The 72,089-nt window shown below is 39.9% G+C and overlaps 4 protein-coding genes and 1 long non-coding RNA gene across 6 annotated transcripts in view; 2 read left to right on the forward strand and 3 right to left on the reverse strand.

Annotated features, from left to right (window-relative positions):
• The first annotated feature begins 6,603 nt into the window (after positions 1 to 6,603).
• Positions 6,604 to 17,707, forward strand: LOC133559727 (catechol O-methyltransferase domain-containing protein 1-like). The gene is made up of 8 exons (XM_061911771.1): positions 6,604 to 6,708; positions 6,787 to 6,847; positions 6,906 to 7,024; positions 9,612 to 9,717; positions 14,483 to 14,601; positions 17,021 to 17,075; positions 17,158 to 17,291; positions 17,352 to 17,707. The coding sequence occupies exons 1-8, from the start codon at positions 6,664 to 6,666 to the stop codon at positions 17,502 to 17,504; spliced, it is 792 nt and encodes a 263-aa protein (XP_061767755.1). The 5' UTR covers positions 6,604 to 6,663; the 3' UTR covers positions 17,505 to 17,707.
• Positions 17,708 to 20,315: 2,608 nt separating this feature from the next.
• LOC133559726 (voltage-dependent anion-selective channel protein 2) lies at positions 20,316 to 39,199 on the reverse strand. Its single transcript, XM_061911770.1, has 9 exons — positions 39,043 to 39,199; positions 32,387 to 32,458; positions 32,238 to 32,287; positions 28,828 to 28,980; positions 28,687 to 28,739; positions 24,284 to 24,511; positions 24,060 to 24,210; positions 23,926 to 23,983; positions 20,316 to 21,086 (listed from the first exon to the last, which is right to left on the reverse strand). Exons 2-9 carry the CDS (start codon positions 32,451 to 32,453, stop codon positions 20,995 to 20,997), a joined length of 852 nt encoding a protein of 283 aa, XP_061767754.1. The 5' UTR covers positions 32,454 to 32,458; positions 39,043 to 39,199; the 3' UTR covers positions 20,316 to 20,994.
• A 1,447-nt stretch (positions 39,200 to 40,646) lies between these two features.
• Positions 40,647 to 58,437, forward strand: polh (polymerase (DNA directed), eta). 2 transcript variants are annotated; one of them, XM_061911772.1, is made up of 10 exons: positions 40,647 to 40,961; positions 43,521 to 43,655; positions 43,730 to 43,965; positions 46,353 to 46,516; positions 48,067 to 48,170; positions 48,246 to 48,365; positions 48,422 to 48,545; positions 48,631 to 48,696; positions 52,960 to 53,132; positions 57,745 to 58,437. In XM_061911772.1, the coding sequence occupies exons 1-10, from the start codon at positions 40,825 to 40,827 to the stop codon at positions 58,382 to 58,384; spliced, it is 1,899 nt and encodes a 632-aa protein (XP_061767756.1). In that variant the 5' UTR covers positions 40,647 to 40,824; the 3' UTR covers positions 58,385 to 58,437. The 2 variants fall into 2 exon arrangements, with proteins under 2 accessions (XP_061767756.1, XP_061767757.1); XM_061911773.1 differs by having other exon boundaries at positions 57,777 to 57,928.
• A 3,989-nt stretch (positions 58,438 to 62,426) lies between these two features.
• gtpbp2a (GTP binding protein 2a) overlaps positions 62,427 to 72,089 on the reverse strand; it is a 34,615-nt gene continuing 24,952 nt past the window's right edge. Inside the window, exons 8-12 of the mRNA XM_061911775.1 lie at positions 72,047 to 72,089; positions 71,923 to 71,981; positions 67,274 to 67,445; positions 67,038 to 67,202; positions 62,427 to 63,373 (exon numbers count right to left, since the gene is read on the reverse strand). The exon at positions 72,047 to 72,089 is cut by the window's right edge and continues 93 nt beyond it. Of these exons, the coding sequence (XP_061767759.1) occupies positions 63,206 to 63,373; positions 67,038 to 67,202; positions 67,274 to 67,445; positions 71,923 to 71,981; positions 72,047 to 72,089 (607 nt within the window). The 3' untranslated portion in view covers positions 62,427 to 63,205. The remainder of the gene's footprint in view (positions 63,374 to 67,037; positions 67,203 to 67,273; positions 67,446 to 71,922; positions 71,982 to 72,046) is intronic.
• On the reverse strand, positions 63,927 to 66,341 carry LOC133559731 (uncharacterized). The gene is made up of 2 exons (XR_009808259.1): positions 65,122 to 66,341; positions 63,927 to 65,091 (listed from the first exon to the last, which is right to left on the reverse strand). It is a non-coding gene; the product is annotated as an uncharacterized LOC133559731 (long non-coding RNA).

The following is a 72,089-nucleotide window of genomic DNA, read 5'->3' on the forward strand; positions in this document are numbered from 1 at the left end:
ATGTTCCTCATACTAAAGTGTTACCAAAAACAAAAACCGTATTTTTCGGTTTATAAGTCGCTCCAGAGTATAAGTCGCACCCACGGCCGAACTATGCAAAAAAACCCTGACTTATAGTCAGAAAAATACGCTAACTCTGTCTTGAATTTGGAAAAAAACATTTAAATTGTATTTTTCACTAAAGAAGGGTTTGGGTGAATGCAAATATGAAACTGCTGGGGTTCAGTACCTCCAACTGCGGGAGAAGTTTGTATTTACACGATGAGTCGGGTGTGTTTTGACCTCTGCCGAACCCCTGAGGCCGACTCACCGAACCTCTAGAACAGGGGTAGGGAACCTGTGGCTCTCGAGCCAGATGTGGCTCTTTTGATGACTACATCTGGCTCTCAGATACATCTTAGCTGACGTTGCTTAACACAATAAGTCACGAATAATTCCGCTGGTAATCACAGAGTTAAAAATAAAACTTTCTCATGCATTGTAATCCATCCATCCGTTTTCTACCCCACCTGTTCAAGAAGTCGCATTAATGCTGAGAAGCATTTTGCTTATTATTGAACGGGACAATCGGTAGAAAATGGATGGCTGGATGGTTGGCTTCAGAATAACAATGTTATTCTGAGACTTATTATACTCTAAAAATGTTGGTCTTACTTAAAAATGCACGCATTTAGTTGTATTCAGTGTTCAAAAATATTATATGGCTCTCCGAGGTGAAGATGACGAGCCTGGCGAGGCTTTGCCTGCGGCCCAGCTGGGTCGTGGTTTGAAGCTCTGAACACACACACACACCAAAAAAATCCTACACACACGGTTACCTGGACAAATGAAATGTGCGAGCACCTTGGGCAGCGCGGTTTGGTTGGAGAAATCATCCATGCCAGCAACTTGAGGGTTCCAGGTTCGATCCCCGCCTCCACCACCCTAGTCATTGCCTCGCAGGGCAAGACCACCTGCTCCCAGTGCCACCCACACTGGTTCAAATGCACCTTAGATAATGGGTTTTACTATGTAAAGCGCTTTGAGTCACTAGAGAAAAGCGCTATATAAATATAATTCACTCCACTCCACTCACCGAAAAATACATTTTAAAATGTTTGGCTTTCATGGCTCTCTCGGCCAAAAAAGTTCCCGACCGCTGCTCTAGGGTTCGATCGGACCCAGGTTAAGAACCACTGCTTTAGGAGCTCCATACAGTTTTAAGGAAATGATATGAAACGAAAAAACACACCTTTTTTTTCAAATTAATTAATTAATTTACTTTTGGAGATAATTCACGTCTCGGCTCATTTAGTAAGCGATGTGCAGTTGCTGTTGTCGAGTGTCCTTAATGAGAATGCAGATACAGGAAGCCTTTGGAGAAAACTCCCATCTTGTGAATTCTCCACTTTCCTTATCTTGATTGGATGTGCGGCTCAGACAAAAACAATCCTCTAATATCAATCAATCAATCAATGTTTATTTATATAGCCCTAAATCACAAATGTCTCAAAGGACTGCACAAATCATTACGACTACAACATCCTCGGAAGAACCCACAAAAGGGCAAGGAAAACTCACACCCAGTGGGCAGGGAGAATTCACATCCAGTGGGACGCCAGTGACAATGCTGACTATGAGAAACCTTGGAGAGGACCTCAGATGTGGGCATCCCCCCCCCCTCTAGGGGACCGAAAGCAATGGATGTGGAGCGGGTCTAACATGATACTGTGAAAGTTCAATCCATAGTGGCTCCAACACAGCCGCGAGAGTTCAGTTCAAAGCGGATCCAAGACAGCAACGAGAGTCCCGTCCACAGGAAACCATCTCAAGCGGAGGCGGATCAGCAGCGTAGAGATGTCCCCAACCGATACACAGGCGAGCGGTCCATCCTGGGTCTCGACTCTGGACAGCCAGTACTTCATCCATGGTCATCGGACCGGACCCCCTCCACAAGGGAGGGGGGGACATAGGAGAAAAAAGAAAAGAAGCGGCAGATCAACTGGTCTAAAAAGGAGGTCTATTTAAAGGCTAGAGTATACAGATGAGTTTTAAGGTGAGACTTAAATGCTTCTACTGAGGTAGCATCTCGAACTGTTACCGGGAGGGCATTCCAGAGTACTGGAGCCCGAACGGAAGACGCTCTATAGCCCGCAGACTTTTTTTGGGCTTTGGGAATCACTAATAAGCCGGAGTCTTTTGAAGGCAGATTTAATACAAAACCCAGCTCGTTATATTTCCACCGGCTTTGAATAGGAATGCACATGGTGCATAATATAGATGTTTTGTAACGCAGGGAAGCTCACGAGAGTCGACATAGGAACTGAAACAAAAACAATAAAACATACACAGGGAAGAAGAAAGGGAATCGCACAACTTTGTCATCAAAAGGCTGCTTTGCTCCTCTCAATGACATGAAATATTCAACACAAACACAATATAGTGCCATATAAGTGCAAATATTGGCCTTGTTTGCATTAACACTTGTGTATTTCCATGCCGAGTCCTAGTTTCCAAATGAATGCTGTATTTTCCGGACCAGATTATAAGGCGCACTGACGATGACTGAGTCTGTTGGCACCGGGGGCAACCTGCTACGTGAATATTGATCTTCCAGTCTATGCTAAGTGGTAGCCTCGGCGTCAAGTGCGATCTGCACGTTGTTCCTTCGGCTTGTTTCCTGTTTTTTGTATCTCCTTTGATTTTTCGAGGAATAAGTCATGTTCCTACCTGCAAGTCCTGTCCAGAGTGGTCCGTTTGCAAGATGCGACCCCCCCGTACGTTACAGTTTTGGTATGAAAATAGCTCGGTTGGTAGAGCGGCCGTAATAGCAACTTGAGGGTTGCAAGTTCGATTCCCGCTTCCACCATTGTAGTCACTGCCGTTGTGTCCATGGGCAAGACACTTTACCCACCTGCTCCCAGTGCCACCCACACTGGTTTAAATGTAACTTAGATATTGGGTTTCACTATGTAAAGCGCTTTGAGTCACTAGAGAAAAGCGCTATATAAATATAATTCACTTCACTTCACATAAGGTACATTAAAGAGGTATTATTATGATTTTTGTCTAAATGTAAAATACATTTACATATACCGGTCCTTACAATACACAAACCATACTAATGACTATGTATGTAAAGTATATATATATATATATATATATATATATATATATATATATATATATATATATATATATATATATTAGATAGTATTTCATTTATTCCTTCAAGAAAATTTAAATTTTCAGCACAATCCCATTCCAGATCAGACAAACATTACAGGGAGACAGAACAGGATCGCTGACGGGTCTGCCAACTTCCAGCGCTCCTTACAAAAAAGGTGAGATACAGGTAAACAAGTGGGGGGAAATGGGAGGAAAAAATAAAAGATTAAAATAAAATAAAAAATAAAAATCGGTCTAAGCCTGGACCCCTGGAGAGGGGGTCCAGACTGAGGCCAAAGGAAAAAAACAACAACGACTCATAGCCATAGTACACATCAAACATCAAAGAAGACAAAGGACATTAAAGACATTAAAGCAGCGGATACAACCAGACACTTCTACATACAGCTATGAATAAAAACTAAAAGAAACATATACACTGTGGTGGCCTCTGCGGTGTTCCACGCCAACGTCCGCTGGGGTGGAGGGAGCATGGCCAGAGACAGGAGCAGACCCAACAAAGCAACCAAAAGAACGTATGTATATATATATATGTGTGCATACATCTATATATATAGATGTATAGATGGTGTAGTGGGTAGACCGGCCGTGCCAGAAACCTGAGGGTTAGCAAAGAGCGTATGTATATATGTATATATATATATATATATATATATATATATATATATACATATACATGTGTGCATACATATATATATATAGATGTATAGATGGTGTAGTGGGTAGAGCGGCCGTGCCAGAAACCTGAGGGTTAGCAGGTTCGCTTCCCCCCTATTGACATCCAAAATCGATGCCATTGTGTCCTTGGGCAGGACACGCCACCCTTTGCCCCCGGTGCCGCTCACACTGGTGAATGAATGATAGGTGGTGGTCAGAGGGGCCGTAGGAGCAAACTGGCAGCCACGCTTCTGTCAGTCTACATCAGGGCAGCTGTGGCTACTGATGTAGCTTACCACCACCAGGTGTGAATGAATGATGGCTTCCCACTTCTCTGTGAGCGCTTTGAGTATCTAACAATAGAAAAGCGCGATATAAATCTAATCCATTATTATTATTATTATTATTACATACATATATAGAAACATATCTACATATGTATCTACATACTGTATGTATCTATGTATATATATATATATATATATATATATATATATATATATATATATATCTCTGTATGCATGTACGTATATATATGTGTATATATATATATATACATTCATATGTATGTATATATACATTCATACATATACATGTATGTATATATATTCCCATACCCGCGCAGAATGACTACAGGCTAAGACTCATAGAAAAGACGGAACACTTCCTAAGAAGGATGCGGTGGAAAGCACACTTTTTCCTCCACCCTGAAACAAAAGGAACACAAAAGGAAACTTACGGATTCAAATCCACCAAGAACACACCCACAGTTGAGGAATTAAAGGACTTTGAGAAGGACATGCTCAAAATGATACAATCAGTCAAATTCAAGCCAGCCCGCAACCCATTCCTCACCAAGCTGAAAAATGACACGGAGCGCATCAAGAAAGTAAGCAACCTCATCATAGCCGCCGATAAAACCACAAACTTCTACAGAATGGACATACCAGAACATAACTCTTTACTGGACAAAAGCATCACCAAATCATACAAAAAAGCACAACCCAGCACTTTACAGAACATCCACCTGGAAAACAAGCGGATCGCGACTGAACTGGATATCGAGGACAGGATGGACGCCACAGCCAACAAAGAAGCCTTCATCACATTTGAGGACCACAAACCCAAGTTCGCAAATAACCCAACATGCCGACTAATAAACCCAACTAAATCTGAAATAGGAAAAATCAGCAAAATAATCAAAAATCAAGGACAAAACACCACTCAACCAATGGAGAAATACAGCAGCAGTAATCAAATGGTTTAACAACATCCAAGACAAACAACAACACAACTTTATCTCCTTCGACATCGAAGAATTTTACCCTTCCAAGCACTAGACTTCACCTCGGACTACGACTCAATCACAGGCAACGAAAGAAACATCATCATCCACGCAAAGAACTCCATACTCATCCACAACAGTACACCATGGCAAAAAAAGAACAATTCAACATTTGACGTTACTATGGGGATTTTTGACGGAGCAGAAACGTGTGAACTCGTCGGGAGTTTCCTCCTCTCCCAGCTTGCTAGCCTCAATCTGAACCTTGGTATTTACCGTGATGATGGACTGGCAGTGTGCCGCGCCTCGCCAAGGAGCAGCGAGAACACCAAGAAGCGCATATGCCAAATCTTAAAAAAAAACTGCCTACGGATCACGATTGAAGCCAACAAGCAAACCGTCAACTTCCTCGACGTCACTTTCAACCTGAGAAATAACAGCTACCAACCATTCACCAAACCCAACACAACACTCCAATACGTGCACCATGACAGCAACCACCCACCCACCACCACGAAAAGAATACCTACCGGAATTAATAAAAGGCTATCGATGCTGTCTTCTAGCAAAGCTGAATTCGACCAAGCAACCCCCGCGTACCAGAAAGCACTTGATGAAAGCGGATACAACTTTACCCTCACCTACGAACCCACGCCAGGAAACCAACCAAAAAAGAGCAGAAAACGAAACAACATCATCTGGTACAACCCCCCATTCAGCAAAAACGTCTCAACCAATATTGGCCACAAGTTCCTCACTCTGATCGACAAATACTTCCCCAAAGGCAACACCCTAAGAAAAATATTCAACAAGAACAAAATTAAATTGAGCTACAGCTGTATGAATAACATACAACAAATAATTTCAAATCACAACAAAGCAATTGCAAAAGGACTGCCTACCCCCAGACTAAACGACGCTGAAACCAATAAGGAATGTAACTTACAAACATCAGTCGTTTACCAAGCAAAGGTAACACGCAAGGACATTAACACATCCGACACGTACGTAGGATTAACCGAAGGAACGTTTAAAGCCAGATTGAATAATCACAAGGCCTCCTTTAGAAACCAGACTTTGCGGAATTCTACAGAACTCAGCAAGCACATTTGGAACCTCAAAGACAATAATGTTGAATATTCAATAACATGGCAAATTCTTGCATCCAGCACACCTTACAACAGTGGTCATAAAAGATGCAACCTATGCTTATAAGATAAACTGTTTATTATATATCACCCAGACCTGTCGTCCCTCAACAAGCGCAATGAAATCATATGAGCATGCCGTCACAGACGGAAACACCTCTTAGGTAACATCATGAGCCAATCACCACGCCCCTACGCCTGCCTGTACCCACCCACTCTGTGTCCTACATAAACCATTGTATGTGAATGCTTCCATTAAAATCTGACGATTGAGGGAAACCCTCATGAAACACTTCTGTAGAGATTAAGTAGTCTTGTGATTTTTCCGACACACACACATATATATATATATATATATATACACACACACACCTTGTTTTGCTTTAATTAGTTGAGAGATATCACATGGTTTGTGTCTGCACTTCTCGTCCCCCAAAGTTCATGTCAAAGGTCAAACAAATATTTGGTTCCACAAGTGCACAGCAGGTTGGAACAACCAGACTAACTTGTTTTCTCTCTCTTCTCCAGGAGAGAATGTCGGCACACTTCAGGTTTCTGCTCTGCCTGGGAATTTATTCCCTGCTAATAGGTGAGGAGCAGAGGACTGTGCGTGTAACCGCGGAGGTAATGAGGGTGTTGTTTGGCAGGTGCAGGAAGGTGTGCTTGCATCGGGAAAAGTCACAGCGACGGGAAGGACGACCCGCTGCTGCAGTATGTGACTAACCACTCGCTGAGGGAACATCCAGTCCTCACCAAACTCAGACTGGTAAATATACATTCCTTAAGTAAAAGTTAAAGTACCAATGATTGCCACACACATACTAGGTGTGGCAAAATTATTCTCTGCATTTGACCCATCACCCTTGATCAACCCCTGGGAGGTGAGGGGAGCAGTGAGCAGCAGCGGTGGCCGCGCCCGGGAATACATATTAGGTGATTTAACCCCAAATTCCAACCCTTGATGCTGAGTGCCAAGCAGGGAGGTCACAATCCCATTTTAATTTTGGCATGCTAGCTTTTTTGCTTATTTTGCAGTTACTTTGACTTATGATACCAGTTAGCATCCTAGCTTTTTTGTTTTTTAGCAAATTTTGTAGGTTCACACACACCCCTGCCGTATTTTACTGCTTGATGGATGCTAACTTTAGCATTTTCAAACACATTTTTCAGCGTAATATATTAGCACTTGATGCACGTTGCGGTTAGCATTTTAGCTCGCTAACATTAGCCAACGTTTTGACCTAATTCAAAGGTATTTCACCAATGCGAACGACATTGTTAGCATGTTAGCATAGTACATTTCTTTAGGTGGTTTCGCTGGTGCTTTTAGTTACCTGGCTATACCTGGCCAGGGTGCTAAGTGTTAGCATTTCAGTTCGCCTTTGGCATTTGCGTAATCACACCAAGTTTTCGCCCTCTATCCATCCATCCATTTTCTACCGCTTATTCCCTTTCGGGGTCGCGGGGGGCGCTGGCGCCTATCTCAGCTACAATCGGGCGGAAGGCAGGGTACACCCTGGACAAGTCGCCACCTCATCGCAGGTTTTCGCCCTCTAATTATTTGAAAAGAAAAATACATCTTGCACGGAATATGTACTGAACTGTGCAATCTACTAATAAATGTTTCGATCAATCAATCAATCAATTGACTGTACTCAATTTGAAGGTGAAAACTACCAAAATGGACCATAGATGATTTGTTTGGCAACCCCTGGTTTAGACCCAAACCAATCATCGTATCCGACATCGATGATTGAGCTTAAAAGAGGCCAGTATGAACATACACTATATTGCCAAAAGTATTTGGCCACTGTCAGGTTTAAACACCAAACTATTACACAAGACAAGAAGAAGGAAACAAGCAGAGACAGAGTTGAATTTCACTCATGGGGAGAGACGTATTGGGCTGTGCACTCCGTTACAATTTCATCCTACGCTCTAAGGTACAGTCCCACGTGCTCCTCTATTTATTCGGGAGGTCCCTAGTTAACATCACTGAGGCTGCTTCTGAAGGGTTCTGAAGGTTAATGCAAGCAGCCCCATAAGACACAATATGTGATTATTCAAAATTCAAACGTGCTGACACTTGTGATTTCGCCCTGTCTCTGTTTTGTCTGCGTTGAGGTACTCGATGTCCGTCTTTGGCTGATGATAATGATAATGAGGTGTCCTAATCATGGTGTATAATGTGCCGCTCTCAGTGATTTCCAGCGTTAAACTGTCATAGAATGCCACCTGTGCAACAAATCCAGTCGTGAAATTCCCCCGCTCCTAAATATTCCAAAGTCAACTTTATTATAAGAAAAGTGAAGAGTTTTGGGAACAACAGCAACTCAGCCACCAAGTGGTAGGCCACGTAAACTGACAAGAGAGGGGTCGGCGGATGCTGAAGCGCATAGTGCAAAGACTTTCTGCACAGTCAGTTGCTACACAGCACCAAACTTCATGTGACCATCTAATTAGCCCACGTGCAGGACGCAGAGAGCTTCGTGGAATGAATTTCCATGGCCGTGCGCCTACATCTAAGCCATACATCACCAAGTCCAATGAAAAGTGTCGGATGCAGTGGTGTAAAGCACGTCATCACTGGACTCTAGAGCAGTGGTGACGCCTTCTCTGGACTGATGAGTCACGCTTTTCCATCTGGCAACCTAATGGACCAGTCTGGGTTTGGAGGTTGCCAAACCCCGGCCCAGTCATACCAAAGACTATAAAAAATGGGACCCATTACCTTCCTGCTTGGCACTCAGCATCAAGGGTTGGAATTGGTGGTTAAATCACCCCGATCATTATTCCTGAGCGCGGCCATTGCTGCTGCTCACTGCTCCCCTCGCCTCCTAGGGGGTGATCAAGGGTGATGGGTCAAATGCAGAGAATAATTTCGCCACACTTCATGTGTGTGTGTGTGTGTGTGTGACAATCATTGGTACTTTAACTTTTTAAGAACGCTACATTTCGGACGGAGTGTGAAATTTGGTGGAGGAGGAATTATGGTGTTAGGTTGTTTTTTTCCAAGAGTTGGCCCTTTAGTTCCGGTGAAAGGAACGTTGAATGCTCCAGGGTACCAAAACCCATCCATCCATTTCCTACCGCTTATTCCCCTTGGGGTCGCTGATGACTATCTCAGCTACAATTGGCTGGAAGGCGGAGTACACCCTGGACAAGTCGCCACCTCATCGCAGGGGTACCAAAACCGTTTGGACAATTCAAGTTGATACACGAAGTAAAGACAGATGGCCAAATACTTTTTAGGCAATATAGTGTGGATTAACTTTAGCAAACCACCAAAGAAAATGGGGGTCAAGACGAGGATAATAACCATTTAATATTTTTACATTCCATTTTAATTTCAGAGAACTCTTGAGGACCCGTGGAGCAGAATGATGGTGGACAGTGAGCAGGCACAGCTCATGGCTAATCTCATGAGACTGATCAACGCCACCAAGGCCATTGAAATTGGTGAGATTACACAAATTGATTGATTGATTGATTAAGTTTATTGACATCTTAAAGAATTAAAACAATGTAATGCTTTAAAATGGCACAAAAGGCCAAAAGGTTTTTTCCCCATTGTGGTCCATCCTGTAAGTGTATTTATCCACACATTATATTCTATTCCATTCTTATTATTTATATTTAAAAAAAATACTTATTACTTATATATATTATTATTTTTTGAATGAATCAAAAACAGTACTATACTCTGTTTGAAAAAGTACCGGTTACCGGGCATGACATCACGTCATGACATTTCCGGTTTTACAAGAAGAGGAGCATGTTCGGCAGCGCACAATCACTGAGTACTTACAAGCAGACACGGTGTGTAGACAGACCAAAGGGGAGAACGGACTCATTTTGGCCTAAAAAGTAAAGATAAAGGTGAAGTTATAACACTGAATGTCCTTCTGCAGTCGGCAGTGTTGTAGCTACTTCTAAATCCATAATACTGGTTTCCATGGCGACAAATAAAGTGAGTTTCTTACAAGTATCATTATCACTGCAGGACGAGGAATAGCTAAACATGCTTCACCACACACCGTTGGAGGATACAATAGCTCACCGGCATCCACTGTAATGATACCAAGTAAAATAGCATATCAAGTCAATACTGATATGATTCAATTTTAGCCTGACAAAATCTTTTTTCCTTTTTTAAAATTTACATTATGTTTATGAATTTAGGAAATACAGCCCTGGACACGAGGACTTTGAATATGACCAATGTATGATCCTGTAACTACTTGGTATCGGATCGATACCTAAATATGTGGTATCATCCAAAACTAATGTAAAGTATCAAACAAGAGAAGAATAAGTGATTATTACATTTGAACAGAAGTGTAGCTAGAACATGTTAAAACTGAAAATAAGCAGATATTAACAGTAAATGAACAAGTAGATTAATATTATTTTTTTTACAGCTTGTCCCTCATAATGTGTAGAAAATGATAGGTGTACAAATGACACAATATGTTATTGCATATGTTAGCAGAATAATTAGGAGCCTTTGTTTGTTTACTTACTAATAAAAGACAAGTTGTCTAGTATGCTCACTATTTTATTTATTTAAGGACAAACTTGCAATAATAAACTTGTTTGATGTACCCTAAGATTTTTTTTGGTTAAAATGAAGCCAATAATGCAATTTTTTTGGAGTCTCTTGTTTAGAAACGTATCGAAAAGTATCAAAAGACATTTTGGTACCAATACCAAAAGATTAGTGTCGAGACAAACATAATTTATATATATATATTTTTTTATTAATCGTACGTATTATTCTTAATCATATTTTTATAATCATATATTCTATATTTTACCGTACATTATTTCTCAATTTATTTATATTTAAGGTCCTTGGCCCATTGCAAAAGGACTCCACAGGAGCCGTTTTGCAATGGGCGAAGAACCCTATTGAAACTGGTGCGTTTTATTATTATTCCGCACCTATGCGCTGTAATTTGACCCCCTTAACATGCTTCAAAACTCACCAAATTTGACACACACGTCGGTATAGCAAACCTTCCCAACATATTAAGCAACCAATCCTCCAAAATGGAAATTGCGCTCTAGCGCCCCCTAGGAAAAAATTACAGACAAAACTGCATGTAACTTCCGTGAGGAATGTCGTACAGACATGAAACAAAAACTGTCACGTAGGTCTAACTTAGACCTACATTTCATAATTCTACCTTCTGGGCAAAAATCAACAGGAAGTTGGAAAAAAACCCTTCAAAACAAAATTTTCGCAAAAAATTACATTTTTGCTACTTTGAGCTGAAATTTAACCCACTTAAAATGCTTCAAAACTCACCAAACTTGGCACACACATCAGGACTGGCAAAAATTGCGATATAATGAAAAAAAAAAAAAAAAATCTAAATTGCGCTCTAGCGCAATTTTTGATCAAAACACAGCAAAAACTGCTTCGAGGAAGAAAACACAGACAAAACTGCTTGTAACTTCCGTTAGGAATGTCGTACAGACATGAAACAAAAACTGTCACGTAGGTCTAACTTAGACCTACATTTCATAATCCTACCTTCTAGGGCAAAAATCAACAGGAAGTTGGAAAAAAAACGTTCAAAACAAAATTTTCGCAAAAAATTCAATTTTTGCCTCTTTGAGCTGAAATTCGACCCACTTAAAATGCTTCAAAACTCAAACTTGGCACACACATCAGGACTGGCAAAAATTGCGATATAATGTAAAAAAAAGAAGAAAAAAAGAAAAAAAACTCAAAATTGCGCTCTAGCGCAATTTTTGATCAAAACACAGCAAAAACTGCTTCGAGGAAGAAAACACAGACAAAACGGCTTGTAACGTCCGTTAGGAATGTCGTACGGACATGAAACAAAAACTGTCACGTAGGTCTAACTTAGACCTACATTTCATAATTCTACCTTCTAGGGCAAAAATCAACAGGAAGTTGGAAAAAAAAAACCTTCAAAACAAAATTTTCTCAAGAAATTCAATTTTTGCCTCTTTGAGCTGAAATTTGACCCACTTAAAATGCTTCAAAACTCACCAAACTTGGCACACACATCAGGACTGGCAAAATTTGCGATATAATGAAAAAAACCCAAAAAAAAAACCTCAAAATTGCGCTCTAGCGCAATTTTTGATCACAACACAGCAAAAACTGCTTCGAGGAAGAAAACAGACAAAACTGCTTGTAACTTCCGTTAGGAATGTCGTACAGACATAAAACAAAAACTGTCACGTAGGTCTAACTTAGACCTACATTTCATAATTCCACCTTCTAGGGCAAAAATCAACAGGAAGTTGGGAAAAAAAAACCCTTCAAAACAAAATTTTTGCAAAAAATTTAATTTTTGCCTCTTTGAGCTGAAATTTGACCCACTTAAAATGCTTCAAAACTCACCAAACTTGGCACACACATCAGGACTGGCAAAAATTGCGATATAATGAAAAAAGAAAAAAAAACTCAAAATTTCGCTCTAGCGCAATTTTTGATCACAACACAGCAAAAACTGCTTCGAGGAAGAAAACACAGACAAAACTGCTTGTAACTTCCGTTAGGAATGTCGTACAGACATGAAACAAAAACTGTCACGTAAGGTCTAACTTAGACCTACATTTCATAATCCTACCTTCTAGGGCAAAAATCAACAGGAAGTTGGAAAAAAAAAAACCTTCAAAACAAAATTTTCGCAAAAAATTCCATTTTTGCCTCTTTGAGCTGAAATTTGACCCACTTAAAATGCTTCAAAACTCACCAAACTTGGCACACACAGGACTGGCAAAAATTGCGATATAATGAAAAAAGAAAAAAGAAAAAAAACTCAAAATTGCGCTCTAGCGCAATTTTTGATCAAAACACAGCAAAAACTGCTTCGAGGAAGAAAACACAGACAAAACTGCTTGTAACTTCCGGTGGGAATGTCGTACAGACATGAAACAAAAACTGTCACGTAAGATCTAACTTAGACCTACATTTCATAATCCTACCTTCTAGGGCAAAAATCAACAGGAAGTTGGAAAAAAAAAACCTTCAAAACAACATTTTCGCAAAAAATTCAATTTTTGCCTCTTTGAGCTGAAATTTGACTCACTTAAAATGCTTCAAAACTCACCAAACTTGGCACACACATCAGGACTAGCAAAAATTGCGATATAATGAAAAAAAAATAAAGAACACAGCAAAAACTGCTTTGAGGAAGAAAACAGACAAAACTGCTTGTAACTTCCGGTGGGAATGCCGGAAAGACATGAAACAAAAACTGTCACGTAGGTCTCACTTAGACCTACATTTTAATTATTGACATCCTTCAGCAAAAATCAACAGGAAGTTAAAAATTACCCCTTCAAAATAAAAGTTTTGTTAACACCCGTCACCTTTTTTCAAAAGTTATATCCTCTGAGCTCGTTTGTCGTTTCGGCTTCAAACTCGCACAGGAGAGAGATTGAACCCTTCTGATTAAAAGTAGAGAACAGAGTTTTGATTACTACTCCGGTTTTGATTTTACGCGCCTTCAAAGAACCCCTGCGCAAAGTTACCTAAAAAATTAAATTTTTGCCTCTTTGAGCTGTAATTTGACCCCTTTAAAATGCTTCAAAGTGCAAGTTAAAGCTCTACTATACAGAGCGAACGCCAATTATCAACAACATCCACAAACGCCGATCTGTAATTTGACACCCTTACCATGCTTTAAAACTCACCAAATTTTACACACACATCAGGACTGGCGAAAATCGCCATCTGATACAAAACCAAAACCTAAAAATCAAAATTGCGCTCTAGCGCCCCCTAGGAAAAAACCCAGACAAAACTGCATGTAACTTCTGTTAGAAATGTCGTAGAGACATGAAATAAAAACCTCTATGTTGGTCTTACTTAGACCAGGGCTTGAGTAGCGGCGGCGGCAGCCAAAGGCGGACCCGACCAACGCTGCTTGCAGCTTTAATATTTGTTATTCTTGTAATTTACATATAATCATTTATATTTATTTATAGTAAGTATACATAATACATTATGTATATATATATTTACATTTAATATACATATATACATATATATATAGCTTTAATATATACAAATACTTATAAATAAATGTAATAAAAACACATTTTAAAAAATGTCCACAGGGTATTATGCACCAAAAATGGTATTGGCCATGCTCGACAATTATTTTCATTTTTTTTTTACATTTGATGTATTATTACATAAATTTTTCCTTAATATATGATATGTTTTACTTTACAGGGATGTACACGGGGTACAACACACTCAGCATGGCTTTGGTCATGCCGGCCGATGGACACGTGGTCGCGTGTGAAACCGAACAGAAATACGTGGACATCGGCACACCATTTTTTAAAGAGGTGAATAGTCCAAAAAAGAAAAGTACATATTTTGTGTTTTCAACAAAGTAGCTGGGGAGAGGAGAGTCTGGGCTTCTCTGCTTAGGCTGCTATAAGTGCGCCTTATAGTCGGAAAAATAAAGTAAGTCGTCTTTTCTACTATTTTGATGACAAGAACAAGAAGGAAACTGTGCAAAAATATGGACAATTCATAGCTGCGCATAAAGATAAAGTAACAGAGAATATATGTGGTCAAATTTAAGTAAATCTAATTGTTGGTGCTGAGATCTGGTTAATATAAGCAGGGGCGTCCAAAGTGCAGCTTGCAGCTGTTTTTTAAAGTGCTGCACCACAGTCTTAAAATATTAGAGGAAAAAGTGGAATAAAAGAGCAAAAAGGTGAAATGTGTTGAAAGAAAAGTTGCAATGTTGACTCCAATAACACAAAGCTGCAGGCGTTTTTGTTTTTTTTTGTCTTTAGCCCTGTTATTTAAAAAAAATAACGCATCATGATCAATGTTTTTAATGACGGACCTATTAAAGGCTCCGATTACATCACATCAAATATTCCACTCCATTTTTGGAGGAAATACTGCATATTTTGTGTGTTTGCCATACAAAACTGGTTTGTTTTTTTAATGACAAAAACGGCATGAAATAAACAAAAAAAAGTAAAAACGTATAATCAACGGACACATCTGAAGTTGATGTAATTTAAGATTTTAGTGTGGAAAGTAAAAACAGCAAAAATTATTTTTTAACACTTTTAGGTCCCTGAGTTTAGAGGGATTTTTTTGTTTTGTTTAAACTTCCTTTGTTAAAAATGAACAAATAATCAACAGAATAAATATATATATGTATATATTCCAAAAAGAAAAGTACATATTTTATTTTTTTAACAAAGTAGCTGGGGAGAGGGGAGTCTGGGCTTCTCTGCTTAAGCTGCTGCACCCGCGACCCGTCTTTGGCTAGGCGGAAGAAGACGGGGTTCCCCACATCTGCGGCCCTCTCCAAGGTTTCTCATAGTCATTCACATCGACGTCCCACTGGGTTGTGAGTTTTTCCTTGCCCTTTTGTGGGCTCTGAACCGAAGATGCCGTCGTGGCTTTTGCAGCCCTTTGAGACACTTGTGATTTAGGGCTATATAAATAAACATTGATTGATTGATCATAGCAAAGATTAATAATCGTTAATTTTTAGGTGTATTTTTTTTTAACTCACTGTATTATTTAATATTTGATATATTTATCCCGTCAACATGAATATAAGTTTTAAAGGGGAACATTATCAGCAGACCTATGTAAGCGTCAATATATACCTTGATGTTGCAGAAAAAAGACCATCTATTTTTTTAACCGATTTCCGAACTCTAAATGGGTGAATTTTGGCAAATTAAACGTGACGTCGCCGAGGTAACACACCCGCCATTTTCATTTTCACATTACAAACACCGGGTCTCAGCTCTGTTATTTTCCATTTTTTCGACAATTTTTTGGAACCTTGGAGACATCATGCCTCGTGGGTGTGTTGTCGGAGGGTGTAACAACACTAACAGGGAGGGATTCAAGTTGCACCACTGGCCCGAAGATGAGAAAGTGTCTGCCGCCAGACCCCCATTGAATGTGCCAGAGTGTCTTCACATTAGACCGGCGATGCTAAGACAGATATGGCACAGAGATGTATGGATAACCTGCAGATGCATTTGCAACGATAGTCAACGAAATCACAAAGGTGAGTTTTGTTGATGTTGACTTATGTGCTAATCAGACATATTTGGTCGCAGCATGACTGCCAGCTAATCGATGCTAACATGCTCCGCTAATCGATGCTAACATGCTATTTACGCTAGCTGCATGTACATTTTAAACTAGATACCCACATTTAATGCGAAACAAACACTTACCAATCGACAGATTTAAGTTGCTCCAGTGTCACGAGATGCGAAAGTCCTGATCGTTTGGTCCGCACATTTTACCGGCGATGCTAATAAGGCAGCCATGCTATGGGTCACTTCATTAGGTACACCCACGCTATGGGCTAATAGCGTCAATAGCTATTCGCTCAATAGCTTCAATTTCTTCTTCAATTTCGTTTTCGCTATCTGCCTCCATACTCCAACCATCTGTTTCAATACATGCGTAATCTGTTGAATCGCTTAAGTCGCTGAAATCCGAGCTAATGTCGCTATATCTTGCTGTGGTAACCGCCATGTTGTTTGTATTGGCAGCCCTGTATGACGTCACAGGGAAATGGACAGTGGTTTCGAAGACAGCGAAAATAAGGCACTTTAAAGCTTTATTCAGGGATATTCCGGGAAGTGTAAAATTTGGAAAAAAAACTTCAAAAAATACAACAAGCCACTGGGAACTGATTTTTATTGGTTTTAACCCTTTTGAAATTGTGCTAATGTTCCCCTTTAAGTGTGTGAACAATGTCCACAGGCCGGCGTGGAGAATAAGATAGAAGTACGACTCCAACTGGCAATGACTACGCTAAGTACACCGTTTTTTTTGGCTCTCTGACCAACTCTTCACCTGTTTAAATTATTTTAATCTCCCATTTGTTTTTGCTTTTTTAGATGAGCTGTTAACAGCGGGAGAGAACGGGACCTATGATTTCGTCTTCATCGACGCCGACAAGGCCAGCTATGATGGATATTATGAAAAGTCCTTAGAGCTCGTCCGCAAAGGAGGCATCATCGCTATTGATAACGTAGGTGACGCGACTCCCTAGGAAAATATAAGCTTATAAGTGCCTTTTTTTTTTGTAAAGGTGCTGTGGAGTGGCAAGGTTGTGGATCCGGCGCCGGATGACATGACTTCCAGGACTCTGGACGCTCTCAATAAGAAGCTGCACCCGGACCAGAGGATCGATCTGAGCATGGTCACTGTGGGGGATGGGCTGACCATCGCCATCAAACGATAAAACGGAACATAATCTCCAATTAAGGCATTAACGGTGCTGATTGTTTTACCACGTTTTCAAGCAAAGTTTTACAAAAATGCACAAAACCAGTGAAGTTGTCACGTTGTGTAAATGGTAAATAAAAACATAATGCAATGATTTGCAAATCCTTTTCAACTTATATTCAATTAACAGACGGCAAATACAAGATATTTAACATTGAACTGGTGGACTTTGTTATTTTCTGCAATTATTAGCTCATTTGGAATTTGATACCTGCGATGGCACAAGTGGCAAGAAAGACTGAGAAAGTTGAGGAATTACTCAATGTGATAGTTATTTAAACATACCGTATTTCCTTGAATTGCCGCCGGGGCGCTAATTATTTTAAAACTTCTTCTCACTCCGGCGCTTACCAAAGGCATGCGGTAAATTTAGGCCTGCACTTATAAATTTGAGTGTGATGTAAGGATACCATCATGAAAAGCACATTTAATTAAAAAAACGTTATGGTCTTACCTGTACTTATAAATGAAGTCCATGCACAGCGCCTTCTGATCAAAAGCATCGATAACTTGTTTATAGAAGTTTTCCTTATCTTTCTTCAGTTTCTAAAAGTCTCTGCGTCTCGATGGAGATCTTCCTTTATTACCTCCTACTTCGATTGAAAGTCCAGTTTAGAAAACTGTTTTATTTTAGATATGTAATCCTCCATGTTAAAAGTGCAAGCGAGAGGAAAAAATAAACGATGGCTGCTCACTCTTGCTGCTTGTTGTCACTTCTTCTGCAGCCGAGTAGTCGCAAGAAGGATCACTAGCGCCCTCTACCACCAGGAGGCGGGAGTCATTTAATGACTCATATTTGACACACGCAGCTACGGTATATTGATAAAACATAGCTGCTTACTGTTCCTGTTAGCATATTCAATAGCTTGGACCTTAAATCCTACTGAATAGCTCTTAATCTTCTTCCCTTTATGCGATTTCAAATGATTGAAATCAGCCTCCTCCATTTTGAAAATGATGACAGGTGAAGTGTCACTCGTGACGTGACGAGTTTGACCCGGCGGAAATTTTAGGCATATGCTAATTATTTGGCAAAAAGAGTTTGACCCGGTGGAAATTCTAAACATGCGCTAATAAAAATAATATTTTGCGAAATGAGTTTGACCCGGCAGTAATTCTAGTCAGGCGCATACTATATACTCGGCGGCAATTCAAGGAAATACGGTAACTCCTAAACCAAACATGCAAAATGTCTAATAATGCCTGAAAAAATGTATCTTTCTGAGTTTTACTGAAACATGAGCTTTTGTAAGGTTTGCCAACACAAAAGAATTGTTTTTTTTTTTACTAAATATGACAAGAAAATGCATACTGATTTTGAAGGTGAAAACTACCAAAATGGCCACCACATGCTTGGATTTGTTTGGGAACCCCTGGTTTGGACCCATACCAACATATTTAAGGTTAGCCCTCCAATACTGCACCTTACCTCCTAAAACTACTGTACATTTTAGTAGTACATGCTATTGTATTGTTTATATACACCATATCTAACCGTTTTAAAAGGCATGTTACATATTAAAATTGGGCTGCTCAAATTAAGAGACTATCTGAGATGCAAGTGTTCTGAGGTGAGCGCCGTCACAGAACCAGTTAAACTTGACAGTTGAGGTACTGGTGTATAAAAATGTGGCTGTGTGAAATTAATTAGCATGCTGTAGCGTTTGTTTTAAGGACATAATTCACCTCACCTGTTTACTCGACTTTGTCATTATTCACTGCTATAGTGCACATAATGTTCTTGTTTACCATTCATAAATGCAGTTAAGATTAATTCGGTGTAGGTCCTTTAAAGTGTCCGTCAAGAGATTTATCCAAAGGTGGTCATTGTTGTGCATTAAACACACAACTTTGGTTGCAATAATACTTTAACTACAGGCCATCATATTTCTGTTTGGGCCAGACATTCTAAAGAATAGTGGAACAAAGGAGTATACGACTCATGGAATAAATCAACAGTGGAAGAGAGCATTAGTGGAACAGTCTAATAGAAGACAAGAGGAGGAGAGGAAAAGTTACAAAGCAACAGAGGAATAGAAGAAAATTGGACTAGAGGAGTAGTGTAACTGGTGAACAGGAGGATAAAGGAACAGTGGACGAGAGTACAATACGAATGATGGAATAAAGTAACAGTGGAATAAAGAAATAGTGGTAAAGTGAAATAGAGGAATAGTGGAACAGTGTAAAAGAAGAATGGATGAACAGAGCAACTTGGGAACAGTAAAATAAGAGGAAGTGTGGAAGAGTCTAATGGAAGACAAGAGGAGGAGAAGTTACAAACAGAGGAAAAGAAGAAAACTGGACTAGATCAAGAGCTCCCCAACCTTTTTAGCACCACAGACCGGTTTAATGTCTGCATTATTTCCAGGGACCTGCTTTCCACTTGTCAGATAAATACAGCAAAAATAAGTACATGAAAAATACAACTCACTTATTTTGAGTTCATCCATTTTCAACCGCTTGTCCCTTCTGGGGTCGCTGGAGCCTATCTCAGCTGCATTTGGGCGGAAGGTACACCCTGGACAAGTCGCCACCTCATCGCAGGGCCTGTGGCAAATATTTGTAAACATTATTTTTCCAAAAATGTTGTAAGTGTGGCTTAAATACCGGTGTGTTCTGTATCCCCAAAAATAAGGTATTTGAGTTATAAGCATGCATTAAATTTGACAATTCAGGTTAATGTCGCTTTATTAATTTATTATTAATATAACATTTGTGTTATTAAGAGGAGCACAGATGTGGCAACATGACACGAGACAGCGGCCGGTCGGAGTTCAGAGACTTTATTGAAAAGTTACCGTCCACAAAAGGACCTCCATGTACAAGAAGGTGACAACAGTTAACTTTTAGATTTCATTAAGTTTGGCTTTGAAGAACTCCAAATGCGTTTGCTTGTTCGGCTTTGTTTCACTGGAAGTAAACCCAAAAACTGCTCGGTTTAAGGGCCTGCTGGCGGAGAAGCCTCAGAGCCGCTCGTCCCTTATGTGTGTGCGTGAACCGGAAGGAGGCCTGCAGCGGTTTTTAGACAGCAAGAGGGGAAAAAAGCCTAGTGTATTTTTAAAACTGAGGAATATCAGATGGTGTTTTAAAAAAAAAGGTGTATGACAACACAAAAAGGAGTGTCTGGTATGAAGAACACTAAAGCCTCACAGGCGTGGTGAGGGAAAAGGACTGTAGTTTTATCATCATGGCAGTGCTGGACAAGAACCATATTACATGTGTATATATATATATATAAATATATATATATAAATAATACGCCACCAGCTGACTCTTGCAGCAAGAAAGCAACAAAGAGAAGCACCAATGTGACTTGATGCTCAGAGTTCGTTGTTGTAGCCTTTGAACCGGATGTCTTCGAGGTGGCCCCCTGCTGGTTGGGAAGTACATTAAGGCCAAATTGTCTTCTGATATTCCGGAGTTCCTTAGTGTGGAAAAAACAAGCTTTAGGCTTCCAGTTCCAAGCCCAGACCCAGCTTGTGGCCTCCAGCATTGATGTTCTTCCCGTCGACCAGGCCGGCCAGGGTGAGTTTCACACCTGTGCAGGCAGAGGAGACAACATTAGCCGCGTGTATGTGGGCTACATTTATTTCCTCTGATCACCATTGGGGTTACAATGTTACTCTGTACATGGACCCCGAAAAAATGATCTGATTATGACGTCCATTTTCAGGCATCACACCTTACATGTGAGTGCTTTACTTTGACATGCGCAGCACCATTCCACAAACGGAAAGATGTGTTATTGCGTGTGCTATGTCGCTATCTTTTGGATGAGTTTGCACACTGCGGGTGCTGGATAAGCAGTGACTCTCGCTGTAAACAAACATGGCTTTCTGCATTTCTGCTTGTCAAGGAAATGTTTCCTTCTGTTTACTCCTTTTGTTTTTGATAATCTCCTTTTTAAAGCAACAAGCTCAAAACTATAGAACGTTACGTAACGTCTGTACCTGTTAAATGGTAGAAGCAAGACAATTTCTTCATTTTAGGTCCATTAAATTTAGTGCCCTTCCACCACCAAAGTATATCTGACATCAAAGACGTGCGCAGTAAGGATAATTCTAACCCCAATTTCTGAAGATGAGTTTTCATGAGCTAAAATCCACCCGTCTTGATAGGAATGAAATTTTGATCCGAAAGTGTGTGATTGGGTCGGAAAATTATGAAACATTTTTATTCCGGTTAGACTTTTATTCCGATTATATGTGTCCATGTGCACACCTACATAACCATATGTCCTCCTTTACAGGAGCAGTATGAAATAAAATGATTGCCGGTCTCCAATTACCACCACGTCAAAAAACATTTAAGGTTCAAGGCTATGTTCACACTGCAATGTCGGATGATTTTTATTCAATAAAATCCATTTATGTGTTTGTTCACATTACAAAAAAATGCAATATCTAACGTGAAGGCAATCTGACCTAAATGCAAACAAGACCTGCTGCAATGTTTACACATGTAAACATGGCTTCATTTCTCGTCAGTCTCAGTTTTGGCGCAATCTTAGGATTTTGTGCAACCAAAGTCTACATTTTCTGAAGTCAATTGCTGCGCACAGACAATGAAGAAGGAAGAGGGCAAGTGTTTTTTCTACAGCAGTTTGGATGAAATTTTACTTCTATGTCTGCTCTAAAGCAAAGCAATCAAACAAAGTACTAATATGATCCACTTCAAGAAACTCTTCAACTTGAACTTTTCACAAAGTACAAAGAAGACGAACCATAATAAACATTCAAAATTTATTTCATTCATCCATCCGTTCATTTTTTTCAAAATAATCTTACTCATCTCACCATATGAAATGTAACTTACTTCACAGAGTACCGTATTTCCTTGAATAGCCGCCGGGCATGTAATATGTGCCTGCCTTGAATTACTACCGGGTCAAACTCGCTTCCCAAATTTATTAGCGCATGCTTACTTTTACCGCCGGGTCAAATTCGTTATGTCACGAGTGACGTTTCCCCTGTCGTCATTTTCAATATGGCGGAGGAGTTTTTTTTTCTTTTACTATGTGTAAACCAGGGGTCTTGTTCTCACAGCCATACAGATCCCACTGATGGTTGTGATATAAAACAACTTTAACACTCTAACTAATATGTGCCACACTCTTTGAACCCACACCAAACACATTTCGGGAGAACATCGGCTCTGTAACACATCATAAACGCAACATAAGAATTACCCACAATGCCATGCATCCATGACTCTTGGCTATTATGTACACCCCGCTAGCACCAAACCCCCTACCCCTCTCCGTGCGTCAGTTGAAGTGGGCGGGGTTGGGGGCGCGTGTATAATATAGCCAAGAGTCATGGATGGATGGCATTGTGGGTAATTCTTATGTTGCGTTTCTAATGTGTTACAGAGCCGATGTTCTCCAGAAATGTGTTTGGTGTGGGTTCACAGAGTGTGGCACATATTAGTAAGAGTGTTAAAGTTGTTTATATCACAACCCTCAGTGTAAAAGGTTTGGCTGTTGAGCAAGTATGCATTGCAATCTCGTATGAGAAGCAGCAAAATGCATTCGTCCGGCCGCCACGCAGATAGCGTTGTGTAAAGGCGGTCGCGATGACATGTTGTAGAGCAGTGGTCCGCAACCACCGGGCCGCGGAAGAATTTATTTTTTTATTCAGAGAATGTTTTACTGCATGCCATTGGTAAGCGCAGGGGTCATAAAAGGTTTTAAAATTATTGGCGCCTACTTACTTTTCCCGCATGCCTTGAATAAGCGCAGGAGTGAGAAGAGGTTTTAAATTAATTAGCGCCCTGGCGGCTATTTAAGGAAATGCGGTATTATTTATTTATTTTCATTGTGATTACTTATGGAGTATAATGTGAATAATTTGAGAACAGGAAGTGAACAAAAGTTTTAGCAACTGTTATGAAAAAGAAAAGGGGTAGGATTAAATAAACTGTGCTTCTTCCTACTCCTTTTCGAACATGTTGAAAAGAGGAATTGGAAATTGTGATGAATCATGTTGTATGCTTGCATGTTTCAAATAAACTCAAACTCAAAAGCGTGTGGGCGAGCAGTCGGAGACAGGAGTGGTGGAACATTGTTCCTAAAACATTCTAATTTCACTTGTTTTCTGCTCATTTGTCAACTATTTGGTAAACGTCTATTCTGGCGAAGAATTATGACTTTAATTGCTTTTTGATGACCGTTGATGGGATGAATGCGAGCGCTGCAGTCGCATCGCATACATAACAGATTCATATCCACATAGGACATACATGTGGGTCGGATATGAATAATTCGAAATGGTACGGTTCACATTGACATGAAAAAATGCGATACAGGTCACATAAATGAGAATTGACCTGCAGTGTGAACAAGGCCAAAGTGTAAAAAACAGATTTTCATAACTCACCCGGTCTAAGAGTCTGGGTGTAGCCAATACCAACAAGGCTATTGTTGTTCACTTTAGCCTGCAAAAAAAAAGCATAAGTCATTTTACAGGCAGATATTTGTAATGCATCACCACCTTATTGATGCTTTACTTACGCTGACGGAGGCGTCCTTGTCCAGCTGGTATTTAGCAGCGATGCCAAAGCGTGTGCTGTTGCTGCCAGCAGTCCATGCCAGGTTGACTGCAGTCTCCAGCTTGTCGCTCACCTTCTGATAGATAGAGCCTCCGAACTCTGCCCCATCATTGCTTTAAAGTGCATGAATAGCAGTGAGACTGTGTCAAAGAATGTTTAAGTTAGTCAACTCCAAACTGTACTTACACGTTAGTGTGCAGCTGGAAGTCTCCCGTCTTGTAACCGATGGCAAAGTTGTTCTGGCTCATCTTCGATTTGGCGGTGTCGAAGGTCATCTGGTAGCCGGCGAGCCAGCCCTCGTAGCCGACAACGGCCGCTCCATGGATGGTGGGGCCGGCGAAGTCAAAGTCGACATCGCAGCCCAGGTTGACGTACTCGCGCTTGTAGGCGGTCTTGACCTTGCCGCTTTTCTTGCTGTTTGAAGGCAGGTGATGGCCATTGATTGATTGAAACTTTTGTTTGTAGATTGCACAGTTCAGTACATATTCCCTACAATTGACCACTAAACGGTAACACCTGAATACGTTTTTCAACTTGTTTAAGTCGGGGTCCCCGTTAATCAATTCATGGTACAAATATATACTATCAGCATAATACAGTCATCACACAAGTTAATCATCATAGTATATACATTGAATTATTTACATTATTTACAATCCGGGGAGTGGGATGAGGAGCTTTGGTTGATATCAGTACTTCAGTCATCAACAATTGCATCATCAGAGAAATGGACATTGAAACAGTGTAGGTGTGACTTAGTAGGATATGTACAGCCAGCAGAGAACATAGTGAGTTCACATAGCATAAGAACAAGTATATACATTAGAAATACATTCGATTATTTACATTAGGTTATTTACAATCCGGGGAGATGGGATGTGAATGCAGGAGGGTATTAGTAAAGGGTTGAAGTTGCCTGGAGGTGTTTTAGAGCGCTTTTGAAGGAGGTGATTTCATAATAGTATGAAACCCTAATGAAAGACATATGTAAAACCAATGATGGCGTTAACGCACTTTGTGTCTTTTTACGCATTGAAATCAGAAAGGACACCGTATTCCGGAAGTCCGGATTTTTTGTTTTTGTTTCCCGACCCTGCCTTCTCCAGGTCAAAACCTTGGTTTTCATTTTTTTTTTTTTTAATCGATTATCATTTTTCACCGGTGTTTTGTTTTAGACTTTCCTTTATTGTCATTCAAATTACAACTTTTGTATTAGCTCATGGTAGTGCAGGATAAAAGAGCAATAAGGTGCAGATATAAATATTACTGTACATTATCTGTAGATTACTGTACAGATAACTATATTGGACTTTTGCATATGCATCCACGTTTATGGGTGTATGTTATATTGTCTTTATATTCCAGCGAGTTAATCCATTTTTTGGGGGAACTGAGGGGATTATTTTAATGCGTTCTACAGTTTTTCGGCCTTAGGGAAGAAGCTGTTACAGAACCTGGAGGTTCTGCTAGAGAGGCTCCGGAACCTCTTTCTAGAGTCACGCAGTGAACAGTCCTTGGTGGGGGTGGAAGGAGTCTCTGTAGATTTTCTGAGCCCTGGTCGGCTTTTTGCGATCTCCTGGATATGAGGAAGTTTGTTTATATTTGCCGGTGTTGTGCCAAAATGTGATTGCCTCCTTTGCGGAAACATGCCCCGCTCGCTAAACCTGCATTGCTTGGCTTGGTCTGTCTACAAGCGGGTTACTCGGTGCGAGACAAACACTATCTTCCTGGTTATTGAAACGCTACGTGTTTGACATTATTTAAGCCTTTATGGTGTCCGGAAAATTACAGTTTGCCTTTTTTGTGGCATTAATGAGATTTAAAGGACTGTGAGTCCGATGTTGTGATAAAACCTCTTTCTTGTTTGGAAGATACATACAATTGTAACTGTTATTTCTTCGTGCACATAAATATTTATAAAGTGTTTGGATGTATTCATTTATGTAAAGTTTTCATTAAATGTAATATTACCTGACAAAAAAAATATTCAAAGTACTATTTTGATATTGACATATGTCATCTCTGTATATACCCTTATGAGCATTACATATTTTAAAATCAAGTACCTACCGTACTGTGTACTTGTTGAAATACCCTTTACAAAGCTAAAATCTACCTAAACGACCACTTTGCTGCTGCCAAAAATGCATTTCAAGTAATATTTTGATACAGACACAGCTCATCTCTGCTCTTTTACTAGAATACTCTTTACCGTTTATGGCAACCTTTTTCCAAAGCGCAATATAGAATGTGCGATACAACAGGATAATGCATACATTTATCATTTGTTTTCAAAACGGCTACAAGAAAAGTGGGACCCCAAACATTTACCATGGGACGCCATTTAGAAAATTCCTAACACCAACACTGAAGACATCACACGTCAGCCTTAACATCGTATAGGTCGGTGTTGGCCTGACTCGATGACCCCATAATGAGACTTCAAAATCCCTTGGACTCAAACACCTCACAAGTTGTGGTAAAACAATACTTTTTAAAAAGTGGAAACTTGTGGGACAATGCAGTAACGACAGTCATTCAGGATAGCACCTTATAATTCAAGTGTTATATCTATAATGTCACTCAGTTGGCCTACTTCCATCTACGTAATATCTCTCGCCTACACCCATCACAAATTCTGGTTCACACCCTGGTCACATCTCGTTTGGACAAGTGTAATTCTCTACTCTTTGGTTTACCTGACAAGTCCACCAGGGTTTCCCACACATTCATTTATTTGTGGCGGCCCACCACGAATGAATTACGGCCGCCACAAATTAAAAAAAAAAATAAATAAATAAAAAATAAAATAAAAAAACATTTTTCTTCTTTTTTCGGCTTCTGACTCGCTCGAGCGCTCATAAAAGCAATGGGACTGTCTGTGAATGGAGCTTGTAGTTACATATTATATAAATATTACATAAATATGTATATACAGTGGGGCAAAAAAGTATTTAGTCAGCCAGCGATTGTGCAAGTTCTGCCACTTAAAATGATGACAGAGGTCTGTAATTTTCATCATAGGTACACTTCAACTGTGAGAGACAGAATGTGGAAAAAAATCCAGGAATTCACATTGTAGGAATTTTAAAGAATTTGTAAATTATGGTGGAAAATACGTATTTGGTCAACCATTCAAAGCTCTCACTGATGGAAGGAGGTTTTGCCTCAAAATCTCACGATACAAAATGGATACATGGATGATACAGCAGAGGATTGGGAGAATGTCATGTGGTCAGATGAAACCTTGATAGAACTATTTGGTATAAACTCAACTTGTCGTGTTTGGAGGAAGAAGAATACTGAGTTGCATCCCAAGAACACCATACCTACTGTGAAGCATGGGGGTGGAAACATCATGCTTTGGGGCTGTTTTTCTGCTAAGGGGAGAGGACGATTGATCCGTGTTAAGGAAAGAATGAATGGGGCCATGTATCGTGAGATTTTGAGCCAAAACCTCCTTCCATCAGTGAGAGCTTTCAATGGTTGACCAAATACTTATTTTCCACCATCATTTACAAATAAATTCTTTAAAATTCCTACAATGTGAATTCCTGGATATTTTTTTACATTCTGTCTCTCACAGTTGAAGTGTACCTATGATGAAAATGACAGACCTCTGTCATCATTTTAAGTGGGAGAACTTGCACAATCGCTGGCTGACTAAATACTTCTTTGCCCCACTGTATATATGTACATAAAGTGTTGTAATTCTATTCCAACTCCGGGTTCTTCTTGGTCATCGCTCCCCCCCGCCGCCCGACCACACCACCACAAATAGATGCCTGACCTGTGGGAAACACGGTCCACCCATCTATAAACTACAACCGGTTCAAAACTCTGCTGCCCGTGTCATTACTAGAACCTCCTCCATTAATCACATAACACCTGTCCTGAAGCAACTCCATTGGCTACCCATTAAATATTGCATCCACTATAAGATCCTTCTCCTCACATTTAAGGCCATCAACAATCTTGCCCCTCCATATCTCACTGATCTTCTTTATATCAACACGAACTCACGTTCTCTCGAGTCTTCTTTCTCCATCTAGCTCATCTTCCCACTTATACTCTTGGTTACCATGGGGCCAAGAGCATTTAGTCACTCTGCCCCCTACCTCTGGAACTCTCTCTGCCCCAGGACATTCGACACTCCTTTTTCATTGCCACCTTCATAACCTCGCCTGAAAACATATCTTTTTAAACTGGCTTACTCATGTTAATCAGTTGCCTCCATGTCACTTCTCATTTGCACTCTTCTCACTGTGTATACATAATTGTTTTTTTAATGGTTTGTCACATCACTGATTGATTTTTTATCTGTTGTAAGGTGACCTTGAGTATTAGTATTATTAGGAATGAGTGACAGACGAGTTCTACATTTGGAATGGGGGGGCGTCGGATAACTAACGGCACGTTGTGACACGGGCAGTGTGCAGATCAGGTTGCCAGAATTATATATGCTAACTCTGAAGACTATATTTAAGTACTATAAACCATGAGAATCATATGTGCTAACTATAAAGTACTATAAAACATGAGATTAACTCTAGTTTAAACACAGGAAAGCAAAGACGTAATTATCATACCCTGTGTTGGGTGAGAAGGTTGTGTCAAAAGTCAACTTCAGTCCTTTGGCGATCTGTGAGAAACAAGCACAATCATTAAGACTCCAGGAAATAATGAGGTAATTCTGGTGTTCTTGACAATAAGGTTCCTTGAATCCTTACCTGATCTTCAATGGTGATTTCTGTTCCAAGGGTGTTGTCGGTGTTCCACTTCTCGGTGAAGGTCAGGCCATACTCTGCCCTCTTGTATTTGGTTTCCAAGCTGCCTGCGACTTTGCTGGTGTCGGTGTTAGAGGAACCGGATGTCTTGAATTCCTGAGAGGCAAACGTCAAATTAAATTACAACAAAAGAAACAACGTTGCACAACACAAGACTTTCCGTCCGGCTTGTTCTTCAGTAAAAGTAACTATCGAGGCCATCCACATTTTCAGATTACATCAACAATATCTAGTTGCTTTATCATCCATGACCACAATGTGCCACCCTACCTTCAATCTGTGAGAAAAACTATATTTAGTATGGCTGGTCCACAATCTATCTACCTGGCAACAAAATAATACAGTAGAACCTAGGGCTGAGCAACAAAACGATATCAATATATATCACTAGATATTGTCCGATAATGGCTTTTTTGCCGATATCCGATATTCTACAACTCTTAATTACCAATTCCGATATCAACTGATACCTATATATGTATACACAGTAGTGGAATTAACACATTATTATGTCTAATTTTGTTGTGATGCCCTGCTGGATGCATTAAACAATGTAACAAGGTTTTCCAAAATATATCAATTCAAGTTATGGAAAAAAATGCCAACATGGCACGGCCATATTCATTATTGAAGTCACAAAGTGCATTATTTTTTTTTAACATGCCTCAAAACAGCCGCTTGCAATTTGGGACATGAGGAGGTTGAGGTGGGTGGGATCAGGGTAGGGGCGGGGTTGAGGTGTGTGTGTGTGTGTGTGGGGGGGGGGGGGGGGGGGGGGGGGGGGGTATGTTTTAGCGTCCCGGAAGAGTTAGTGCTCCAAGGGGTTCTGGGTATTTGTTGTGTTACGGTGCAGATGTTCTCCCGAAGTGTGTTTGTCATTCTTTTTGGGTGTGGGTTCACAGTGTGGCGCGTATTTGTAACAGTGTCAAAGTTGTTTATACGGCCACCCTCAGTGTGACCAGTATGGCTGTTAACCAAGTATGACTTGCATTCACTTGTGTGTGTGTGCAAAGCCGGAGATATTATGTGATTGGGCCAGCACGCAAAGGCAGTGCCTTCAAAGTTTATTGGCGCTCTGTATTTCTCCCTGCGTCTGTGTACCACTCCGTACAGCGGCAATTTAAAAAGTCATAACTTTTACTTTTTGAAACAAATACCGATAATTCCCGATATTACATTTTAAAGCATTTATCGGCTGATAATATCGACAGTCCGATACTATCGGACATCTCTATACATCCTGATAGACGCGTAATCAATATCAAACAAAAATGCATTTGGCACTCGCTTTCTGGTGACCGGGCAACGCAAGAAGTGATCACTGATCAATGGTAGAGACGTGCAAACAGCCAATCAAGGAACAGTATCAACTATCACATTTGGTTGCACCATCTTGTTTGGCGGTTGACTCTTAGCAATATGGCAAGAGGAGAAACTAAAAAGAAGAAATAGTCGACAATAAAACAGGAAAAGTCACCTCGACAGTATGGCAGTTTTTTTGATTTTTAAAAAAACGGACTGAAGAGTTGGGTGGGGGCGTGGTCAATTTGATGACATTTATGACATAATTTTGATTAGCAATGATGTGTATATGTTCTTTAAAAAAGGCTAAACAAATGTTTTATATATATTTAAAAACAAATAGTGTTTTTGTTTATTAATGCCATAAATGTTTTTAAAAAAATCAGCTTTAACACAAAGAATTCGAGTTGTTAGACTGTGCTCTTTGGTCAATGCAGTTTCAAGTGTTACCTTCCCTGAATGCTGCAATTTAGTTTGCCAAATATGTTAACAGTCCTTTCAATTAAATTTGAATAAAACAACAACTTTAGTTTTGTTGATATTCTTCTAAATCAAGTCACTGTGAGGAGGGTGAGGATGGGCACCCACACCTCCACAGCCCTCAGCACCGGCTCACCTCAGGGCTACATGCTGAGCCCCCTACTCTACTCACTCTGCACCCACGACTTCACAGCCACCCACCCCGGCAATCACATCATAAAGTTTGCTGGTGGGCTGCATCTCTGGGGTCGACGAGACTGCATACTGTTACAAGGTGGAGCAGCTGGCAGTGTAGAGCAGGGTGAACAACCTGAAGCTGAACCAGCTCAAGACCCAGGATGTGATCTTGGACAGCAGGAGGAGTAAAACTAACATACAGCCCCTGTAGATCGATGGGAGCTATGTGGAAAGAGTCTCTTCCCTACGCTTCCTGGGAGTTCACATGGAGGAGGACCTGTCCTGGAGGACCAACACCACAGCCATCGTCAAGAAGGCACAGCAGAGGCTCTACTTCTTGAGAGTACTCAGGAATCACCACCTGAGACAGGATCTACTGGTGTCATTCTACCGCTGTTCTGTGGAGAGCATCCTCACATACTGCATCTGCGTATGGTTCTGGAGCTGCACAGCAGCAGAGAGGAAAGCTCTCTAGAGGGTCGTCAACTCGGCTACAAAAATCATCGGGTGCCCCCTCCCCTCCCTGGAAGAACTGTACAACTCCCGCTGCCTGAAGAAGCCAGCCAACATACTCAAGGACCCATCCCACCCCGGCAACAGCCACTTAGAACGGCTGCCTTCCGGCAGATGTTTCAGAACCATGCGAACCCGCGCAAATAGACTCAAGAACAGTTTCTACCCCCGGGCCATAACTGCACTAAACGCAACTGAAATGTAAAAAAAATACAAATAAAATAAAATAAAAATGAAAACTCCCTCATGTTGGTCAATCACGATCCGGGACTGTGCAAATCAGTGGTCACATACCAACTGGACAATATTTACCAAATGTATTTACATATTTAATCCACAATAAAAAGCCTGCACAGCATAGGAGGTCGGAAATACTGACTCCCACCCCCTCAGCACACTGGGAATCAGCATTACTCCTCTCTAGTCAGTTTTACTAGTCACTTTAAACTTTTTATTGTCTCGTTTTTTACATTGCCTCTTAGAGTGGTCTTAGGCCATATTGTATATTGCATATTGTGTATATTGTGTTGTTTCTGTATATTGTGTGGTTTCTTCTTTTTTTAAATGCAAAGCACCTTAGGGAAGCAACCTAAATTTCGTTGGAGCTGTACTTGTACATGCACAATGACAATAAAGAACATTCATTCATTCAACTTATTGATTGTGTAAAGTAAATACAGAAAAAAAGTCACCCATTCAACGCAACATTTTGACAGATTCCTTTATAGTGGGATTAACAGATTGTGATGATTACATGTATAATGCACTATGGATGACAAATCCACCAACAAGTGTGAGAACTAATTGAAATGCAACTTCCAAGGTTTAAATATTTGATCCAAAAGAGCGTGAGCTCGTTGTCTGCACTTAAATGACCTTACCACGCCACTGGCTGACTTGGTCTTGACGTCAAGCTTCACCAGGCCAAATCCTAAACAAAGAGTTGTTATGACCATCAATTTTGTAAGAGCAGAACTGGGTAGTAAAAACGCTTAAGTATATAGGTGTGACAGTGTGGAAACGCTCATACCATAGCCTTTGTTGAAGATGTCCTTTGCGGACTTGCCCAGATCAGCGTATGAAGGAGGCACGGCCATTGTTTCTGCACACAGGAAAAAAATATATATAATACATTTATATTTTGAGCAAACAACCTCAAAAGTGCTACAGTGCATTAAAAAAAACAACAACGCTAAAACCACAAATAGCTGTCTCCAACAAGTAAGATGAATAGTAAAAAAAATTTAAACTACAACAACCCAATAGCTACAACTAGCACACAGATACAGAATTTTTCGGAGTAGAAGTCACTCCGGAGTATAAATCGCACCTGCCGAAAATGCATAATAAAGAAGGACAAAAACATATATACCGTATTTTTCGGACTATAAGTCGCGTTTTTTTTTTGTAGTTTGGCCGGGGGTGAGACTTGGCCAAACTATTAAAAAAAAAAATATATATATATATATATGTTTTGGGGGGTTTTGCCAGGTCTCACCCCCCGCTGGACTGTGGAGAAGACTGCGACTTATAGTCCGAAAAATACGGTAAGTCACACTGGAGAATAGGTCGCAATTTTTGGGGAAATTTATTTGATAAAACCCAACACCAAAAATAAACATTTGAAAGGCAATTTAAAATAAATAAAGAATAGTGAACAACAGGCTGAATAAGTGTACTTTATATGAAGCATAAATAACCAACTGAGAAGGTGCCTGCTATGTTAACCTAACATATTATGGTAAGAGTCATTCAAATAACTATAACAAACAGAACATGCTATACCTTTACCAAACATTCTGTCACTCCTAATTGCTAAATCCGATGAAATCATATACGTCGCTAGTCTCTTACGTGAATGAGCTAAATAATATTATTTGACATTTTACGGTAATGTGTTAATAATTTCACACATAAGTCGCTCCTGAGTACAAGTCGCACCCCCGCCCAAACTATGAAAAAAACTGCGACTTATAGTCCGAAAACAACGGTATCTAAAAATATATATATATATATATTTTTTTTTAAAAAGAAGGGTTTTAAAAACGTTTTAGTTTAGTTTTTTATTTCTTGATCAGTGGTCAACAAAACAAACAGTTGAACATTCATAAATTTAAAATGCTGTAGACTGAAAGGGTTTAGGCTGAAGTTGAACACTTATTGCACCTAACCCTATAAACAATGTCCAATACAAGATGAGCTTTCAGCAATTATGAAATTTCCTTTGCACAACATATTATAAATACACCTTGTACACAACATAAACACTGTACAGTTATATACACAGTAAAGACATGTGAAATAGCCTTATACATGTGTTAGTTAATCCTTTGCACCAATTATATACTTTATACAAAATCATACTTCCATTATTATCTATATCCCCACATTTAGTTTGTAATTAACATTGATCATAGTATAAACTACTGTGTTGATTCAAGAGTGATATAATTTTCCAAGACATTGGTCTTAGTATTTTTTAAATGTGTGAATGAAACGAACATTTTAAGGAATCATCCAAGCTGTTCCACAGATGAATCCCCCGCCACAGAAACACATCTACTTTTTAAACTTATTCTTTATGTTTGCTTTCTGAAAGACAGCTGAACCTCTTGAGGTCCTAGGGACTCTCCCTAGGTTTGAACCTCTCCTGTAGACACCCAGGCAGCCTGTGGTTATGAGCTTTGTACGTCACAATAGTAGTGTTGAGGTCAACCAGATCGTGCAGTTTCAATGTTTTTAATTTAATAAACATAGCATTGGTAAAGTCATGATAATCCGCATAATTTACAACTCAAAAAGCTTTCTTTTTAAGTAAGAACATAGAGTTGATGTTTGATTTGTAATCGTTACCCCAGATTTCAACACAATAATTAAGATATCATCCATCCATCCAATTTCTACTGCTTGTCCGTTTTGGGGTCGCGGAGGGTGCTGTGGCCTATCTCAGCTGCATTTGGCTGGAAGGCGGGGTGCACCCTGGACAAGTCGCCACCTCATCACAAGGCAAACACAGATATAAAACATTCATACACTAGGGCCAATTTAGTCTTGCCAATCAACCTATCCCCAGGTGCATGTTTTTGGCGGTGGGAGGAAGCCGGATAACCTGGAGGGAACCCATGCAGTCACGGGGAGAACATGCAAACTCCACATAGAAAGATCCCGAGCCCGGATTGAACTCGGGACTACTCAGGACCTTCGTGTTGTGAGGCTGAGGCACTAACTCCTCTGCCACCGTGCTGCCCTAATTAAGATATGGGTGTACGCAAGAATTATATAACATGTTAAAAACCTTTTGTTTTACTAAGTTTTTAATTTTATGTAACGTAGCAATAATTTTTGCCATCTTTGTTTTGCGTATAATTATGTATAGTTTCCAATTAGGGCTGGGCGATATATAGCAGGTTTGTCTCTGTGCGATATAAATAAATAAATGATAAATGGGTTGTACTTGTATAGCGCTGTTCTACCTTCAAGGCACTCAAAGCGCTTTGACACTACTTCCACATTTACCCATTCACACACACATTCACACACTGATGGAGGGAGCTGCCATGCAAGGCACTAACCAGCACCCATCAGGAGCAAGGGTGAAGTGTCTTGCTCAGGACACAACGGACGTGACGAGGTTGGTTCTAGGTGGGATTTGAACCAGTGACCCTCGGGTTGCGCATGGCCACTCTCCCACTGCGCCACGCCAGAAAATGACTATATCGTAATAATCGAATATACGTTCACACACAGGACTTTTAGCTGCGGGCGTACACTTCAGGCTCTCCTCGCTCTTTTCTGTCTCTCCTTCTCGCAGACAAGCAGGCTTACATACGTCACATACACACCCTCGCAAGGCAGAGACGTAAAAAAAAAAAAAAAAAAAAAAAAGGGCAGAGAGGTAGCGACGTGGCTAATGTTAGCTGCTAACGTAGCCGTACGAGAGAAAGATGGTGCGGATCTGGTAACAAATGAAGGAAGACTTAATTCCCAATAAAAACAGCAGGGTTTCCATTGTCTGGCGGTGATTCAGCTTCAAGTGGGAACATGTCGAACAGACAACTGTAATTTGTCAAGTGGGGGGGGGGCGTTGCTATAAAAAGTAGCATTACTGCTAATATGTAGCATCGTTTGTAAAGTCACTCGCTAGAGAATGAAGAGAATTTCATAACCTTAGTAACAAACCACATAGTGAAGGACAAATACTATTTGATTTCCTGTTATGCAACTCATTTTTATTTGACACCTAAAACGTCTCTGACAAGCTTGCATTTATGTTTTGGAAATTACGTGAATCTTTGTGCCATTGCTTAATAACTTTGATAAATACACTTTTGTTCAATTGACTTAGTTGTGATTTCCCTCTCTGCATGAAAGTTTAAAAGTAGCATATATGAATGCAGTATGAAGAAGAATGTTTGAATGTAGACACATAGAATCATCATACTGCTGTGATTATATACATCAAGTGTTCATTCAAGGCCAAGGCAAAATATCGTAATATATATCGTATATCGCGATATGGCCTAAAAATATCGCGATATTTAAAAAAGGCAATATCGCCCAGCCCTATTTCCAATTGATCATTTATATAGATTCCCCCAAAAACATGTTGAATACACACTATCTCCATATCATAAGTTCTTATGTGACACTGTATGTTATTTTTCCTGTTTCCAAAAATTATATACTTTCTTTTATTTAGGTCTTGTTTTTTTTTTTAAAGCATCCACAGTCTGTGGTGCTCTCAAGTGGTCAGGGAGAACGTTCCACAGACTGGGAGTGGCGGAGCAGAAAGCTCGGTCTCAAATGCAATGAGAATACTGACGTCCATGCACACGCGCCAATACATCAACCTTTAAAGTCCTACTGAAAGCCACTACTAGCGACCACGCAGTCTGATAGTTTATATATCAATGATGAAATATTAACATTACAACACATGCCAATACGGCCTTTTTAGTTTACTAAATTGCAATTTCAAATTTCCCGCGAAGTGTCATGTTGAAAATGTTGCGGTATGATGACGCATATAATGACGTGTGCGTTTGACGTAGCGAACATTATTTTCAAGCCCGATCCAAGCTATAAGTAGTCTGCTTAGCGCATAATTACACAGTATTCTGGACATCTGTGTTGCTGAATCTTTTGCAATTTGTTCAATTAATAATGGAGAAGTCAAAGTAGAAAGATGGAGGTGGAAAGCTTTTAGCCTTTAGCCACACAACACTGCCGGTGTTTCCTTGTTTAAAATTCCCGAAGGTGAAGCTTAACTATGGAACAGAGTGGTCAAGCGAACATGGATCCAGACCACGTGTCAACCGGCAGGTTTCGGTGAGAAAATTGTGGTAATAAGTCGGCTCTTACTGTAGTAGTTAAGAGCGGAGCTTGAGTCCTGCTGCAGCTGTGGACTATTACCTCCTCCCACCGAGACACTGGCGGTCACCACACCCCTCCGACTATCAGGTACTATATAATCTCACTAAAACACAATAGACAGATAAGGGATTTTCCAGAATTATCCTAGTAAATATGTCTAATATCTGAATCGCTCCCATTGCCCTCGCCTTTTTTTTTCTAGTCCTTCACTCTCACTATCCTCATCCACGAATCTTTCATCCTCGCTCAAATTAATGGGGAAATTGTCGCTTTCTCGGTCCGAATCGCTCTCGCTGCTGGTGGCCATGATTGTAAACAATGTTTAGATGTGAGGAGCCCTACAACCCGTGACGTCAGGCGCACATCGTCTGCTACTTCGGGTACAGGCGAAGTAGCAGACGTTCAGCGACCAAAAGTTGCGAACTTTATTGTCGATGTTGAAGTGAAGTGAATTATATTTATATAGCGCTTTTCTCAAGTGACTCAAAGCGCTTTACATAAATAAATAAATGGGTTGTATTTGTATAGCGCTTTTCTACCTTCAAGGTACTCAAAGCGCTTTGACACTACTTCCACATTTACCCATTCACACACTGATGGAGGGAGCTGCCATGCAAGGCGCCAACCAGCACCCATCAGGAGCAAGGGTGAAGTGTCTTGCTCAGGACACAACGGACGTGACGAGGTTGGTACTAGGTGGGAATTGAACCAGGGACGCTCGGGTTGCGCACGGCCACTCTTCCACTGTGCCACGCCGTCCCGAGCAGAGCTTGCGTCCTGCTGCAGCTATGGACTATTACCTCCTCCCACCGGGACACTGGCGGTCACCACACCCCTCCGACTATCAGGTACTATATAATCTCACTAAAACACTAGTAACACAATAGACAGATAAGGGATTTTCCAGAATTATCCTAGTAAATATGTCTAATAACATCTGAATCGCTCCCAATGCCCTCGCCTTTTTTTTTTGTAGTCCTTCACTCTCACTATCCTCATCCACGAATCTTTCATCCGCGCTCAAATTAATGGGGAAATTGTCGCTTTCTCGGTCCGAATCGCTCTCGCTGCTGGTGGCCATGAATGTAAACAATGTTTAGATGTGAGGAGCCCTACAACCCGTGACGTCAGGCGCACATCGTCTGCTACTTCGGGTACAGGCGAAGTAGCAGACGTTCAGCGACCAAAAGTTGCGAACTTTATTGTCGATGTTGAAGTGAAGTGAATTATATTTATATAACGCTTTTCTCAAGTGACTCAAAGCGCTTTAAATAAATAAATAAATGGGTTGTATTTGTATAGCGCTTTTTCTACCTTCAAGGTACTCAAAGCGCTTTGACACTACTTCCACATTTACACATTCACACACTGATGGAGGGAGCTGCCATGCAAGGCGCCAACCAGCACCCATCAGGAGCAAGGGTGAAGTGTCTTGCTCAGGACACAACAGACGTGACGAGGTAGGTATTAGGTGGGAATTGAACCAGGGACGCTCGGGTTGCGCACGGCCACTCAACCGCCACGCCGCCCAAAGAGTGAAACCCAATATCTAAGTTACATTTAATCCAGTAGGGGTGGCACTGGGAGCAGGTGGGTAAAGTGTCTTGCCCAAGGACACAACGGCAGTAACTAGGATGGCACAAGCGGGAATCGAACCTGCAACCCTCAAGTTGCTGGCACGGCCACTCTACCAACCGAGCTATGCCGCCCAGTTCCCTACCAAATCCTTTTAGCAGAACTATGGCAATATGGCGAAATGATGAAGTATGACACATAGAATGGACCTACTATCCCCGTTTAAATAAGAACATCTCAATTCAGGAGGCCTTTAAACTGGCGTCTCCATCCACTCATGACGTGTGGCAAGGTTAATGTGCAACAGAAGGGTGTCATTCTGCAGGCCCGGTCCAATCCGAGCTTACTTCTTATCGTTAGTGGGTTTAAAAAGTAAGGCGGGTCGGAGGCACATGTTGGCGCTAATTAGCACATGTTGGCGCTAATCAGCACATGTTGGCGCTAATTAGCGGCAGGTCAAAGTGATGTGCGGTGTCACTCCGCACAAACAGGCCCCAAGGACAGTTATCTGACCGGTTAGCTCTTACCTGAAAACATTACTCAAGTCTTAAATAAAACACACAACTAAAAAAAATGCGCTGGGCACATTTAAAGAGTTGAACAAAGCAGAATAATGTTATTATCAAACAGGAGCCAGGCGCCAGTTAGCTTAGCTCAGCTAGCAAGAGTTACTAGCACGTCTTTTCGTATTTTCTAGGTCTCAAGGAACATTAGTGTGTGAGAAGAGGAGTTTCTTACCGGTGGCTGGTGTGTCTTGGAGCGGGACTAAAGTGGCTTGTGGGGATGTTGCTGGGCGCGCAGTGGGCGAGGTTGGAGGCTTGGAGGACGAAGCTGAAGGAGACTCCACCTGACCTATCGCGATATCGCCCGAGGACCAGGGCTGTCCGCGGATTTGCCCGAGTATAAAGAAAATGGCAATACTTCTCTAAACGATATATTTTACATTTAAATACATGGAGGACACATAATTTATTTGGAGTACAAAATTGAGTGCGCCTATTTCTTTGCACTTTGTTTATGTGTGTATATATATATGTATATATATATATATATATATATATATATATATATATATATATATATATATATATATATATATATATATATATATATATACATATATATATACACAACAAACCAATACACAGCAATACCATAACAATGCAATCCAATTCCAAAACCAAACCTGACCCAGCAACACTCTATAAACAGAGCAATTGAGAGGAAACACAGAACAAACCAAAAGTAGTAAAACAAAAATGAATATTATCAACAACAGTATCAATATTAGTCACAATTTCAGCATAGCAGTGATTAAAAATCCCTCATTGACATTATCATTAGACATTTATAAAAATGAATAAAAAATAAAAATAGTGTCACAGTGGCTTACACTTGCATGGCATCTCATAAGCTGGGCAAAACACTGTGTCCAATGTTTTCACAAAGATAAAACAAGTCATATTTTTGGTTTGTTTAATAGTTAAAACTAATTTACATTATTGCAATCAGTTGATAAAACATTTTCCTTTACAATTATAAAAGCGTTTTTTTTTATTTAAATCTACTACTCTAGCATGTCGGCGGACTGGGGTAGATCCTGCTGAGATCCTACAGTATGTATTGAATGAATACAGAATCATTTTGAATCAGAAAAATATCATTTTTGAATCGAGAATCGCGTTGAATCGGAAAAAAAAATCGATATATTAATGAATAGCGACCCCAAGAATGGATATTGAATCGATTTGTGGGACACCCAAAGATTTGCAACCCTAATATGTATATATATATATATATATATATATATATATATATATATATATATATATATATATATATATATATATATATGCATGCATGCCGACATTTAGGGTGTAATACTTTCTTTAGACAGTACAATCACTAATTCGAGAAATAACATATATGAATTTTATTTTTTATTTATTTAATATTATTTGCTATCTGTTTATATTCTTTACTTTTATTTCTGATTATTATTCTTATTAATTGATAATTATTATTATTAGTATTTATTTATTTGTTTTGTGTTTATTCAATTGATTTATCCGCAAATATATTTTAGTTTTCTTGCTGTTTCTTTCTTTTGGGGCGTGGCCTCGTTGGGATGTATAAACAAAATAATATTTTGACATATAGATATATGATGTATGTAAATATGATGTAATGGACAGGACTCCTTAAATTATATATTTATTGGAGGAATTTCAGGTGTTTTGAATAAGCTCCGTTTTTTAAATTGATAAACAAAAATGTTTACTTTTGAGGATTGTATTTAGATTTATTAAACCAAAAACGGCTTCCGTCGACTTTTGATGACGCAATTATGTAACGCCGCATTTTGCGGGAAAATAAAGCCCGCCCCGGAACAGCGTTATGAAAGTAGTGCAGGATACAATGTTTGAGTTTATTTCGAACATGCAATGTGACGGATGTGTTTAACTGTTACTCGTTATCAACAAAGCTGTTACATGGTGATAAAAGGAGGAGAGTTAAGTGATGGAGTACGGCAAAGAGAGGGTTGTGGCGTTAGTGGACATGGACTGTTTCTACGTGCAAGTGGAGCAGAGACTGAATGCTGCCCTGAAGAACACAAAGTGTGTGGTGGCTCAGTATAAGACCTGGAAAGGAGGAGGGTGAGTAGTGTCGCCACTCAGAGAGAAGTTATCTATAAATGATGGCTTTTATCAAGTAAACCTTTCCTACTTTCCAATTGGACAGCACTGCTGTCACTCAACGTTAGAACCCGCCTCCCTCTTAGCATACACCACGCCGTACTTCTTCTTTTCAACCTGTGTTCAATTGAATAGACTGTAAAGACAATATACTGGATGTTCGGACTGTAAAACTTTATTTTTATACAAATATTACCTCATTTGGAATTTGATGCCTGCAACATGATTCAAAAAAGCTGGCACAAGTGGCAAAAAAGACTGAGAAAGTTGAGGAATGCTCATCAAACACTTCACAGGTGAGCAGGCTAATTGGGAACAGGTGGGTGGGTATGAAAGCAGCTTCAATGAAATTCTCAGTCGTTCACAATCAAGAACGGGGCGAGGGTCACGAATTTTGTCAACAAATGCCTTAGCAAATTGTTTAAGGACAACATTTCTCAACCGGCTATGGCAAGGAATTTAGGGATTCCACAATCTGCTGTATGTAATATTATCAAAAGGTTCAGAGAATCTGGAAATCACTGCGGTATGGCTCGGTTGGTGGGGCAACCGTGCCAGCAACTTGAGAGTTGCAGGTTCGATCCCTGCTTCCACCATCCTAGTCTCTGCCGTTGTGTCCTTGGGCAAGACACTTTACCCACCTGCTCCCAGTGCCACCCACACTGGTTTAAATGTAACTTAGATATTGGGTTTCACTATGTAAAGCACTTTGAGTCACTTGAGAAAAAGCGCTGTATAAATATAATTCACTTCACTGCACGTAAGCAAATATATTACGGACCTTTGATACCTCAGGCGGTACGGCATCAAAAACCGACATCGGTGTGTAAAGGATATCACCACATGGGCTCAGGAACATTTCAGAAAACCACTGTCAGTAACTACAGTTCATCGCTACATCTGTAAGTGCAAGTCAAAACTACTATGCAGAGCAAAAGCCATTTATCAACAACACCCAAAAACTCATCTAAGATGGACAGATGCGAAGTGAATAAGTGTTCTGTGGTCTGACGAGTCCACATTTCAAATTGTTTTCAGAAACTGTGGCCGTCGCGTCCTCTGGACCAAAGAGGAAAAGAACCATCTGGACTGTTATAGGCGCAAAGTTAAAAAAACTTCATCTTTGATGGTATGGGAGGTGTATTAGTGCCCAAGGCAGGGGTAACTTACACATCCATGAAGGCACCATTAATGCTGAAAGGTACATACAGGTTTTGGAGCAACATATGTTGCTATCCGAGCAATGTTATCATGGACGCCCCTGCTTATTTCAGCAAGACAATGCCAAGCTGCGTGTTACAACACCGTGGCTTCGTAGTAAAAGAGTGCGGGTACTAGACTGGCCTGCCTGTAGCCCAGACCTGTCTCCCATTGAAAATGTGTGGTGCATTATGAAGTCTAAAATACCACAACGGAGACCCCGGACTGTTGAACAATTTAATCTGTACATCAAGCAAGAATGGGAAAGAATTCCACCTGAAAAGCTTCAAAAATGTGTCTCCTCAGTTCCCAAACCTTTACCGAGTTTTGTTAAAAGGAAAGGCCTTGTAACACACTGGTAAAAATGTCTCTGTGACAACTTTTTTGCAATGTGTTGCTGCCATTAAATTCTAAGTTAATGATTATTTGCAAAAAACAATTACGTTTTTCAGTTGGAACATTAAATATCTTGTCTTTGCAGTCTATTCAATTAAATATATAAGTTGAAAAGGATTTGCAAACCATTGTATTCTGTAGGGATGCACCGAAATGAAATTTTGTGGCCGAAGCCGAATAAAATTTAAACGATTGGCCGAAGGCCAAATACCGAATAATGAATGCAGTTTTTTACAATTTTTTAAATATTGCATAAATAGCCTAGAATAAATATTTAGACATGTTTTTCAAATAAAGTAATTTTTTATTGAATATTGACATTTTTTTAATATTCCAGTAGTCTTTGCTTTTCAAAAAAAGCACAGTTTTTCATTTATATTAGGCCTTCAAACAAAACATGCATTCCAAAAAAAAAATAAAGTGCATTAAAGTGGATAAACCCACAACAAAGGAATTATTGTCCTTTTGGAAAAAATCTGCTTAGCCACAGTAGATATGCTAATAATGTAAACAGAAGGCTTAAATAAATCTCAATAAGTGTGTGCTTGTAACCTCATACACTTATACAGGTAGCCTACACAACAGGCTAATAATGTAAACAGAGGCCCCACTAAATCTCAATAAGTGTGTGCTTGTAACCTCATACACTTATACAGGTACACAACATATCCCAACGTCACTGCACGTTGGTTGATTGCGTCACCGCGTCAAAAACTTGCGTCACACGCCACTATTCGGCCTTGCTTTTATAAAAACTCATTTCACCGAAGACCGAATGTGGCTTTTTTTGCCATATTCGGCCGAATATATTCGGTTACCGATTAATCGGTGCATCCCTAGTATTCTGTTTTTATTTACGAATGACACAAGGTGCCAACTTCACTGGTTTTGTACAAAATGACTCAAGGCCGTGTCTCCCGCCAGCATCATCGCCGTGAGCTACGAGGCCAGGGCCCACGGTGTCACCAAAAACATGTGGGTGGACGACGCCAAGAAGCTGTGCCCGGACCTCCAGGTGGCCAGGGTGCCCGAATCTCACGGCAAGGCTGACCTGACCCAGTGAGTGATGCCGATCCCCCCGTTTCCACGACGATGTAAGATGCCGAGGAACTAAAACCAGCCGTTGTGTCCAGTTACAGGGAGGCCAGCGTGGAGGTCATCGAGGTCATGTCTCGCTTTGCCGTGATCGAGCGGGCCAGTATTGACGAGGCGTACATGGACTTGACCGCGGCGGTCCAGCAGCGGCTTAAAGACGGGGCGGACCAGCATATCGAGCCTGGTCTGCTGAGGACCACCTACGTCCAGGGTTATCCGCACAGTTTACCTGAAGGACAGGAAGCAGCTGATGAGGATGCCGTTACAGATAAAGGTAAGCACATCCTGCCAAACTAGTCAAATGCAAGCAGTGATGAGCAGTAACAAACTACTAGGGTTGTCCCCATACCAATATTTTAGTACCCGTACCAAAATATATATCGATACTTTTTGGTACTTTTTTAAATAAGGGGGGACCACAAAAATGGCATTAATTGCTTTATTTCAACAAAAAATCTTAGGGTAGATTAAACTTATGTTTCTTATTGCAGTCGAAGAACAATTTTGTCCTTAAAATAGTGAACATACGAGACAACTTGTCTTTTATTAGTACGTTAACAAACAAAGGCTCCTAATTATAGCGGTATAGCTCGGTTGGTAGAGCGGCCGTGCCAGCAACTTGAGGGTTGCAGGTTCGATCCCCGCTTGCATCATCCTAGTCACTGCCGTTGTGTCCTTGGGCAAGACACTTTACCCACCTGCTCCCAGTGCCACCCACACTGGTTTTAAAAGCCTGTTGTGTAGGCTACCTGTATAAGTGTATGAGGTTACAAGCACACACTTATTGAGATTTAGTGGGGCCTCTGTTTACATTATTAGCCTGTTGTGTAGGCTACCTGTATAAGTGTATGAGGTTACAAGCACACACTTAATTGAGATTTACTTGAGCCTTCTGTTTATATTATTAGCCTATCTACTGTGGCTAAGTAGACTTTTGCCAAAAGGACAATAATTCTTTTGTTGTGGGTTTATCCACTTTAATGCACTTTATTTTTTTTTTTGGAATGCATGTTTTGTTTGAAGGCCTAATATAAATGAAAAACTGTGCTTTTTTTGAAAAGCAAAGGCTACTGGAATATTAAAATGTCAATGTTCAATAAAAATGTACTTTATTTAAAAAAACATGTCTAAAAATGTATTGTAGGCTGTTAATGCAATATAAAAAAAATTGTGAAAAACTGCATTTATTATTCGGTATTCAGTATTCGGCCTTCGGCCAAGCTTTTAAATTTTATTCGGCTTCGGCCACAAATTTTCATTTCGGTGCATCCCTAGTTATTATGAATTATTGACCTATCCAAGGTTCCGATTACTTCACATCGAATATTCCACAAAGAAAAATATTTTTGGTGGAAGATTTTGCAAATTTGGTAAATAAATAACCAAAAAATTTATATTTTGTTTTTTTCTTACTGTACCGAAAATGAACCTAACGGTGACCTCTAAACCGAGGTACGTACCGAACCGAAATGTGTGTGTACAGTTACACTCCTAGTTACTGCATACATCAGCAGACTAATTGTGAAGTGAATTATATTTATATAGCGCTTTTCTCAAGTGACTCAAAGCGCTTTACATAGTGAAACCCAATATCTAAGTGTACAAGGTGTATTTATAATATGTTGTGCTAAGGAAATTTCATAATTGTTGAAAGCTCATCTTGTATTGGACATTGTTTAATAAGTGTTCAACTTCAGCCTATACCCTTTCAGTCTACAACATTTTAAATATATGAATGTACAACTGTTTGTTTTGTTGACCACTGATCAACAACGACAACGCGTGTGCTCAGCAAAGTGTAGTGATGTCGGCTGTGTGGAAGTATTTTAACTCACAGCATGCCGAAATGCTTATCTTCTTAAAAAAAAATCTCCACATTATGCTCGGACTGCAGAAAGTGGAGAAGGAGGAGGAGGAGTAGTAAGGGTAGTCAGCACTGACTGATTATTATTTGTTTTATGCTCTTGTTATTAGAGTGATATGTTTATTGTGTTTACACTATTCTTCAGTGAAGACTAAGAGTAATTACTACATTGTTTTGGGCATAGTCAGTCAGTGAAACTGGAGCTGTGAACTCTTAATTTAGAGCAATATTGTGTTGTTTTTGTGGTTTTTGTCCCTGCCCACAGTTGTTTCCAACATATGCTGACAGTAAAAAAATAACTGAAGTGAACTTGAATTGTTTGCACTTTAAAACGTTTTTTGTATTGGATTTATTTAGGTTATTTTTCAGGGCCTTCTAATTTATTTTTAATTTATTCTATTCAATTGTATAATTATGTTGGTATTAGTGGTTATTTTGCACTTTAAATATAACATTTTGTTTTTATTGGATTTGTTGAGGTAATACTCTTATGTTGAAGGTTAAAATTTATGTAACCAATTGGTTAATAAATGGGTCAGTTTTTCCTATACCTACTCTTGCTGACTATTGTTTTCTGTTTTAACACTACAACATCAGTAACAGTAACATCACTTTATCAAGCCTTTTCTAACATTCTACAAAACAAAATAAAGAATAAATATATGTATGATTTGTGCCTATATCGTATCGTATTGATATCGGTATCGGCAAATACTCAAGGCTACAATATCGGTATCGTATCGGAAGTGAAAAAGTTGTATCGGGACATCCCTAGTTAATATATGTTTCCTCTACAGAGAAGCAGAGGTCATCAGGTGTGCAGCAGTGGTTAGCATCCATAGCTACCAACAACTGTGCAGAGCTCCAGCTCACCGTGGGCGCCATCATTGTGCAGGAAATGAGGACGGCGGTGGAGCGACACACAAGCTTCCGCTGCTCAGCTGGCATCTCGCACAACAAAGTAAGAAAATGCGTTACTGGTATTTAAAAAAAATAAAGTCTGTGCACATTTTATCGTCCTATTTTACTAACAAATATAGTAACCATTTCATTTATATTTGGTATACTGTCCGTGTTATTTAATTTTTACATGACATTTTCGGCCTGCCAAAGATAGTGCAAACCACCAAGTGGTATTTTAGCACAGGGGCGTCCAAACTGCGGCCTGCAGCACATTTTGAAAATACTGTCACAAAAAAAAAGTGGAATAAAAGGGCGCACAGGTGTAATGTGTCAAGAAAATTTTGCCACTAATAATGCAAATCTGCCATGCAGGAAGTTTTTTTACTTTGAAACTGACCTTGCTCCAAAAAATAACAACGTATAATCGTCGGATGGATTTGATGTTAATTCATGGATTTAGGTGTTGAAAGTAAGAATAATTTACAGTACAGACCAAAAGTTTGGACACGCCTTCTCATTCATCTCTTGATTTTCATGACTATTTCAATCATCCATCCATTTTATACCGCTTATTCCCTTTTGGGGTCGCGGGGGGCGCTGGCGCCGGCGCCTATCTCAGCTACAATCAGGCGGAAGGCGGGGTACACCCTGGACAAGTCGCCACCTCATCGCAGGGCCAACACAAATAGACAGACAACATTCACACTCACATTCAAACACTAGGGACCATTTAGTGTTGCCAATCAACTTATCCCCAGGTGCATGTCTGTTTATTTATGAAGCCCTTGATAAGAAGTGTCTCAAAGGGCTGCACAAGCCACAACGACATCCTGCGTTCAGAGCCCCTGCACGATGTTGCACCTTCTTTCGTCTCCGGAGACACAGTCTGTAATCATATCGATGCAATCCAACTTTGTATCATCTGATTATGAGTAAATAAAACTGTGGTAACAAACTCTCTATTGTTCCTGTTTAATATTCAGACTTTTTCCACCACATTTGCAGTAATGCTACTTCTTTTACCAACGCTTTTGCCCCACACGTGACAAATTACAGTTGTCTGTTCGACATCTTCCCGCTTGAAGCTAAACCACCGCATGATGATGGACCCCCTGCTGTTTTTCTTGGTAATTAATTATTCTTCCGACATTTGTTCCAAGATTCGCACCTTCTTTCTCTCGAATTACCACTCGCACCACAGCTAATGTTACCCATGCTGCTACCTCTCCGCTCCGCAAGGGCGTATACGTATGTGACGTATGTAAGAAGGTGCGCTTGTTTTACGTTTCTGTGAGAAGGAGACAAGAAAGAGTGGGAACATATGCAGTGTAATGCCAGCAGCTAAAAGCAACTGCGTGAGAACGTATACTCGAATATCACGATAAAGTCATTTTCTATATCGCACAGAGACAAACCCGCGATATATCGACCATGAATTGGTTTACGTGGACCCCGATTTAAACAAGTTAAAAAACTTATTGGGGTGTACGGAATATGTACTGTACTGTGCAATCTACTAATAAAAGTTTCAATTATTCGATCAATTGATATATTGGAGCATTCACAGGCAATTGCCTCATTTAGTGTTGTTATGGTTCCCCCCTGCAGGTTCTGGCTAAACTGGCGTGTGGGCTGAACAAACCAAACCGACAGACGATCTTGCCGCTGGATTCTGTGACAGAGCTTTTCAACACTCTGCCCGTTAGCAAGATGTGAGTGTCCGTCTGCTTCCCCGGGCCCTAAATCCTTAATATTCACTCCTCCGCTTTTTTTTTTATTTACGCCAGACGTAACCTGGGAGGCAAACTGGGGGCGTCCATCACGGCACACCTGCAAGTGGAGAACATGGGGGAGCTGACTCGCTTCTCTCACGCCCAACTGGGGAAGCACTTTGGCGAGAAAACAGGGTAGGACCCGGCCCCTCGACCCGAAACCCGACACGGCAACAATCTGCTCTCCCCAGGCAGTGGCTGTACGACCTGTGCCGCGGGGTGGACTTCGAAGCCGTGAAACCCAGACAGCTGCCCAAGTCCATCGGCTGCAGTAAGAACTTCCCCGGGAAGACGTCGCTCGTCACAAAAGAGCAGGTACGCCCACTAATTAGACGATATGCCAAGGAGTTGGACTGTTGCTGATGTTTAGTCAAATCTAAAAGAAAGTCTGTCTGCAAAGGTGCAGCACTGGCTTCACCAGCTGGCTCTGGAGTTGGAGGAGAGGCTGACCAAGGACAGAGAAGTGGTGAGGACAAGTAGGATTTAGGGTTGTATGCTGTAGTTTCGGGCTTCACGGTGGGAGAGGGGTTAGTGCGTCTGCCTCACAATACGAAGGTCCTGCAGACTTGGGTTCAATCCCAGGCTCGGGATCTTTCTGTGTGGAGTTTGCATGTTCTGCCCGTGACTGCGTGGGTTCCTTCCGGGTACTCCGGCTTCCTCCCACCTCCAAAGACATGCACCTGGGGATAGGCCCCTCCCTCCTCCAAAGACATGCACCTGGGGATAGGTTGATTGGCAACACTAAAATGGTCCCTAGTGTGTGAATGTGAATGTTGTCTGTCTATCTGTGTTGGCCCTGCGATGAGGTGGCGACTTGTCCAGGGTGTACCCCGCCTTCCGCCCAATTGTAGCTGAGATAGGTGCCAGCGCCCCTGAAAGGGAATAAGCGGTAGAAAATGGATGGATGGATGGTGTAGTTTCCTAATTAAAGTTAAAGAAGCAATGATTGTCACACACACACACACACACACACACTAGGTGTGGTGAAATCTATCTTCTGCATGTCACCCATCCCCTTGTTCACCCCCTGGGAGGTGAGGGGAGCAGTGAGCAGCAGCGGTGGCCGCGCCCGGGAATCATTGTTTGGTGATTTAACCCCCAATTCCAACCCTTGATACTGAGTGCCAAGCAGGCTCCCATTTTTATAGTCTTTGGTATCACTCGGCCGGGGTTTGAACTCACGACCTGTCGATCTCAGGGCGGACACTCTAACCCCGGGGTCACCAACCTTTTTGAAACCAAGAGCTACTTCTTGGGTACTGATTAATGCCAAGGGCTACCAGTTTGATACACACTTGAATAAATTGCCAGAAATAGCCAATTTGCTCAATTTACCTTTAATAAATAAATCTATATATATATAAAAAAAATGGGTATTTCTGTCTCATTCCGTCGTACATTTTTTTCCTTTTACGGAAGGTTTTTTTTTAGAGAATAAATGATGAAAAAAACACTTAAGTGAACGGTTTAAAAGAGGAGAAAAAAAGGAAAAAAAGGAAAAAAAGGAAAATTAAATTTTGAAACATAGTTTATCTTCAATTTCGACTCTTTAAAATTTAAAATTCAACCAAAAAAAGCTAATTCGAATCTTTTTGAAAAAATTAAAAAAATAATTTTTGGAACATCATTTGTAAGTTTTCCTGATTAAGATTAATTTTAGAATTTTGACAACATGTTTTAAATAGGTTGAAATCCAATCAGCACTTTGTTAGAATATATAACAATTGGACCAAGCTATATTTCTAACAGCCCTGCGATGAGGTGGCGACTTGTCCAGGGTGTACCCCGCCTTCCGCCCGATTGTAGCTGAGATAGGCGCCAGCGCCCCCTGCGACCCCGAAAGGGAATAAGCGGTAGAAAATGGATGGATGGATATATTTCTAACAAAGACAAATCATTATTTCTTCTTGATTTTCCAGAACAAAATTTTTAAAACAAATTCAAAAGACTTTGAAATAAGATTTAAATTTGATTCTAAAGATTTTCTAGTTTTGCTAGAATAATATTTTTGAATTTTAATCATGATAAGTTTGAATAAATATTTCACAAATATTCTTCGTCGAAAAACAGAAGCTAAAATGAAGAATTAAATTAAAATATATTTATTATTCCTTTACAAAAAAAATAAAATAAACTTGTACATTGATTTAAAATGGTCAGGAAAGAAGAGGAAGGAATTTAAAAGGTAAAAAGGTATATGTGCTAAAAATCCTAAAATATTTTTAAGGGTTGTTTTTTTTTTTTCTCTAAAATCGTCTTTCTGAAAGCTTCTAAAAAAAAAAATAATAATTTATTTAAACAAGTGAAGACCAAGTCTTTAAAATATTTTCTTGGATTTTCCAATTCTATTTGAGTTTTGTCTCTCTTAGAATTAAAAATGTCGAGCAAAGCGAGACCAGCTTGCTAGTAAATAAATACAATTAAAAAATAGAGGCAGCTCACTGGTAAGTGCTGCTATTTGAGCTATTTTTAGAACAAGCCAGCGGGCGACTCATCTGGTCCTTACGGGCGACCTGGTGCCCGCCTTGGTGACCCCTGCTCTAACCACTAAGCCACTGAGTAAAACTTCTCTACTTTCTCCTGCTCCCGCTTGCTGCGACAACAACAAACTAAAAACTCCAGACTCTCTTTATCGTTTTGTATCGTTCGCCTGTCAACTTAAACCTTCAGAAATGTAAAACGATAACCACGTGGGAACAAACGAATGGCAAAATAAAGCGAGTTTGTTACAGTAAGGAAGAGTTAGAAGAAGTAAGAGTAAGGTCACAAAGCTGACTGCCATTACCCATAATACATTGTGTCCAGACTGGAGATGTCTGATAATATCAGACTGTTGATATAATCTGGCTCGACTACTGCAACACACTTCTTGTCAGGATCCCCATCAACAACATCCAGAAGCTGCACTACATACAAAATAGTGCTGCCAGGATCCTGATGAGAGTGTGGAAACAGGACCACATCACACCAACTCTCAAATCCCTTCACTGGCTGCCTGTTCCACTCAGGATTGAATTCAAAATCTCCCTACTAATCCACCAGTGCCTCCATGGAAATGTCCCCCTCTACCTCAAAGAACTGCTCACCCCCAAATCATCCGCTACATACAGGCTAACCTCCTCCAACCTCCACGGACAGAGCAAGGAAAACAGACCATTCCCAGTCCGTGGAATGCTCTCCCTGACCACCTGAGGGCACCTCAGACTGTGGATGCTTTTAAAAAAGGCTTAAAAACCCATCTTTTTAAAAAAGCCTTTCAATAGACATGCATGCTGGTTGTAGCCTTTTGGGCTGTTTCTAGTTTTATATTTTATTTATTTTTATTATTACTATTTTTTTACACTGTGGCACTTTGAGGTTGTTTGCGCAACGTAAAGTGCTTTTTACAAATAAAATCTATTATTATTATTATCTGCTGACATGTCAACGTGGAACGCTCTCCCTGACCACCTGAGGGCACCTCAGACTGTGGATGCTTTTAAAAAAGGCTTAAAAACCCATCTTTTTAAAAAGCCTTTCTATAGACATGCATGCTGGTTGTAGCCTTTTGGGCTGTTTCTAGTTTTATATTTTATTTATTTTTATTATTACTATTTTTTTTACAGTGTGGCACTTTGAGGTTGTTTGCTCAACGTAAAGTGCTTTTTACAAATAAAATCTATTATTATTATTATTATTATCTGCTGACATGTCAACATGGAACGCTCTCCCTGACCACCTGAGGCACCTCAGACTGTGGATGCTTTTAAAAAAGGCTGAAAAACCATCTTTTTAAAAAAGCCTTTCTATATAGACATGCATGCTGGTTGTAGCCTTTTGGGCTGTTTCTAGTTTTATATTTTATTTATTTTATTATTACTATTTTTTTACAGTGTGGCACTTTGAGGTTGTTTGCTCAACGTAAAGTGCTTTTTACAAATAAAATCTATTATTATTATTATTATTATTATCTGCTGACATGTCAACATGGAACGCTCTCCCTGACCACCTGAGGGCACCTCAGACTGTGGATGCTTTTAAAAAAGGCTGAAAAACCCATCTTTTTAAAAAAGCCTTTCTATAGACATGCATGCTGGTTGTAGCCTTTGGGCTGTTTCTAGTTTTATATTTTATTTATTTTTATTATTACTATTTTTTTACAGTGTGGCCCTTTGAGGTTGTTTGCTCAACGTAAAGTGCTTTTTACAAATAAAATCTATTATTATTATTATTATCTGCTGACATGTCAACATGGAACGCTCTCCCTGACCACCTGAGGGTACCTCAGACTGTGGATGCTTTTAAAAAAGGCTTGAAAAACCCGTCTTTTTAAAAAAAGCCTTTCTATAGACATGCATGCTGGTTGTAGCCTTTGGGCTGTTTCTAGTTTAAAGTTTATTTATTTTTATTACTATTTTTTTACACTGTGGCACTTTGAGGTTGTTTGCTCAACGTAAAGTGCTTTTTACAAATAAAATCTATAATTATTATTATTATCTGCTGACATGTAAACATAAATAACATGAAATTGTGTGATGCTGTAAGTGTGTTCATGTTGGAAATAAACTAAAAGAAAGAAAGCGGTGATTAACAGGATTATTCCATAACACAAACCTTTTTGAGCAGGACTTTAATGACCTAAGACGATGTTTTCACGGATAAGATCTCACCAATAAAAAGGATAATGATGCCAATAGTGAGAAATCAGATGCACGCATAAAAAAATGACCGCACGCTCTCCATCTTCCAGAACGGCCGAGTGGCGAAGTCGCTGACAGTCGGCGTGCGGCAGCTGGGCGACACCAAGGCCAGCAGCTTCTCCCGTTGTTGCGCTTTAGTCCGCTACCAGGCCGCCAAGTTGGCCACTGACAGCTTCGCCATCATCAAGAGTCTCAACACGGCAGGAAACCAGCAGGCGGCGTGGTACGTACCCAGGTGTTGACTTGCATGAACGTGGGATGATGTACCCAGGTGTTGACTTGCATGAACGTGGGATGATGTACCCAGGTGTTGACTTGCATGAACGTGGTGAGAGTCAGCCAGCATCCTAGGGATGATGTGTTGCAGACTTCAAAGACTTCATGTGCTGTTAGGTCATTGGAATGATTTACTAGAAGATGTAGAATATGACCCGAAATAGTGTTTGTTGTAATGACTTCTGTTGGATTTAGTCACAAAAATATTCTCATTCAACAAAAATGTTATTAGATAAGTCGGTCATGAAATAAGTATATCAAAGCATTTTAATTATAATTAACTTTTAATTCATAACATTAATGAAATAAAGGGTTTCAAAATAAACTAAAATAAATAAATAAACTAAAATAAATTATTTACTTGAAGATGTAGACCAGGGGTGCCCATTACGTCGATGGCGAGCTACCAGTCGACCGCGGGGGGTGTGTCAGTCCATCTCCTGCCAGGCTTTTAAAAAAAATAGACCTAAAAATGAGTGATCATCAATCTTCACCAAGACGTCACTTAAATGACATTCACGGTACCGGAGGGTCTTGTGAGATGACGCTGGCTGCTGCAAGATCATTATTATGAAAATATGACCGAGAGGAAGGCCAGAAACACTTTTTATTTCAACAGACTCTCGCGCCGTACCTTCCGTCAAAACTCTAAAGGCCGACTGCACATTTCCTATCTTCACAATAAAAGCCCTGCTTCATGCTGCCTGCGCTAACTAAATACAGAGTCTCGGAAAACTGGCGTGCACAAGCGATCCCTCAGAAAGCTGGCGTGCACATCGCTTGTGCACGCCAGCTTTCCGAGACTCTTATTTTGTTAGCGCAGGCAGCATGAAGCAGGGCTTTTATTGTGAAGATAGGAAATGTGCAGTCCGCCTTTAGAGTTTTGACGGAAGGGACGGCGCGAAAGTCTGTTGAAATAAAAAGTGTTTCTCTGTCATTTTTTCATAATAATGAACTGGCAGCAGCCAGCGTCATCTCACAAGACCCTCGGGTGCCGTGAATGTCAATCAAGCAAGCTACGGAATTTGCCGCCAATGTTTTTCTTGTAAAGTGTATGGAAGCTGGATGAATTAGATGCCAAAAACCAACCACTTTCATGTGGTATTGTACAGAAAGGACAACTTTTTTTCTCCTCCATTTGAAAATGTGGGCGTTATCATCATTACTGTCTGATTCCAATCAATGCAAGTCATCAGAATCAGGTAATACACCAACTTATATTCTTGTCTTCGTGAAAGAAAGACATCTATATGTGTTACACATGCTTGTATTATCATTAAACACATTTAACTTGTTTACAAAAATGTCTCTTTCATAAATAAATAAATATAAATGATATATATAAATGAGGTAGATCCCCTCGAGTTGGTCAATTGAAAAGTAGCTCGCCTGCAGAAAAAGTGTGGGCACCCCTGTTGTAGAATATGACCTGAAATAGTGTTTGTTGTAATGACTTCTATTGGATTTAGCCACAAAAATATTCTCACTCTACAAAAATGTTATTAGATAAGTCGATCAGGAAATAAGTACATCAAAGCATTTTAATTATAATTAACTTTTAATTCATAACATTAATGAAATAAAAGGTTTCAAAATAAACATGTCGGTAAACTAGAAAATAAACATTACCAACTCTACCAACCGGTTTAGCTCGGTTGGTAGAGTGGCCGTGCCAGCAACTTGAGGGTTGCAGGTTCGATTCCCGCTTCCGCCATCCTAGTCACTGCTGTTGTGTCCTTGAGCAAGACACTTTACCCACCTGCTCCCAGTGCCACCCACACTGGTTTAAATGTAACTTAGATATTGGGTTTCACTATGTAAAGCGCGTTGAGTCACTAGAGAAAAAGCGCTATATAAATATAATTCACTTCACTTCACATAATTAGTAGAAATATTTCTGGTTATTTTGCACAATAATTGATACTTTAATGTATTAATATAGTTTACATTTAAGTGAAATAATTCATACAGTATATATTTTGTAATTTTGGCACAAAACAAAAATGACAAAATACTGTGATATCTAAGTCTCTATCCTCACTTATGGTCATAAGTTTCGTGTTGTGACCGCAAGGATGAGACCTCAGGGACAAGCTGCCAAAATGGTGGTGAGTCTCTCCCTCAGAGTTTGTGGGAGAAGATCTGAGTAAAGTTGCTGCTCCTCCACATCAAGAGGAGCCAGATGAGGTCATCAGATGCCCCCTGGACACCTGCACTGGAGAGATGTTTAGGACACGCCTCCAGATCTCCCCGGGAGGCGCTTGACAAAGTAGCTGGGGAGAGGGAAGTCTGGGCTCTGCTTAGGCTGCTGCCCCCGCGACCCGACTTCAGATAAGCAGAAGAAAATGAATGATAGTTGACATTGTAATTATCCATCCATCCATTTCTACCGCTTATTCCCTTTTGGGGTCGCGGGGGGTGCTGGCGCCTATCTCAGCTACAATCGGGCGGAAGGCGGGGTACACCCTGGACAAGTCGCCACCTCATCGCCGGGCCAACACAGATTAATTCATTAATATTTTAATCATTCATCAAATATATATATATATATATATATATATATATATATATATATATATACATATATATATATACATATGTTTTTTTATTTTGGTAAACTATATTAAATACACTGTAAATACAATGTAATATAATAAATAAATTGGCCATAATCAGAAAAATATAAACACTGTACATGAATACAGTTATTTAATATTATAACTTACAATGTAGTAAATTAATGGAAAATATATTTCACAATGTATGTTGTGTATGTATAAAAAGGTAATTATATACGTAAATTGATGATAAAAAATAAAACAATGTTAAGGTTATATTTCATGACTTGATTGATGGTCTTATGTCATCCATTTTTCATTGGAATGTATTTGTTTGGCTTTTGTTTTGACACAAGACAAACTTGATTTCAAACAAACGGTAAATACAAAGTCATTTAATCAATAAATTGGCCCTAATCAGAGAAATCTAAACACTGCAAATTAATACAATTATTTGACATATTTCACAATGTAGTAAATTAATGGCAAATGTATTTCACAACTTATGTTGCGTATGTAGAAAAATGTATTTTTATGCATGAATTGTACATAAAAAAAAGTGATATATATTAAGGTTATATTTCATGTCTTGATTGATGGTCTTATGTAATCAATATTTTTTTTCATTTGAATTCATTTATTTGGCTTTCATTTTGGCGACCTGCATAGTCAAGAAAATAAAAATTCCATTAAAAAATTAAATTAAAGCTGCAAGCAGTGTTGGTCGGGCCCACCTTTGTCTGCAGCCCCCGAGACCCAAACCCGTAACAGGCGTTAGAAGATGCATGGATAGTAGCTACTATTATTATAGGGTATTGTGTGTAGAATTTTGAGGACAAAAAAGATTTAATTCCATTTCACATTGTCATTGTCTACTGTTAGTCGTAAGTGTCCCAATATTTTTGCCTAGTGTTAGTCCTAAGTGTCCCAATACATTTGTCCAGTGGTAGTAGCCATCTTGAGACAACAGCAGCGCAGGAGCATCAGCGCAGTTGATCTTTGAAGGGTCATAAAATCAAAACCGGAGCAGTGATCAAAAATCTGTCTAATCAGAAGGGTTTCAAACTCTCTCCTGTGCGAAACGACAAAGGCGCTCAGAGGAGATAACTTTTGAAGAAAGGTGACGGGTTTTTACAAAACTTTTGTTTTGAAGGGGTAATTGCCAACTTCCTGTTGATTTTTGCTGAAGGATGTAAATTATTAAAATGTTGGTCTAAGTGAGACCTACATAGAAGTTTTTGTTTCATGTCTCTCCAACATTCCTACTGGAAGTTACAGGCAGTTTTGTCAGTGTTTTCTTCCTAGGAGCAGTTTTTTCTGTGCCTTATTCAAAAATTGCGTTAGAGCGCAATTTTGAGTTTTGGGGTTTGTTTTTTTTACTAGATTGCAATTTTTGCCAGTCCTGAGGTGTGTGCCAAGTTTGGTGAGTTAGGAAGCATTTTAAAAGGGGTCAAATTACAGCGCAAAGAGGCAAAACTTGCATTTTTTAGGTAAATTTTGCTTCGAAGGGGTTTTTGAAATATTTCTGTCGATTTTAGCCCTAGAAGGTACGATTATGAAACCTAGGTCTAAGTCAGCCCTACATAGAGGTTTTTGTTTCATGTCTCTACGACATTCCTAACGGAAGTTACAAGCAATCTGTTTTTTTTTTTCCTAGGGGGCGCTAGAGCGCATTTTTGAGTTTTGGGGTTTGGTTTTTTTCTTAAATGGCAATTTTTGCCAGTTCTGATGTGTGTGAAATTTGGTGAGTTTTGAAGCATGGTCAGGGGATCAAATTACAGTTCAAAGAGGCGGCGGAATAATAATAATAATAAAAAGAAAAGAATAATAAAACGCACGAAAAACAATAGGTCCCTGTGTTAGTCCTTTAGCAATGGGCCATGCAGGCCCTAATAATCAGGTTCAGCAATGTCCAATAATATATTTCACGCTTTAATTATTCATTTTTATGGATCATTTAACCAAATGTGTAACATTCTGCTGATTGAATGACGTGTGCAGGACTCCACCTCTCACTCTGCTGCACCTCTCAGCCAGCAAGTTCAGTGACGCCCCTTCAGCAGCAGGGGGCAGCATCGCAGACTTCTTCAGCTCTGACCTCACGTCCACTCCCACCTTGACCACGCCCACCCTGACCACGCCCACTCACGCCACTCGCACTCCTCCCAGCGGCATCCAGTCTTTCTTCCAGAAGAAACCGAGACAAAAGGAGGTCGAAGAGGCCGTTTGGACTCCGCCACCATCCACTCCTCGCTCCAACATCGCCTCTTTCTTCCACAAGAAATGTGCTGAGAGATGTTGGGAGGAGTCTAAACTAGAACCGACAGCCACCGGCCCGCAGCCTCCATGTGATGATGAGGAAGATGTTGAAGAAGAAGACGTGCTGAAGTGTGAGCGCTGTGGTCAGGACGTGTCTGCCTGGGACTTGCCTGAACACCACGACTATCACTTTGCTTTGGACTTGCACAACTCCTTCTCTTCTCCTTCATCCTCCTCCTCCTCCTCCTCCGCCAGAGCAGGACCTCCAGCGCCGGCCTCTCGGGGTAAAACAAAAACCAGAGGCCCTTCAGGACCTCACTCTAAAAGACCTCGCTCACAAGGCAATGTTGGGACTCTCGACTCTTTTTTCCAAAAAAACTGATCTTTTATTGTGAAAGTGCCTTTCGTAGTTAAATAAAATCAACTTTATTCCTGGCTGGGATTTACTGTGATGCACGGATGACGAACTCAAGACCAAATCTGGCCAGCTACATCATTTTATGTGACCCCGTGAAAGCCTGGAAATAATGTGTTAATAAAGTACTTTATATTTTATTACTAAAGGTGTTTGTTTTTTCTATTTGGATATTTAAAAATAACATGCAATTTCATATATTTTCAAACTTTAATTCTATCTAATAATGCAGAGAAATATTACATTCCAAAGCATTTTTTGTTAAAATAAAAATACATACTTTAATATCTGCTGGACTTAAGATTTCATTGTAAATTACTCATCAAATTGTACACTGTAAAAATGACAATAGATTTTAAGGTAAAATTCTGCAATTTATTTTTTTTTTTTTTTATAAATCGTACAAAAAAATTTGGTACCGTTTTTCTATATACATTAACACACTTTAAAAACAGTATATTTTATTGTGGAAAAACTGGAAGCTCTGTTCCATTAATTTTATTGTAAAAAAATTATATATATATATATTTTTTTACAAACTATTAAAAAAAATCTTCAGATTTTACTGAAAAAAACTGCCAGCTCAGTCTCCTGAATTCTACAATTTTTAGTTAAAATTATATATATATATACATACATATATACAGTACATATACATACGTATATGTGTGTAACTATATATTTGTGTTTATATGTGTATGTATACAGTATATATACACATATAAGTATGATGTATGTATATATATATATATATATATATATACATATATATATATAAAATTGTTTTTATAATTTTTTTAACTAAAAATTTTAGAATCCTGCCGACAGAGCTGGCAGGTTTTTTTGCAGTAAAATCTGAAGATTTTTTTTTCAAACTGTACAAAAAAAGTATATATATATATATATATATATATATATATATATATATATATATATATATATATATATATATAAAATAGATTTAAATATAATTAAACATATAAATAAGGTTAGGGTTAGGTTGATTGGCAACACTAAATTGGCCCTAGTGTGTGAATGTTGTCTGTCTATCTGTGTTGGCCCTGCGATGAGGTGGCGATTTGTCCAGGATGTACCCCGCCTTCCGCCCGATTGTAGCTGAGATAGGCGCCAGCGCCCCCCGCGACCCCGAAAGGGAATAAGCGGTAGAAAATGGATGGATGGATGGATATAAATAACTGACGTGGCCCTCTGTGAAACCAAGTTAGACGGGCCTGTTTTAATGTGAGACTTCTGCTGCAGTACCTCAAGACGCCAGCAGATGTCACCATTTTAACTTGGAAAAATAAAAGCCAGAAGATCGTTTTGTTGCATTAGATCAGTGGTCCCCAACCTTTTTGTATCTGCAGACCGGTCAATGCTTAATAATTTGTCCCGCAGCCCAGGGGAGGGGGGGTCTTTTTTTTCTTTTCTTTTTTCTTTGTCATGAAAAAGGGAGGTTGTTGTGGTTGGTGCACTAATTGTAAGTGTATATTGTGTTTTTTATGTTGATTTAATAATTTTTATTTTTATTTTTTTAAAATAAAAATGAATTAAAAATTATTCTGTGGCCTGGTACCAATCGTGGTGGTTGGGGACCACTGCATTGGATCACTGCATTTCAACTACACCATAAGGAGGACCCATCCCTCCATCCATTTTCTACAGCTTGTCCCGTTCTATGTCGCTGCAGCCTATCTCAGCTGCCATCGGGCAGAAGGCGGTGTACACCCTGGACAAGTTGCCACCTCATCGCAGGGCCAACACAGATAGACAACATTCACACTCCGCGCAGTTCCAAAAGCCCAAGGGTTCAGGGGCCGGACATCGAAATGCGGATGTTTCACCAGAAAGTGCCTCCACGGGTTTTATTTCTTTGAGACTGTTGACAAAGTAAACACACCGGCTTTCACACTACACTGTCAACACATTATTTATTCTGTCCTCACTACTCCTTTCCAGCTTGTGCAGATAGTTAACACTAAATAAGAAAATAACTCTAGTTTATGTTGAGGATAAATGTTCCGTCTTGTGAATCATTTTCCTTCCTTAGTTGTATTTCTTTACACTTCTTCCTTCATTTAGACTGAAAATACAAACATAACCAAAATATAACATACATTGTGTTTTTTCACAAAAATAAAATATAATGCTTAGTGTTAATCTATTCACAGAATAGATGTTTACACTTAAAAATACACACCATTCAAACAGTTAGCGTTGTCTCCCTCTGCTGGTCAAATGTAGTACTACATGTATTAAACAAGTTTTGATCATTAATGACAAAAAAACATGACCACGAATACAAAATACATCTCGAAGTCCGCAATTTCAACACAAAACAAACGTAATATATATAAATATATTAAGTTTTGTGTTGAAATTGCACAAATGATATCTACTTACAATTGTTTGAGCAAGTTTTTTGAGGAAGCTTCCACGCTGCTCTTCTGGATCAATGTGTCCGTCGCTTAAAAGGTCCGCCAGGAAACAATGACTCCAGCTCGGGGCAGAACATTCGTACTTTGTTGTCCGGTCGTCGTTAAAAAGTCACATTTGTGCTTTTTTTTATTTCATTTTTTTCCAAAGGTTAAATGAGTATGTTCTTCTACTCTCCTTACAGCTGCCTCATTGTGACACATATGCAACGCTGCTGCCCCCTGTGGGGTGGCGGCAGTACTGCATGCATGATCAAACCTAGTTTTAAAGTCCTATTGAAAGCCACTACTAGCGACCACGCAGTCTGATAGTTTATATATCAATGATGAAATATTAACATTGCAACACATGCCAATACAGCCTTTTTAGTTTACTAAATTGCAATTTTACATTCCACGCGGAAGTACCATGCTAAAACGTGGCGGTATGATGACGCGTTTGCGTGACGCCACGCATTGTAGAGGACATTTAGGTCCAGCACCGTTCCCAGCTATAAGTCGTCTCTTTTCATCGCATAATTCCTCAGTATTCTAGACATCTGTGTTGATGAATCTTTTGCAATTTGTTCAATTAATAATGGAGACGTCAAAGAAGAAAGATGTAGTTGGGAAGCGATGTATTGCAGCTACCTTTAGCAACACAAACACAGCCGGTGTTTCCTTGTTTACATTCCCGAAAGATGACGGTGAAGCTTTACTATGGAACAGGTCAAGCGAACATGGTTCCCTACCACATGTCAACCGGCAGGTTTCGGTGAGAAAATTGTGGTAATAAGCCGGCTCTTACCGTAGACATGAGCAGAGAGCTTGCGTCGTTCCTCGCGCACCTGTCAAAGAGGCGGCTGCGGACTCTCTTGCCTCCTCCCACCGGCTGCCGCCGAACGCAGGATGCTTCAACCGTGGAGGAGGGGGAAAAAAATAAATCTTCGCTCCGCCTCATCGAGAAACGTGGCTTACCTCAGAGACACTGGCGGTCACCACACCCGTGGCCACACCCTTCCGACTTTCAGGTACAATATAATCTCACTAAAACACTAGTAACACAATAGAAAGATAAGAATGATCCAAGTAAATGTGTCTAATAACATCTGAATCGCTCCAACTGCCCTCATCTTTTCTTTTCGTTTTCTAGTCCTTCACTCTCACTTTCCTCATCCACAAATCTTTCATCCTCGCTCTAATTAATGGGGAAATCGTCGCTTTCTCGGTCCGAATCGCTCTCGCTGCTGGTGGCCATGATTGTAAACAATGTTCAGATGTGAGGAGCTCCACAACCCGTGACGTCACGCGCACATCGTCTGCTACTTCCGGTACAGGCAAGGCTTTTTTATTAGCGACCAAAAGTTGCGAACTTTATCATCGATGTTCTCTACTAAATCCTTTCAGCAAAAATATGGCAATATTTGAAAATGATGAAGTATGACACATAGAATGGAGCTGCTATCCCCGTTTAAATAAGAACATCTCATTTCAGTAGGCCTTTAAATATATTTTAATGGCATTTAACTTACATGTTCAATATTTCCCCGTGTATTGACTGATAAAACTTGACAAAACCCAAACCAGCGCGGAAGTGACTTGTAGAGAAAAGCCTTTTTAATTATTCATGTCCCCCATAACACAACAATTGGATCTGTACATACATATTTCACACAAGATTAAACAGTTGGCTTAAAAAAATAAAACATAAGGTTTAAGTCGTAATAAAGCTTTAAAAGGTTTAAAAATCTAAAAAAAACAAACTCCTGAGGTGCATAAGTTTAACGCGATTATAAAACAGGCCTAAACTAAGAGTGGAGCAGTACTAAGGTGAATGATAATAACAATAATAATAATAATAATAATAATAAGGCTAAATGCAGTAGTCAGTTGGGTCCAGAGGATGTTTTAAAAAGGTAGCACCAGCTTTAAGAGTTGTGTTACTGCATTGTTGTTGTGTTGGAAGGCACTTCCATCAGGCACCGTGTGTTTGTGTGTGACATCAGTAGCTTCAAAAAAAGAGCCTGAAGCGGCGAGTACCTTTCAAAGGTCATGGCTCCCAATTCCAACAGTTGTCTGCTAAAGCTGGATTTAGCCGGTGGATCCAAAAGGCTGAAATGATGGTTACAATAACGGCGAGGCACGTTTTGTGGACGTAAAAACGAGCTTCTGACGGATGACAAGGCAAAGTGGGCGGGGCACCACCAGACCTTTGTGGTCCAGCTTGAAGCCACTTTCTTTTAAAAGGCGTGTGAGGCTACATTAGTGACAGCTTTGGAGCTCGGCAGGTATTCGAAATGCAGACTGGCCTTTGGTGGAAGCTTGTCCAGAAAAAAAATAAAAAAATAAATATACCAATGGGACGGTTTTCCGGTCAGGGGGCTCCTGGGGGGTCCTGAGCGATGGGCTCCAGCTTGGTGACGTGGCCGATCCCTTTGGTCACGCCCTCCCTGAAGAGCACCTTGGCGCCCACCTTCAGGTACTCCGGGTGCTTGATGAACTTGAACTGAACCACGGCCTTCTCCCCCGTCCTCAGCTCCTCCTGACGGACGATGCAAGTGTCAAAAAAATTCCAAAACGTGTGAAATTGACACGTTTTATCGGGGCGGCGACACAAAAACAGAGAAATGGCCAATTTTAGGACTATAAGGCACACTTAAAATCCTTTCATTTCCTCAAAAGTCGACAGTGAGCCTATTACCCGGTGCGCTTAATGTAGGGCAGGAGTAGGGAACCTATGGCTCTAGAGCCAGATGTGGCTCTTTTGATGACTACATCTGGCTCTCAGATAAATCTTAGCTGACATTGCTTAACAGGATATGTAATTAATAATTAGGATGGTAATCATAGTGTTGAAAGTAACGTTCAAATTATAAAACATTCTCATGCATTTTAATCCAACCATCCGTTTTCTACCGCACCTGTCCAAGATGTCGCATTAATGGTAAGAAGTAATATATTTATTATTGGTTAAATTTAAAATAACAATGTTATTAAGAAGAATAAGAGACTTATAAAAATGTTGGTCTTGTCAAGACCTGGACTATGGTGTAGTTTTTTTTCCCGTGGTGTAAAGCGATTGGAACGGACCTGGCTTGAAGGTAGTGACATCTTTAATCTTAACTCAAAAATATTACAAAAACAAAGGGTATAAACAAAAGGCGCTCTCAGTGGAGGTTAAAAACTTGGCTATGAAAACTAAAACTCGCACAATGGGAGAATTATGAACATAAAATAAAACTTACAAACTATGGCATGAAAGACTTACTTGGACCGAGCAAGAGCATGGATCATCGGCATGGATAACATAGGTGTGTAGGGGTGATAGAGGGTGAGTAGAAGGTGATGTCGCCAGGCTGACTGCCTGGCAACTGCAGGCTTAAATGCTGACGTGGTGATTGACAACAGGTACATGAGTTCAAGTGAATCAGGTGTGTGAGTCGTGAAAACAGATGAACTGGTTGGTAGTCACGGAAACGAAAACAAACCAGGGTGCGCAAAAACAGGAACTAATGGAGTCAAAAACAAACAGAACATGATCACAAAGAAATGACAGGTCTTACTTAAAAATGCACGCATTTAGTTGTAATCAGTGTTTAAAAAATATTATACGGCTCTCACGGAAATACATTTTGAAATATTTGGTTTTCATGGCTCTCTCAACCAAAAAGGTTCCCGACCCCTGATGTAGGGAATCATTTTGGCTGTGCTTACCGGCCTCAAAGTTATTATATTTGGTACATTTAGTAAATGCAAAGTGTGACCTGTAGATGGCAGTCACACATAAGAGATGCGTGTCGACTGCAATATGACTCATGTAAACAACACCAAAATGTTTAGAATATAAAACATTACACACTGTGCTCAAAAATGTGTCAAAATGTTTTTAGTACGATTTTGGTAAGGTATGAAGCCTCAACGCTTGATGGATTGTAGCGTTAATACCGTGATAATATCGTACTGTGGTCTTAATACCCTGTTAACATCGTACTGTGGACTTAATACCGTGATAATATCATACAATGGTCTTAATACCGTGATAACATCGTACTGTGGACTTAATACCGTGATAATATCATACAATGGTCTTAATACCGTGATAACATCGTACTGTGGACTTAATACCGTGATGATATCATACAATGGTCTTAATACCGTGATAACATCGTATCATGGACTTAATAAATAATATCGTACCGTGGACTTATTACCGCGATAATATCATATTGTGGCCTTAATAATACCGTGATAATATCATACCTTGGCATTAATACCGTGATAATATCCTACCGTGGCCTTAATTAAAAATATATCGTAACCTGACCTTAATACCGTGATAATATCGTACCATACACCTTATACCGTGATAATATCGTACCATACACCTTATACCATGATAATATCGTACCGTGGACTTAATACTGTGATAATATTGTACAGTGGCCTTAATACCGTGATAATAGCATACTGTGGCTTTAATACTGTGATAATATCATAACGTGATAATATCGTACCGTGGCCTTAATACTGTGATAAGATCGGACAGTGAACGTAACACCGTGATAATAGCGTAGCGTTGACTTAATGTCTTGATATTATTGTACCATGGACTTTAATACCGTGATAAAATCGTACAGTGGACTTAATACCATGAAAATATCGTACCGTGAACTTAATACTGTGATAATATCGTACTGTGGTCTTAATACTGTGATAATATCGTACTGTGGTCTTAATATTGTGATAATATCGTACCCTGCACTTAATACCGTAATAATATCGTACTGTGAACTTAATACCATGATGATAGTGTAGCATTGACTTAATACCGTGATAACATCGTACCGTGGACTTAATACTGTGATAATATCGTACCCTGGACTTAATACTGTGATAATATCGTACCCTGGACTTAATACCATGATAATATCGTACCGTGGACTTAATACCCTGATAACTTCGTACCGTGAACTTAATACTGTGATAATACTGTAGCATTGACTTAATACCGTGATATCATCGTACCGTGGACTTAATACTGTGATAATATAGCGAAGCGTGGACTTAATACTGTGATAATATAGCAAAGCGTGGACTTAATACCGTCATAACATCATATCGAGGACTTAAAGGGGAACATTATCACAATTTCAAAAGGGTTAAAAACAATAAAAATCAGTTCCCAGTGGCTTGTTGTATTTTTTGAAGTTTTTTTCAAAATTTTACCGGTCTCGGAATATCCCTAAATAAAGCTTTAAAGTGCCTTATTTTCGCTCTCTGCGAAGACACTGGCCATTTCCCTGTGACGTCACACAGTGCTGCCAATGTAAACAAACAATGGGAATACCACAGCAAGATATAGCGACATTAGCTCGGATTCAAACTCGGATTTCAGCGACTTAAGCGATTCAACAGATTACGCATGTATTGAAAAAGATGGTTGGAGTATGAAAATACTGAAGAAGAAACTGAAGTTATTGAGCGAATAGCTATTGACGCTATTCATAGCCATAGCATGGCCGAATAGCTGCGTTAGCATCGCCGGTAAAATGTGCGGACCAAACGATCAGGACTTTCGCATCTTTTGACACTGGAGCAACTTAAATCCATCGATTGGTAAGTGTTTGTTTCGCATTAAATGTGGGTGGAAGGAAACGTAATATTGTTGCAAATGCATCTGCAGGTTATCCATACATCTCTGTGCCATGTCTGTCTTAGCATCGCCGGTCAAATGTGGAGACACTCTGGTACATTCAATGGGGGTCTGGCGGCAGATTTCTTGCCAGTGGTGCAACTTGAATCCCTCCCTGTTAGTGTTGTTACACCCTCCGACAACACACCCACGAGGCATGATGTCTCCAAGGTTCCAAAAAATAGTCAAAAAAACGGAAAATAACAGAGCTGAGATCCGGTGTTTGTAATGTGAAAATGAAAATGGTGGGTGTGTTACCTCGGCGACGTCACATTCTGACGTCATCGCCTCCAGCGCGATAAACAGAAAGGCGTTTAATTCGCCAAAATTCACCCATTTAGAGTTCGGAAATCGGTTAAAAAAATGGATGGTCTTTTTTCTGCACCATCAAGGTATATATTGACGCTTACATAGATCTGCTGATAATGTTCCCCTTTAATACCGTGATAGTATTGCATCGTGAGATCTGACAACGTTACAGTACATCCCTGATAAGAAGTGGTTGAACGCTCACCTTGCCATAGATGGCTTCCACGGTCGCTGTCTGTCGCACGTTGCCGGTGTGCACGGTCACCTGGAAGCCCTTGTGGAAGGTCTTGGAGTGGAAGAGCAGCACTATCTCCGCTTCGAAGATCCAGCAGATGGTGGGATCCATCTCGGGACTCACCATCACCATCCCCTGCAGGAAGAGGTCATGAGCCGCACTGCGTTGGCACGCGTAAAAAATAAGACGGGAACCAAAGTCGGAACCTTTCTTAGCAACGTTCGGTCGAATTCGCCGAGCGCAAGCGTGGCCGCCTGGCCCGCCCGCAGCACCCTGCAGGCAGAGCGGTTTCTTTGGATGCTCCCGACGGTCAGCTTGTGGAAGCGGCCCGAGTCTGTGGGCCCCACGACCAGATGGTCTCCCTCCCGGCAAATTCCACTGCAGAGAAAAAAACACTTTTCGTTTGCCGGCCTGCTATAAAATGACATTTGAACACTTTTTTAATCAGGGTTGGTACTCCTTTTCCGTGGTTAAATTCAAGCACTTTTTAAGTACTTTCAAGATCAATTTTCCAGTTGTTCCCAGTACCCTTCAAAAGGCGAAAACCAGTGTGAATCAATCCATGGCCTTGTTGTTTGAGGTCACCTGTAGGAAAAATAGGTCAAATCTGCCAAAACCTAAGCCTAACATTGAACCAGCAGTTATCATTAACTGCATGGGACATAGAAAATGAAGCAGTGTGACTATTCAATGTCATTGGGGTTTGTAAATGTGTCTCCATTTATGTTGTTTTTCAAATTTCTTGTTCCTTTTCTTACTTAGAGCTAGGGTTGCAAAATCCCGGGAATATTCAAAGTCGGAAACTTTCCCTGGAAATTAACGGGAATATATGGGAATTAATGGACGGGACGGCGTGGCGCAGTGGAAGAGTGGCCGTGCGCAACCCGAGGGTCCCTGGTTGAATCCCACCTAGTACCAACTTCGTCACGTCCGTTGTGTCCTGAGCAAGACACTTCACCCTTGCTCCTGATGGGTGCTGGTTGGCGCCTTGCATGGCAGCTCCCTCCATCAGTGTGTGAATGTGTGTGTGAATGTGTAAATGTGGAAGTAGTGTCAAAGCGCTTTGAGTACCTTGAAGGTAGAAAAGCGCTATACAAGTACAACCCATTTAATTAAAGGGAAATTAATGGGAATAAACATTGAATGCAGCATGCAAGATCTTGCAGCATGACTATCAGCTAAAACTGGATTTAATGCAATTTCAGTTGAATTACAACCCTGCACTGTGCATTCCTCCATCACATGTGCAGTGTGCAGTTACCATGAATTGATTTACGTGCAATATACTAATAACAGTTTCAATCAATCAATCATTGATTGATTGATTGAAACTGTTATTAGTAGATTTTACAATATAGTACATATTTTCCGTACAATTGATTACTAAATGCTAACACAACCAATAAGTTTTTCAACTTGTTTAAGTTGGGGTCCATCAATCAATCAATTAAAAGTGCATTCTTCCATCACATGCACAGATAATTCCCAGCATGCTACACACTACAGGCCACACTAGTATTTGAGCCCAAGGGGTAAATCTATTTGATCTATGGTATTTAAGTGTAATAGAGGTGTAATTGCTTGTTACTGTACGACTGTAGACTACTCCAGCAGACTTCCACTCAAGCTAGCGAGCTGTTCCTGTACTTCTTAAATGATTTTGGGGCCAATATTTCTAGCTAGCTACGTTTATGTACCACCACAGTCTCATAATGAACCGGAAATATTTCTCCGTTAGCCGTGATGCTAATTTTTTCTATGTTAAATCCCATTCATTTGGCAATCCGAATTTACCTTTTTTGTGATCTGTAAAGTTCCACTAGCAAATCCTAATCGAAACGAGTAGTTTCTTTGGCCTTCTGGTCTGCTAGCCATTCTGTTGTCCTACAAGATAGTAGCTTATAGTTTGGTTTAGCGTGATTGAGTGTTCATTTATTCATCTAGCCTGTTTCTATTCATTTGTCCATCAGTCAAATATTTTTAAAGACTACTCCAATTGTTTAGCTCAGTGGTTCTCAACCTTTTTTCAGTGATGTACCCCCTGTGAACATTTATTTTAATTCAAGTACCCCCTAATCAGAGCAAAGCATTTTTGGTTGAAAACAAGAGATGAAAAAGTAAAATACAGCACTATGTCATCAGTTTCTGATTTATTAAATTGTATAACAGTGCAAAATATTGCTCATTTGTAGTGGTCTTTCTTGAACTATTTGTAAAAAAATAGATATAAAAATAACTAAAAACTTGTTGAAAAATAAACAAGTGATTCAATTATAAATAAAGATTTCCACACATAGAAGTAATCATTAAGTAAAAGTGTCCTCTTTGGGGATTGTAATAGAGATCCATCTGGATTCATCAACTTACTTCTAAACACTTCACAAAAAAATGAATCTTTAACATCAATATTTATGGAACATGTCAACAAAAAACCTAGCTGTCAACACTGTTGCATTTCTTTTCATAGTTTATGAACTTACATACATATTTTGTTGAAGTATTATTCAATAAATATATGTAGAAAGGATTTTTGAATTGTTGCTATTTTTAGAATATTTTAAAAAAATCTTACGTACCCCTTGGCATACCTTCAAGTACCCCCAGGGGTACGCGTACCCCCATTTGAGAACCACTGTGCTAGCTGACATTAGTCTTTTACAAGCTTCTCATCTTATTCAGCAGAATAAGACGGATGGTGACCAACTATAAATAATCAAAAAATGGTCAAAATTTTCAAACTTCCCGAGCTTATCTTCCCGTGGTAAATTTACGGAAATTTACCGGAAACGTTCCACCCCTTTGCGACCCTACTTACAGCACTCCATGACATCGAACAGCATGGATTGATTCACACCGTTTGTGCTTGTAAACTGCAACCTCAAAATGTCAATTTTACTCATTTATTAACAAAACTGATCCACATTAATATAAGGATAATAAATTAAAGGAAAATATGTTAGTTTCAAAACACCTCAGTCGCCTTTCATTAAGCATATCTAGCCTTGGAACTGTGGCTGTGATAACAAATGGGTTTTTAGTTGATGGAAGTTTTTAAGGGGCGGTATAGCTCGGTTGGTAGAACGGCCGTGCCAGCAACTTGAGGGTTGCAGGTTTGATCCCCGCTTCAGTCACCCTAGTCACTGCCGTTGTGTCCTTGGGCAAGACACTTTACCCACCTGCTCCCAGTGCCACCCACACTGGTTCAAATGTAAAAATTAGGTATGGGTTTCACTATGTAAAGCGCTTTGAGTCACTAGAGAAAAAGCGCTATATAAATATAATTCACTTCACACCAACATTATAATTTATCATTGACAAACGCTCGCTTTTTTTTCCTTTCACAGCTTTTGATTGATTGATTGAAACTTTTATTAGTAGATTGCACAGTACAGTACATATTCCCTACAATTGACCACTAAATGGTAACACCCCAATAAGTTTTTCAACTTGTTTAAGTCGGGGTCCACGTTAATCAGTTCATAACTGTCCGTAATGAACATGTAATCTAGTGCTGATCTCACAGTTGAGGTCTAGCATGTACCAACAGGTTAGAAAACTAAACTTTAGCTACCATTAACTTGTAGGGCTAGTAATCTCTGTACCTTGTCTTTCACATGACTCGAGAGAGCCGACTGTCCCATTACGAAAAACTGGATTTAATTTTTGCAGGCTACATGTGGATTGGCGCCACGTTTTATCCAAAGTTTGTATTTGTCATTTTCCATCCAACGTTCATTAAAACGACAACCTCCCGGCATGACGGACTGATACACCACCGTCCTCTTGGGGGCGACACTGAGCCCCATGAAAACAACCTAATGTAATGGCTCGCGCAACGCTAACAGATCAAGAGTGTAGTTTTCATTTTTAATCTCTTAAGGCCCAAGCTGTTTGTTAACATTATTTTTTATTTCTCTTTGCTATTGGGCTTATTGGATCCTAATTTGAATATAAAGTAAGAATCATCTTTTGATATGATGTACTTCGTCCATAAGTACCGTTGCGTCTGTACCAGATGTTCCTCCGAGGGAATTTAAGTTGCTGGTCAATCCCAAGTTCTTTTGATGACACATAAACTGATTTTAAATGATCACCCAGAACAGAATAGGTATTTTGCAATTTATTCCAAAGCTTTGGAGAGACCAACCTAAAAAAAAAAAAACACCTTCAATTCGCGTCGCCTAGTTGATCTGAAAACCTTACGGAAGCGCTGTCTTTTTCAATATCTCCCTCGCCCCCACCCACCAGTTGTTCTGCTTAGCCTGAGACAGGAAGAGATAAGAAGGGAGTATTGCTACTCCTTACATTCCTAAAACTTCAAGGTTAACAGACACAGTTTACTTGCAGACAAACAGAAAGAGAACAAATAGAAAAACACTAGCTGTTTTCAAACATGACTATAGAAAGAAATAACTCTTAAATATGGATATATGTAGATATCTATCTCCGTCAATCAGTACACAAATGTGTACTTCATGTTTAGTGACATGCCAATTCCTATTTTTACACTTTTTTTCCCCAAATTCCATTGAATGTTATAATCTTCTGACACCACCAGATGGCAGTATAAGTGTCCACATAAGTGGCCATAAGACCCCAATTCAGTAGTGTACACAATTTTGGAAATAAGAGCTAAAAGGTCCTGTCCACGCATGTGGCCACTAAGCCTTTAGTGGTTTAAGAAAACGTATTTTATTTTTTCCCGTTTTATAATCAGCCTATTGAGTCAGACTGCCGAGAAATATGACGCACATTTCTAAGCACTTCACCAAAAATTCCAGCGTTTTTCAACCCTTGAAAACACAAGATTAAAATCCAAGCATTTTCAAGGTTTTTAACCCTGTTTAATACTAACCTGTACAAAGTTCCGCCCACCACTGTCCCCACTTCTGGCACCGTGTAGATCTCATCCACCTGCAACAGATCATCTGTCAATCAATCGGACGTCCTCAGTGGCATTCCAACTCACCTCGTCTTACCTGAAACTCTGTCAGCTGCTGCATGAGCTCCTCCTGCTCCTTG

The sequence above is a fragment of the Nerophis ophidion genome, linkage group LG09 (genome assembly GCF_033978795.1).
Source record: "Nerophis ophidion isolate RoL-2023_Sa linkage group LG09, RoL_Noph_v1.0, whole genome shotgun sequence".
In the NCBI taxonomy this organism is placed as follows: domain Eukaryota; kingdom Metazoa; phylum Chordata; class Actinopteri; order Syngnathiformes; family Syngnathidae; genus Nerophis; species Nerophis ophidion.

What these genes read in the sequence shown, in the direction of transcription:
- LOC133559727 (XM_061911771.1), top strand. Translation starts at nt 6,664, where the DNA reads ATGGTTTGTGTCTGCACTTCTCGTCCCCCAAAGTTCATGTCAAAG. An exon ending in AATTTATTCCCTGCTAATAG is followed by an intron (nt 6,848 to 6,905) that starts GTGAGGAGCAGA and finishes GTTGTTTGGCAG; the next exon opens with GTGCAGGAAGGTGTGCTTGC. An exon ending in GCACACCATTTTTTAAAGAG is followed by an intron (nt 14,602 to 17,020) that starts GTGAATAGTCCA and finishes CAATGTCCACAG; the next exon opens with GCCGGCGTGGAGAATAAGAT.
- LOC133559726 (XM_061911770.1), bottom strand. Translation starts at nt 32,453, where the DNA reads ATGGCCGTGCCTCCTTCATACGCTGATCTGGGCAAGTCCGCAAAGGAC. An exon ending in CCAAGTCAGCCAGTGGCGTG is followed by an intron (nt 28,981 to 32,237) that starts GTAAGGTCATTT and finishes TTTGCCTCTCAG; the next exon opens with GAATTCAAGACATCCGGTTC. An exon ending in CACCCAGACTCTTAGACCGG is followed by an intron (nt 21,087 to 23,925) that starts GTGAGTTATGAA and finishes CTGCCTGCACAG; the next exon opens with GTGTGAAACTCACCCTGGCC.
- polh (XM_061911772.1), top strand. Translation starts at nt 40,825, where the DNA reads ATGGAGTACGGCAAAGAGAGGGTTGTGGCGTTAGTGGACATGGACTGT. An exon ending in ACTCTGCCCGTTAGCAAGAT is followed by an intron (nt 48,171 to 48,245) that starts GTGAGTGTCCGT and finishes TATTTACGCCAG; the next exon opens with ACGTAACCTGGGAGGCAAAC. An exon ending in TGACCAAGGACAGAGAAGTG is followed by an intron (nt 48,697 to 52,959) that starts GTGAGGACAAGT and finishes TCCATCTTCCAG; the next exon opens with AACGGCCGAGTGGCGAAGTC.